Below are 72,089 nucleotides of genomic sequence, written 5' to 3' on the forward strand. Positions count from 1 at the left end.
AACACCCGATTGACAATCTAAAGGTCATTTTTTGTCTTGTGTTTTACTTATTTTTATGAAAAACCATAAGTCCATAACGTTCATAGAAATTAAATATCAGTATATAACAAAACTAGACTATATTTACAATTATAAGAAATGATATTCATAGAAATTAAATATAACAAAATCACTATGAGAAACCATAAAATAAAAATAATTTAAATTCAACCAGATTAGACAACTATAGTAAATAAATTAAAAATCAGTTTCATAGCACTTAGTAGAAATTGAACTAAAAAAGAAAATAATAAAATAAATCTAAATTATACTTAAATAGCACAAAAGAAGATAAAGAAGAAGAATAATTTTGTAACATAGAATGCACTGTGGAAGAGAAGGAATTGTATGAGAATTTAGAATCGGAAAGGAAAAAGAATAAAAAAAAAAGACTTTTATTGGTTTGCATTGTACTTGCAATATTGTAAACTTATGTTATAAACGGAGAAAATGGGCATTTGCCCATTTTGCCAAAACTTTTCAGCAAAAAGTCCCATATCTGAAACTATTTAGGGAAATGCCCTTGTTTTGAAATTCAATTTTTAGAAAATTGAGTTTCAATTTAAAACTCGATTTTTAGACAATCGAGTTATAGCGAACTGAAAATAAAAAAAATTAAAAAAAATTTCTAGAACTCGAGTACTTCACATGGAACTCAAGTTCCAGAATTTTTTTTTTTCCCTAAGTCCACGTTCGCTATAACTCGATGTTCCAAAAATCGAGTTTCAAAATAGGGGCACTTCCCTAATTAGTTTCAAACATGGGGTATTTTGCTGGAAAGTTTGTGAGAAATGGGTAAAAGGCCATTTTGGCCCATTATAAACATATAAAATGTAATAAAGTGGCACGTGGGAGGGAAGGCTTTGGTAAAAAAATAACTTCCTTGAGAGTTGTTTATCTTATAAATGTCATCACAAACTTTTTTATTTACAAGTATACCACTTTTGTTTATAGGTGAAAAATTGGGATTTTTTTTTAGAGCAAATTTGGCTAAATTTGTTGAAACATGCCAACCCCCCCCCCCCCCCCCCCCCCCCAACACACACACACACGCACACAATGTGGCTTTGCCCCTGTTAGTAGGACTTGATGGATGATAGCTTGGGTAATGTTAACTCAGACCACACATAAAAGTTAATTTCGCATATGATATTTTTTTGTGGATATTGACATCTACATCAATCATGAAAATTTTGTGTGGCTCTCTCTCTTCTTTGTTGCTCTTCCTCTCTCAATCCCACTTCGCCTCAACTCTCAATCTCTTATCTTTTTTTTTTTTTTTGCTGAACCAAAAAAGTAGCTCAAACCATTATTGTGCAGAATTGTTAATGATATCGCTAGGAAGAAGCTCAACTATACATTTTGGAAGAAATCACTTATAGGAGAGGTGGTTTCCATTCGTAAGAAACCAAAAGTGTTTGTTACTTTTTTTTTTTTTTTTTTAAGTGTGTAACTTTATTGTTTTGATTCTCTGGAAGCAAATAGGAGTAAAGTGCTTGACAGTTGACAACCCCATAGTCTAATGGTCCGTTTGGATTGAGAGGGAGAGATGGAGAGTAGAGTAGATTTGACCCAAAATTAGTCTATTTTCAGCCAATTCTACTTGATTCTCCTCCACTCTCCCTCCTTTCCCTTTCAATCCAAACGAGACCTAAAAAAAAGCCACATGCCACACATGCATGACAATGAGTTAACCAAAATGTGAAAGAGGTGAAACCACGTCACCAATAAATGACTGAATATATAGTTGTAGGGACACGATTTGCAGCCCAAGCCCAAAAGGTATGGGGTCTTAGGCCAATGAGCCCAGTACAATAAATTTATAGAGAGTGGGTTAAAGAACTGGGCCTTAATGATATTGACAACGGCTAGTATGGGTGTAGAAGATGACTAAGCAAGAACAAAAAACATAGAACCGAATGAATTCCCTATCCGAGGAGACAGGTGTTCTTATAAATCAACTAAACAGAATACAAGTGCAATTGTCATTCCCACAATGTTCCTTTTTCTCTCTTTCTCCCCTTTTCTCATGGAGGGTCTCTCTTATTATATAGTCCCTCTTAGACTCTCTTCACCCTACACTTGTCAATCATTTGGATTACTACTTGAGTACTTGTCCCATCAGACACCTCTTCTAGCCTTTTATGAGTTGTGGTTGTTAAGACAGCACTGTTTAGGGGTTTTCTCCACATAAATGTGGATAGAAAAGTAGCTGTAGTGCATTTAATGCGGTGGTAGTAGCTTTCCCGTAGATATTTTTGGGGTTTCCTTCTTTCTTGTACGTTTCTGGAGTACGTCCTTGTCACTGAATGCTTCCTAGAAGGTCGCCGTGATCATTAGGATCTATGCTTGACCTATTCTTAGCTTGTTCGAGGAGACACTCCTCCTCGGACCACTTTCCCATTCATGATTTGTTCATAAAGTCTTTAACTCAAAACATTTTGTACTACTTGTTCGTCTTTGAATTACTTACCTCCTTGGACAGGACCCAAGGCCCAATATGTGATTTGGGCCCTTAACCCCACAATAGTAATTTTATATATAGGTTTGCCTTTGTAACATTTATGTCAATTATGTTTGGATGGAACATGCTTCTTTAGTAAATTTAAACATGAATCACATAGTAATATAAGAATTGCACTTTATTATAGATGTAAAAACGAGTTTATCAAAAAAAAAAAAAATTATTAGATGCAAAAAAAACACACACATATATAACTCAACATTATAAATTATATATACTTACAATTTTAAAATTATTAATTATTTATTTATAACATCGTCAGTCCGACCATCATTTCGACTTCGGTTGGACCAGAAAACCAAAAATCATCCTATATTTCGATTTTTTGTTCGGTTCAATTTTTAAAACTATGATCATAATAGATGTGGTGTGAAGGCTTGGAATTACACCTAGATTATGGTAAACCATGAACCATGTGGTTGAGGCTGTAGCTGCAAGGTGGATAGCAGTTGTAACTTCAACAACAAAAGGAGAGTGTTGGGAGAGTAGTCATGGATCCCTCTATTCTAACTGTACCATTCAATTACAACATGTTTATGGGATGTAGAAGTTAAAAAGAAAATCAATCAATTTTTACATCCATGCGAATAATTGCTTGGTGCAATATCCAAATCCGATGGTAGGATCGAGGCTTTGAAATTCGGATTCCAATATGTGTGAGGAGGATGGGGGGTGGGGGAGGGGGTCGGAAAAGTCTGTTATAATAAACATCAACATCCCCCATAATTCAATGTTGGGCCCCTATGTCTTAATACGCCCAAAATACACGAGGACATCACATGCATAGATCGTAGGTACAAGACAAATATATTCAAGTATATAAACCCCATCATCCACCAACTCTCACCATTATCTCTCCATAATTGTCACCAAATGGAGTCTTCCTCTTCTTGGGCTCTTATAGTAATGGCATCACTAGCAGCCTTAGCCTTTCTCTCAAAATTATTACCCTTCAAATCCCACCAGCTAAAATTTCCACCAGGTCCCAAACCTTGGCCAATCATAGGCAATCTAAATCTTAAAGGTTCCCATCCCCCCAAATCTCTTCACATACTGGCCCAAAAATATGGACCAATTATGCAACTAAAGTTTGGATCTTTCCCTGTTGTGGTTGCCTCATCTGCTGAAATGGCAAAGGAATTCCTAAAAACACATGACCATGTCTTTGCCTCTAGACCCAAATCTGCCGCTGGCAAGTACTTATCTTATAACCATCACAATATCACGTGGGCACCTGCTGGACCATATTGGCGACAAGGGCGTAAGATTTTCCTCTCTGAGTTGTTTAACTCAAAACGCCTCGAGTCCTATCAATACATTCGTGTTGAAGAAATGCGTGCATTTTTGTCACGCCTTTGCACATTGTCAGGGAAGCCGGTTGTGCTTAAAGACCATCTCTTCCGTTTTACTCTAAGCAGTATGAGCAGAATTATATTAAGTAAGAAATATGTTAGTGATGAGTCTAAATACGAGACCTCGATAGTGAGACCAGAAGAATTTCAAGAAATGATAGAAGAGTTGTTCTTGCTAAATGGGGTGTTTAATATTGGGGATTGGATACCGTGGCTCAATTTCTTGGACTTGCAGGGGTACGTGAAGCAAATGAAGGCTTTAAAGAAGAAGTTTGATCGGTTCCTTGACCATGTGTTTAACGAACACAAGAAAAAGATGGAAGGAGTGAAGGATTTTGTGCCAATGGATATGGTGGATATATTATTGCAGCTGGCTAATGATCCAAATATAGATGTTAAGCTCACTTACGATAGTATTAAGGCACTCACCCAGGTACTACCGCTACCTTTCTAAAGTTATTTTTTCTATTTTTCTTCGACTTTACCAATTCAATTATATATACATATACACACACACAAAATAAATAGATCTAATTCTTCATCACATAATATTCTAACATATCATTTATCAAATCAAAATCAAATAATGCGTATTCTTAATATCATCGTTATATAACATGTCAAATAGGATAAAAGAAAAAAATCTTAATGAAGAAAGAAAGCCGAATGTGAGTATAGTAAATTAAAAATTAAAAAAAAAAACTTAATGAGAGGGAAAAAAAAGGGATAAACATTTCATAGGTGAGTAGAGTAATGACAAAAAAGGAGATTAGAAATAACAAAATCTTTTTTTTTACATTCTCGCCCAAATCATCATAACACTCAGAATTTAGTGGAATGGATCCGAGTGGACTGAAATTTGGACCTAAGTGACAGAGACGGTGGTTGATTCATATTGGTTATCTAAGAGTAATGGAACTTTCTAGCTAGAATGAAACAAAATTGACAATAATGTGAGGAATGAATAAATTCTCCTCCTACACTTGCTTATTTTCTTCCCATGTTTTCTAGTATGTCATATTTACTTTTGATTGACGTTAGGTATACTATAAATTTTACTACATAAATTTTACAAACTAATATGTTACAATTACAAATTATAAAAAAAAAAAAAAATTAATTCTGACATTCATTTATGGGTAAAACTTACCTTATGTATATTATATTAGATTTTCCAATTCCTAAGTTAGATAATAATTACTTTAGTAATTTTTACATTAATAATTTTTTTGGGTGGATAATTCGATAGTAATATACTAACCAATTGAATTATAAAATTTTTGGTGATTTTAATATTAATTTAACACAATGAAAAATATGAATTTGAACTCTGAATGTCTTAGGCACATTAAGAGATGCCCACCAATTGAGCAAAAAATGCTTTTGGCAATTTCTCATACTAGTATTGACACTTTGTCAGGATCTACTAGCTGGAGGCGTAGATACCTCTGTAACAATTATGGAATGGGCAATGGCCGAATTATTAAAGCAACCACCCCTCATCAAAAAGGCCACTGAAGAGCTGGATAGAGTAATTGGGAGAGAGAGATGGGTGGAAGAGAAAGACATTCCAGAACTTCCTTATATTGAAGCAATTGTGAAAGAGACAATGAGGAAGCACCCTGTGGCTGGATTACTTGTACCACGGTTAGCTCTTGAAGATTGTGATGTAGTTGGTTACAAAATTCAGAAAGGAACTAGAGTCTTCATAAACACATGGAGTATAGGGAGAGATCCTTCATTATGGGATGCACCTGAAGAGTTCTGCCCAGATAGGTTTTTAGGAAAGGCTATTGATGTGAAGGGACAAAATTTTGAGCTACTGCCATTTGGTTCAGGGAGGAGAATGTGCCCTGGCTACAACCATGGACTAAAGGTGGTTAGCACTACCTTGGCTAATATGTTGCATGGATTTTACTGTAAATTACCGGATAACATGAACTGTGAAGATTTAAGCATGGATGAAGTTTATGGATTTGCAACAGCTCTCAAATTCCCACTTATTGCAGTGATGGAGCCTCGACTTCCGCTTCATCTGTATTAGTTGTGAATTTGACATGTAACACCTTCTCTTTGATGTACCTTTTTGTTATTATGACACATTGCTACTAAATAATTGTGTCTTAGTCATGTATGATGTACCAAGTCTCTAGTTTCGTTGAAAATAAACTTTCGAAAAAGAAAAGTTTGGTTTGGTCTACATTTTGAAATATGGTGAACAAGATTGACAAATGTGTTTTAATAAATCTAATGTTTAACTTTTTTATTTTTTTTGGGTAAAATACAGTTAACACCCTTGTGATTTTGGCTAATGTCAACAAGGTTCAAAACTTTTCAAAACTAACTAGCTTGGTTCCTAAACTAGTAAAGCCAACTTGGATCCTAAACAATTACTCTCTCTCTCTCTCTCTCTCTCTCTCTCTCTCTCTCTCTCTCACATAGTGATTAGGGACCCAGTTGGTCATTGTTTAAAAGTTTTGGACTTAACTGACGTTAACCCAAATCTTATGGGCATTAACTGTATTTTACCCTTATTTTTTTATTATTATTTTTTTTTTTTGTTTTTTGAGTATAAAGTACAAACCAAATGTTTTATGTGGTCTCCCAAAACTGTTTGAACAAGAGTATTTGGGTCACAATTTATTTATAAGTGGGTTAAGACTCAATCCTACAGATTAGGCCCCAAACTTCTCTTGGTTCCTCTCAATTTCCTTATGTTTCCATGTTTTTCTCCTCTCTCTTGCTTTCTCCCTCCCCAGAATTTTCCAATCCCCTGCCTCTACCTTCTTATCCTTTTTATAGTCTCTTATTAGCGAGGTCATAATCATTATCTCCCCACTTTCACACATATTCCTATGTTCATCAGAATCTCAAGGAATCCTCACAACTTTAGAGGATTCCCTTGAAACTTGTTCAAGACACCGAATAGTGTTCAGGGGTGGTTCCTTAATGGCACTATCAGTCCTCAGCTACCAATCTTACTAGGTTCGTGTTTCACCCCGACTACCTTTGTTATCGGTCAACGTTTAGCCACCCACTCAAGAGTCTCTCACGTTGTCGTCCCCTCGGCCACGGTCCTGATCTCGAGGTTGGGCCCATTGCGATAAGGCCTAAGGCCTATTCTCTCCTTGCATACCAAGTTTAATTCGTCTGATGGGTCTTAGGCTTTATGTTGGGATTTGATCAAGTGGGCAGACATGGTTGCCCGGGCCCAATTCACCCACATTTTACTAATTCAACTACTTTTAGAATTCTTCGGAATGCTTAGCAAGTTAGCATATTCTAAAGATACATGCCAACAACAGAAAAAACTAGTTTAATTATCGGTTCAAACAACTAGTTCAATATATGATTAGATATAAAAGATTAGTTTTAACTTATCTTCTTTCAAATATAGATTCCAACCAAAAAAAAAAAAATCAAATTTAAAAAAAAAAAATTATTGTGTGATTAGATACATATTCTAACGAAAACCTAGTATTAAATTTGAAGTTATTTGCATGTTAACTAAAAATAGTTAACATGTGATGTTGAACTTGACCATAAAAATAGAAACTTGACCTGTAAAAATAGAAACTTTCATACAGCTCTTTTTTCATAGTTTTTGGGTCCGGTTAACGTGTGCCCTAAGGGCACACGGTAACAAATGCCTTTTTGGGTCCGGTTAACATGTACTCTTGTGATTTGGGCAACCTTTTGTTTTTGAGAGTGGAGGACAAGGAACAAAACAATCTCCATCCATAGCATCATTAGCATTAGCATCAACCATATTTTTCTTGTCCACTAAATTTTCATCACTCAACACTATCAATTCTTTTCCACCTAATGATGTTTCGCGACACCAACGTGGTGGAAGATACAAAGATTGAATTTGGTAACAATCTTTGTGAATGAAAACACTTAGTGTGTGATGATAAAGTATACCCCAAAATTCAAAATTCTTGCAACTACAACTAGTCATCTCACTATCCTATAAGACCAAGTGCTTTTGACTAGTTTTTTCTTCATAATATTGCAACACAAACTCAATACCGTTTTCTTGAAGCACCGAGTATTGTGTGGCTCTTCCAAACTCCTCTTGAAAAATCTTGATAGCATAGGGTGTCAACACACTATGTGCTTGTTGTTCTATTGGTGACAATGTTCTTAAAGAAGAACCTCTATATTTCTCCAACATTGTATCATGTGATTGTGTTTGCTCAATATCTTCAATGGCAAGGTCAACCTAAAATTACAAATTGTAAATAATTTAAAGACACATAAAGACTACAAATATTAACAAATAAAAAAATAAATCAAATTCTACAATAAACTACTAATTAATCAAATAAAATCGAAAAATAATTGCATAAGCTTACAAGATAATTAAATAATTTATGTACCTTCATTAACCATCGAAATGCACTAGTTGTTTCATTTCGAAGAAGTGCACAACCAAAGAGAATTGTCTTTCCATGTTTATTGATACCAACAAAAATACCAAAAGGCATGTCATATGCATTTACTTTGTAAGTAGTATAAAAAATAACCACATCTCCATATTTTTGGTATCAATCAAAACAAGGAGTAGGCGCCCAAAAAATATGCTCCAACCTACTCTCTTCATCAGTTGTATATGCATATTGAAATTTAGAATTCTTTTCCTTAGCAACTTTGCACAATTGTAAGAGACCCATAGCATCATTCATTACATGCATTCTTCTTATTTTCACATAAAGGTTATGGATATCTCTTTTAAAAAATGGAAGATCTCCATGCTTCACACCTTTCTCAAGTTCAATAACACGTATTATTTGCCTAACCGAAAGTCCACCCTTTTTCAACAAGAGAATGCGATCTTTATCTTCTTTAGTGATAACTCGATTGGCCGGAAGAAATCTTACTTCCGAAGGGGACAACAATTCATGATTGTGATCTATAACAAACTTAGTGACATGCCATTCTCGTGGAAAAATGTCAAATGACTTTCGCAATGTGATTCTTAGATGAGCTTTGCATTCACAGCTTGTAAATATCCTATTTCGTTGCTCCTTAGATGAATCCACTCTTTTTAATTATTGTCTACCTTCTCGGTGACAAAAGAAATCATGTCTTACATTTTCTCCATTTTTTGTGACAAAACGACCTTTTTGAATTGTAAAACCATATCGATTTGCATAATTTTTATAGAAAATGAAAGCCTCTTCTTCACTAAGAAAACATTGACCAACAAAATGTTCAAACTCATTTTCTATTGAATTAATATCTTCATTTTCTTCAATAACTCCTATTTTTTCCATTGGATATTCATTCCAAACCACTAATTCCTCCCCACAAATGTCATTATTTTCTCCATCATTTGGAAGCTCATTTAAGTCAACACAATTCCTTGAAACACTTTGATGAATCTCACTTGCAATTACAATATCATTCATCTGTTCTATGTTGTAACAAGGATAATAAAAAAAAAAAAAAAATCAACATCATATTCAACTATAAATGAAATATAAACTATAAATAAAAAAATAGAATAAAATAGTATACCTTCTTGAGGTAATTCATTTAAGTCAAAACAACTCATTGGAACTAATTGGTGAATCTCACTTGCAACAAAATTCTCATCCATTGATTCTACAATAATTTAACAAAAATGATAAATAAATATTAACATCAAATTTCAATATATTTGAAAAATAAATTAAGAACAAAAGAAATATATGTACCTTATTTATAATTTCTTGAACACTATATTCTTACAGACGTTCTTTGATCATTCATTGAACTGTTCTCAACAAAAACTCTCATCCATTGATTCTACAATAATTTAACAAAAATGATAAATAAATATTAACATCATATTTCAATATATTTGAAATATAAATTAAGAACAAAAGAAATATATGTACCTTATTTATAATTTCTTGAACATTATATTTTTGTAGACATTCTTTGATCATTCATTGAACTCTTCTTTCTTTCTTGTCTTTTTGTTGAACATTGAACTCTTTTAGTTTTTTCTATGATCTTGGTAAAGTGAAGGAGAGGAAAAAGTAAATATTGGTAAAATAAGTATTGGTGGAAGATGAAATAGAAAATGGAGGGAAATGGTAAAAAGAACATTTTTGTCTTGTTAAAAAAATTGGAGGACAATTGGTCATTTTGTTTGGTTTGATCTGGCTTGTTAAAAAAATTGGAGGACAGATCCGGCTTGCTCAAAAAGATTGGAGGTCATATTTGTCATTTTGTTTTGTTAGACCAAAAAAGTACTCCTTGTACAAAATATTTCAATTTCCTAAGTAAAAGGCCACAACTATCATTGGCATTACCGTGTGCTTAAGGCACACGATAACAAATGCCTTTTTCATATGTGATGCTAAGCCCCCACCAGTTGTACAAACGTACAATAACCATGACAGCTTTTTAAAGTTTGAAAGTTATAGGGCCGTTTGGTATGTGTGTTTAAATAACAGTTTTCAATTTTTTTAGAATTACGTGTGAGTAAAGAAATGTGTGGAAATACGTGTAATGTTGTTTGAAAACTGAAAACACGTGTTTAAAATTATGTACCAAACAACCTCGTTTTTAAAGTTTAAACCCCATTGGAAACCAAATGTACAATAACCATAAAGACCTCTTAATCTTTGTTGAACTTATCATATTAGGGTACCACCAAATGTTATGTTGGTATTATTTAATATGATAATGAAACCATTAAATATGAAAAAAAAAAGAGGGAATCACTAAATGTGATGAAAGTACAGTCACATGTGATGTTAGTACTGCATAATATGAGAATGAAACTGTCAAATTTGGATATTTTGGTAACTTTATTTTATTTTTTTTATTTGATAATAGGATATTTTGGTAACCTAGTATAACAAGTTGAATACTTATGGGTACAGTACCCTCCAAAAAAAAAGAAATAGTACCGTGTGTGTGTGTGTGTGTGTGTGTCTCTTTCTCTCTCTCTCTCTATATATATATATATGGGTTTTGAGATAATCACAATATATTGGTTTTAATGTGCCAAACTTATACTATAGCAAGTAGAGGGTAATGACCTTTCCATTGTGAGTACTTAAAATTTAAGCCCGTGGTTGCCTTTAACCAAATAAATTACACAATAATAAATCCATACCATTAATAATAAGATGCACTAAAATGACCCAATTTAACAATTTGTGGTGATTAGTGATTACTATTCATTTTGGTCTAACAAATGCTCACTAAAATATACTTCAACTAATTCATGTTTTATTAAATACTTAAGACAATGACTATGTTAGCCCACGACAATTAAAAAAAAAAAATTCACAATACAACACATCCACAACAAATGGGAGGTATTGTGCATATCAGATTCCTTCAGCCATTCAAAATAGTAAGTTAGGCACGTTTTCAAACAATTAAGAAAACTAACATCTCGAGTTTTTGAAACTCGAGATTCAACTTAAAAACCGACTCTTATACACTTGCTTTCCATTTGTTCTGCACTGCTGAGGTGGCAAAAATTGCCACGCGGATCTCGAGTCTTTAAGACTCGAGTTTTGCCTGGCACAAACTGAGTCTATAAGACTCGAGATTCAATTAGAGGAATAAATAATTTCAACAAATCTCGAGTCTTATAGACTCGAGTTTATCCTGGCACAAACCGAGTCTATAAGACTCGAGATTTACTTATCCAAACGGTGTTCTAAAACTTTGAACAGAACTCGAGTCTATAAGACTCGAGTTCTGGTGGAAGTAATTTCACTAGTCCGTTCCGTCCACACTCAAAAACAGATAGCAGTAGTTTTCAGAACGTGTTCCTTGGACTATATTATTCAGTCCACACTCAGTATCTTCAAACTCTCACCCAAAAACAGAGCATCCTCAACTCTCACCCATACACTCAGCCTCACTAACTCTCACCCATACACTCAGCCTCACTAACTCTCACTCTCACTCACCACATTGTCTCTCTCACTGCTCTTCCCTCTCAAGAATTTCATATTTCAGGTATGGGTTTTTTGATTTGATTGTTATTGTAGTTGGGTATTAGTTGTGTATGGGTTTTGCCACTAAGAGAACTTCCCAATGACTTTATGGGTTTTCCAATGACTCCATGTATTTTCCTAATATAAGATGTTCTTCTTGTAGTATCCCACTGTTGTTGATTTCAATTCCGTGTTTTTATTGGCTTGCATGTCATTTGAGCTATATATTATTTGTTATATTTTCTTTGATTTATTACTAATTCATGTGATTAATCTTAACCATCTTGATAAAAATATGTTTTTGCATTAGCCATTTTGGTGAAATAAAAAAAATTATGTTCTCATTGACTTTATTCTTTTTGAGGTGTTTCCCTGCATTAATTCTTCTTGATCAAATCTACCAATTTTAAAGAGAATGAATCTTTCATGAATTAGATTCACCAAATTCTTGTAGGTTAGAAATTTTATGAAAGATTCATAGCAATGTACGTTTCCCTTGTTATCTGATATGTGGAGTGTTGCTTGATTGTGGAGTCACCACTTTATCTTGAAGGAGTTAGTGGATTGTTTGAATTTATTGTTAAAAGACATAAAATGGGCACATGGTTATAGTAATTGTTGAAGTTACAAAACTTCAAACAATAAATAATGCGTACAAAAGACTAGCAGGACATGAGTATGCAGATATCTCAGGGGATTTAGGTGTGGATGTTGGGATGTAAGTCTTGCTTTGGAGTTGACTGTGTTGTTTGCCATGCCTGGAAATTGTGAGCATCTCAGAATATAGTAAAAAAATAACTTGGAGAGGATTATTTGTGTAGTTACTAAGAAGTACTTTAAGGGCTGCCTAATATTTCCTTCATTTTGCTTTCTGACATGGTGCTAGAGACATTAATGTAATTTTAACTGCTTGAGTTGCCCTTTTTCAGTTTTGTAAATGGTAAACGTAGCACTAGAACATGACAGTTCCTTTATTTAGGAATTGTCTGCCTCTATACAAGATGCAAACTTAAGAACCATTGATTTTGTTATAGGTAAATCATGTGGACGTTTACATTTTGTTTTTTCCAGTGAAACCTTTAAAGTCCCTAAAACTTTATATAGTGGTGTAGCAGATTGAGTTTAGATGTGTATAGGTTAATATAGATGTGTATAGGCTAGTACAGGTTAATATATGTTAGATGTGTATAGATGTGTATAGGTTAGTATAGATTAGTACAGGTTAATATAGATGTGTATGTGTGAACAAAATATTATGGAGCAGAGGTTCTCTTATTCATTTTTGAAGGGGCTTTTGCAATTATTTAGTCCCCCATTATCTTTTGCAATTTTGTATGTGTTAAAAAAAATTGCGTTTGCAATTATCTTTTGCTTTACATGTGTTTACCTCTCATACCATGTTACTGTAATTAGCCTCTTGCATATAGGAAGGATAGATGGATTTGTATATGTTCAATTGTTAAATATAGTCGTAGTATACTAAGAAATGGCACGAAAAAATGTTCAGTTTGTATGTATGATGAAAAGCAACTTATAAAAGTTTCTTGGCTGCATCTTTTTATTAGAAAGTTAAAGACCTACTAAAAAGTTTGTTTTAGATCAGGGAACTTGAAAATGTTTGTTAACTAACATAGTAACTTGACTGTAACAGGTTCACAATGCCTGAAATTGATATAATCATATACCACGGTGGTCCGTTGAAGAATGCCAATGCGAACAAGGGATTGCCATTTGAAGGGCCGGGTATAAAGACCTATTATACCCAAATTGATCGTAGGTTGAAGACCCTTGACTAATTGAAGATGATGGTTATGGAAGAGTTGTGTAAGAACCCTGCTGTGCACAACATACACATTACTTATCGCATGCCAAATGAAATCCTGAAGCACCGGATTAATTACAAGTACATGGCGATAGAAGCAGACAAACATGTGAAGATCATATTTGACAAGTTGGAGAGAATACCTGAAGTAACTAACATTGAGTTGTACATACAGTTGGAGCCATGTGCAGAAGTTGGTATTGAGGAAATCCAACAAACACAAACAAGTTTACAAGTTACAGTTCCAGATGCTCAATACCAGTATTTTACACATGTAGAGCATGCTAATGTTCATGCCGATGATGATGATGATGAGGATGAGAATGATGATGATTATGATGATGAGGATGAGGATGAGGATGAGGATGATGACTATGTTGATGAAAATATTGCCATTAACGGTGAAGATTTTGGCGATAGAGATGAGATTGAAGACATGATTGAACAAGGGGACTTTAGGGACTTTGAGAGGGACATTGATGACGATGAGACATTGGACGGTAGTCAACCTGATGCATACAATGTTCTTAGTGTCCAAAACATTACAGACACAATCCCTGTGTACTCACCACCTGCCTTGTCATTTTCTGAAAATACTTGGGAAAATTTATTTGATCCTTCACATATTGAGACACTATTTGTGTCTAGTTGGAGAGAGGGGATGAATTTGTGTAAAGGCTTGACTTTTGCCAATAAAATGGAGGTGCAACGTGTATTAACAAAGTGTGCCCTCAAGGAAAACAAACATTTTATGATCACTAGGTCAACCACGACAAAACTTTGTGCGAAATGCGTTGATGAGTCATGCACGTGGTATGTCTGCGTAGTCATGAAGCCCAAGTTCCACAATCTATGGATGGTCACCGTGTACAAGGGTCCTCACACTTGTATATGGACTGGGGTGCGAAATGATGGTAGAATGATGAGTTGTAAATTTATTGCAGATGACATCCTTAAGAAGTTATGTGAGGATCACACTACCCCAATTAAGCATCTCAGATCTATGATAGAGTCGAAATATGAGGGACAAAAGCCTTCTTACTACAAGGTGTGGGATGCGAAACAAAAGGCGATTGGGAAGATGTTTGGGAATTGGGAAGAGTCTTACCAAAGGTTGCAGAAGTTGCTAATGACATATATTGATCAGGATCCGACTACGCAGGTGTTCTATCGTACCACATCCACCGGTGAAGATGACACAGTATTTTTGAATTATGTGTTTTGGTCTTTCGGTCTAAGCATTGATGGATTCAAATATTGCAAGCCGGTTATCAGTATTGATGGGACCCATCTGTATGGTAAATATCAGGGAAAGTTGTTGGTTGCAATGGCAACCGACGCTAACAACAAGGTATTCCCTCTTGCCTTTGCTATTGTGGATTCTGAGTCAGGGTCTAGTTGGAGGTGGTTTTTACTATGCCTCAGAGATGCGATTGGCCGCGTGATACCTAACGAAGGCATTTGCATAATTTCTGACCGACATCTCGGTATCAAAAACGCCATTGCAAACTGTCCTAGAAGGGATGATGGAAGAGCACTGGTATTTCATAGATATTGCCTTCGACATGTTGCTAGCAACTTTAGCACACATTTTCAGAACTCGACTCTGAAGTCAGCGGCGTTGAAAGCCGGATATGCTAGTCAGGCAGTGAAATTTACCTCCATAATGGAGACCATTAAGCAGGCGGATATTGAGGCCATTAGAAATAAGAAGAAGTTGACGGGGAAGGATGGCAAGGAAAAGAATCAAGATTATCTTCCATACACATACCTAATGGGTGAGTCTGTGGATATGTGGACCCAGTCACATGATGGTGGGAGACGTTTTGGGGCAATGACAACCAATATATCAGAGTGCTTCAATGGTGTATTGAAAGGTGCACGGGGCCTTCCTATTGCCGCGTTGGTTGAGTTCACTTGGAACAAACTTGTCAGTTATTTCCACGACCGTCGCAAAGACTACCTTTTTGAGTTCTCAGAGGGTAAGAAATGGAGTAAATATGCCTTCTCCAAGTGGGATGAGAATAAGAGTAAATCTGAGAAACATTATCTCAAGCCATTTAGCAATGAAGAGCTGATATTTCAAATAGTTACCCAACTCAACACGTGTAGTGTAGGAGGGGGAAACCACAGTTATGAAGTTTGGTTACAGGAAAGAACATGCAGTTGTGGGAAATGGCAAAACATAGGGATCCCGTGTTCACATGCAATCAGAGTATGTGACTATTTAAATATTGATTCGACCACATATATTCACCCGTGTTATGGTTTGAACAATGCCATTAACACTTATGAGCATGCATTTGTGGTTCCTAAGTCTCCGGCCTTGTGGAGGGATCCCATAGGGCCAAAGTGGTTGCCTAATCCAGCATTGTTGCGGGCCAAAGGTCGACCAGTGAAGTTGAGAATAAGGAATGAGATGGATGGAGTGAGGAATAAGGATCGAGAACCGGGATGGCGGAGGGAGGATGCAGATTTGATAGAGAGTCAGCCCAAGCAGACATGTGGACTGTGTCATGCTTCTGGGCATAACCGCAGAAAATGTCCGCAGTCCCGTGGCGCTTCCACAAGCAGTCATGTTCCACACTAGGTAGGTAGATGGCAAATACTTATGCATCGGTTAAATATTTGTTGTTCATTCCATGTTGACCTAATGTTTACTATCTTTTCTCCTAATGTGATTACTCTACGTTTTTCAGGCATGCTTCCAAGGACGATGTTTTTGTTGTGTGGACAACCGATGTTAGGAAAAGTGACTACATTGTATTGGCTCTATGTGAACTTTTTGGTTTTTGTTGAATGTGCTTGTAAATCTCTATTCAATGTATGCCTACGAAGATTGTGATTTCAGTAGTATGGTTAGAACTGCAAATTATGCGTGGTTGGGCATGTTTAGAATGTTGATATTGAGAATGCCTTTTCTTGCGATGTAACTGCATTTTGCATTGTAAAACCATGTTCATACAGAGAGCGTAGAAGTTTCAGTAGTTTCGTTTGATGTAATCTACGTGTATTTACATTCTTAGCTTCTTTGCCTCTAAATGAGTGTTTATGGATTATATTCGTAGTTTATCTATCTTTGCTTCTCACCAGGTGCATGCACACGTTTCAGTTTTTGGTTTGTCTGCATAACCAGGAAAAAAGAAAAAAAAAATCCCCAGTCAATGATTCCTGGAATGAGCAGAGGAAAACAGAGCAAAACAAAAAAAAATAAAAAAATTTCCAAAGAACTCTAGTCTATGAAACTCGAGTTCCACTGGAAAAAACAGAGGAAAACAGAGCAACCCTCCTGGACCTCTCTGAGTAAACAGAGCAAAACCAATAAAAAAAATTTTCCAGTGGAACTCGAGTCTATGAAACTCGAGTTCCACTGGAAAAAACAGAGCAGAGCAACACCTCTCTGAGTAAACAAGCAAAACCTAAAAAAAATTTTCCAGGGAACTCGAGTCTATGAAACTCGAGTTCCACTGGAAAAAACAGAGCAAAACAGAGCAACCCTATTGGACCTCTCTGAGTAAACAAGCAAAACGAAGGAAAAAAATTTTCCAGGGGAACTCGAGGCTATGAAACTCGAGTTCCACTGGAAAAAACAGAGCAGCTTATTGGACCTCTCGGAGTAAACAGAGCGAAACAAAGAAATAAATGAAATCTAGAACTCGAGTCTATGAAACTCGAGTTTCAGTATTTGATTCTCGAGTTTTATAGACTCGAGTTCCCCTGGGAAATTTTTTATTTTATTTATTTAATTTTGTTAAATAAAGGAACTCGAGTCTTATAGACTCGAGTTCCATGAGGATTGAAAATTTTATATTTTATTTATTTAATTTTGTTAAAATTTTTTATTTTATTTATTTAATTTTGTTAAAGAGAGGAACTCGACTCGAGTTCCATGAGGATTGAAATTTTTTTATTTTTTTTATTTAATTTTGTTAAAATTTTTTATTTTATTTATTTAATTTTGTTAAAGAGAGGAACTCGAGTGTTATAGACTCGAGTTCCATGAGGATTGAAATTTTTTTATTTTTTTATTTAATTTTGTTAAAATTTTTTTATTTTATTTATTTAATTTTGTTAAAGAGAGGAACTCGAGTCTTATAGACTCGAGTTCTATGAGGATTGAAAATTTTTTATTTTTTTTATTTAATTTTGTTAAAGGTGACAATTGTTGTTCTTCTCTAGAAATTAGCTTTTTAGAACTTTTGAAGGGAAAAAGTTCTGTTTATGTTTTGTAATTTTGTTTTTAACCACTTGGCCTCCTTTTATGTGGAGTAGATGTGTACACTGGGATTTTTTTATTTTTCTTTTTCTTTTTAACTTTAATTGATTGAGCTCCTGTGTTACCCAAACCCCAATGCCAATACTATTAACTCTAAATTATATAATAAATACACGTTTCATAAATGGTCCTCCTCATGGAAGTAGCTTTTGCCGCACTCAGTCTTCAATTAATTGGAATCACCGGCTCCTATATTGTTATGCCTTCCAGCTAGCATTATTGCTAGGTTATATTTAGATACTTTGCATATGACTGATCATTTTAAATTCACATATACTCTATATTCGATTATGAAATTTTAAAATTTTTATGCGCATTGTAACCTGTAGATGCATTGCATTGAATAAACTATTCCACTCCATAACACCAAATGAGTGCTTTTGACAATATAGTGAAATGATCTTAACTCCAAATAATATGAGACACAAGGTTTTGATCCAAAAAATGTGTCAACTACATAGTTCTCTCTATACAAAACATAAAATTCCTGCCAATCAAGGCTTAAATATCCACATCTCAATACATTGTTCTCTCTATACAAAATTTGCAATCACACTAAGAAATGGCACGGAAAAGAAAGTTATCCACCCTTTTAAGACGGTAACCAAACCAAGATAAGGTGGCAATGACAATGTTGGTCTCAAATCCCCCCATTCAACTTCCAACTGTCAGGCATTGGAGATGGCTTGAGAGAGTCCTTTGAAATCGTCATGATGGTACCTAATACAAATCACAAACAGAATTTTATCACATTTCCCATATAATGCAAAAACAAAAATCTATCATTCATATATTTATCAATTTAATTAATTATATAGTTTTTGCAAACTATTTAGTTTCTTTACAAAGAAAACGAGGCCAAGAATACTAGCTAAGTAATAGAAAAAAGAAATAAATATTTGCAAGAGCCTCTTTGAAATAATACCATCATTCAGTATTGCGATTATCAGAAGCATGAAAGGTGGGAACTTATCTTCCCATATCAAAGCTAGAAGCACAAAACCAAGCTGCAAAAAGGTTGCGTTAACGAATTATAAGAAAGTTGAAACCAAAAAGCAAGAATTAAACCTTTAGCCAGACCAGCTAGTGAAAATGAACTAAACAATATCAGTTTTAAATGCAAAATACTCCTAGCTTACCAATGTCCTTATGGTTATGGAGACAGCATATATCTGTATATTCATGCAAGCTAATTAGTTTTACCATTAAACAAAAAATATATACAAACAAAACTATGGAAAAAACACATGACAACTTATGTGTAACAATCATGTTTGGTACTACAAAAGTTTCTGATATATTTTGCATGCTTATTGCGTAGACATAAAAATGACAAGTAACAACTTCAAGTCTAGGAATCAACCTTCCAGGGTGATATTGAGAAGCAAGTTCTTGTTTGAGATTATGAAATGGGAAAAGCACTTGCTTTTCAGCGTACGATCCTGAATTTGAAGGAGGTTCACACTTTAGATGGATATCAAATGTAAATCCAACTTACATTATTTATGTCTTTATCAATTTTTCCCTGGTCGATGCATCTTCTGGCGCTCATGCATACGGTGCTGAAGCAAATGCATCTTCTGCATCGAATGTTGACAAGCTTCATCAAGAAATCTCAGTTCGTTCAGCAGTAGTCATAATTCCATTGATTATTGTGTGGACACACACACATATTCCTTGGAGTATTTTCTAGAAAATCCATAGAGGAGGTACAAGAGAAGAAGATGTTGCTGGAAAAGCTACAAGTCAGAATGAATGAAGCAGAAGCAAAGGCCAACAAGCTTAAAGTGTCATTGGAGAATCTATGTGGTATACTAACAAGGTTTTTACATTTCATATTTTGTTTTTATTATAAATAATTCCAATCATTGAGGACATTTTTCTTCCATAATAATATGTTAGAGCTCAATCAGACGATGGGAAATATCTATCATAGGAAAAAGCAGAACATGATCTGATAAAGCTTGAACAAGCCCTGCATGATGAAGAAGCGGTCTGCCTTCTTTTCCTGGACTCTTCACCTTCCAATGCTTCAAGAGGGTTGATATAACAGTGATATCTGTGCCTACAAATAAAGCAATAATTCTAATCAAAACCCAATGCAATTGAAATTTTGAATATGTATGTCATAATAGTTTTTTTTTTCAAAACATTGAATGTAATATTTGCCTAAAACGAGTATGTTTCTTAATGAAGGAATACAACTGGCTGCAACGTCGTAGTACTAAGTGCACAAAACTTAGTTATATTTGTGGGGTTTTTCAGTGGTTAAGGTTGAACCCACAACTACTTTTGGTAAAAGGCACTTGTCATTGCAACAAGGCTTGACCACTAGTGCAACTACTAATTCAGGCCACTAGAGCAAGGCTTGATTCAAGGCACGATTTATATGTGCAACTGCTAATTCTCACTCTTAACATTTTCAAAACGCATTATTAAAAGAAATTAATTTTAAAAGCCAATCGACCATACCTTAACCCTTTTCAAAAGATCTTTTGCATTATTGTCATGCTTGAAGTGTTCTCTTACACGCTACAAATAGACAGAACAAAGATGGTAGAGCACAGAATTTAGGAATTTGATGATTTATAGGGTCCCTTGAGCATACTTTGCAATAGCCTCATAGTGTCCAAAAATTCACCCTATGTTTGGATGGGGCAGTTCCAAACTTACCCTAAAGGATGTGGGCCAATGAAATTAAGGTCCTACCAATTTAATCATATCAACATGGTAATGGGTTGCAGAAGTCAAACATCATTTATCCAAAATGTGTAAAGTAGTGGCATGACTCCCCAAAGTGATGGGGAATCAATCTACCTAAGAGGCATTAATTAGAGCTAAATGGATAAAAGGAAACAACATACCTCTAGTATTTTATTGAAAGCCTTTGCCAAGGCTGGTTTAATATCAACTCGATGTAGCTTTCCACTTTCATAGTAAGCAACCAATTCTTCAAAGCTTTCGAACCTCTTGGATTGTAGAGAAAATTTACATTGCAAGAAAACAATCTGAGTTACTATTCCCAATGGAAAATGATTTTCGAAAAATGGCGCAAGCAACTATAGGTCTATTCTTAAGGAGCACGGACTTTGAACAAGATGCAAGGGTTGACATGCATGTGAAAAGGCAGATGTCGTACCATTAACTAAATAAAATAAGTAAAGCTTTCATAATAAAATCCTTATGACTTACTTGTCACCACCATTCTTTGCACTGCGCTCTACTACAAACTTTTTAAACCAACGTAAAATGAGGTACTTCACATACTCCAAGCATGGATTCCCTTCCACAATATCTGGAGGACAGTATGCTCTCTTTATCTTCAAATTTACTTTCGCCTACAACATGGAGGCAGACTAAATCTAAGGTTAACCTAGTTTATAATCTAGTATCATTATGCTATGCGCAACTAATAAAGAAAACACTATGTAGCCCCCTATATGGAAATTTGATACCCCTATACATGCACCCTACCTCGTCATCTTCCATAAAAGTTGAAGATAGTGGATCACTTTTCGACATCTTCTCCTGACCTTGTTGTAAACTGGGTAACATGTTTGTAAATTACCAGTAAGCAAAACAAATAAAGACCACACATAAGCACATTGCATGCATGGGTAGAAAATTTGTGCTGCAGTGAACTCGTCCTCATCACTTCGACCCATAATGTGACCACACCTGCAGCAAAATATAATAGAAGTAAAAATAACAACTACATCACCAGCATATTAAAGTAATAATAATAATCATCATACCATAATTCACGTTTATATCCTTGAAACCGTATTCCTTTGTGCTATATCCATCACAAGAGGCTAGTGCTCATGAGCTTGATTCGGTTTATCTCGTTCGACGACCGCAGAAACTCCACCTTCCCTCCATCAGTATCCATCCCAACGGCCTTCCAAATCTGAATGAGGTAGCGCCCAACAACATCAATTTTCTTCAACTGACCTCCCAGTAGATTGGTTAGCTGGGCAAACCAATCTACAATCCATATTTTCACTCTACACCCAGCAGATGTCAACTTGTTCACATTTATTTATAATAAAAACAAAATATGAAATGTAAAAACCTTGTTAGTATACCACATAGATTCTCCAATGACACTTTAAGCTTGTTGGCCTTTGCTTCTGCTTCATTCATTCTGACTTGTAGCTTTTCCAGCAACATCTTCTTCTCTTGTACATCCTCTTTGGATTTTCTTGAAAATACTCCAAGGAATATGTGTGTGTGTCCACACAATAATCAATGGAATTATGACTATTGCTGAACGAACTGAGATTTCTTGATGAAGCTCGTCAACATTCGATGCAGAAGATGCATTTGCTTCAGCACCGTATGCATGAGCGCCAGAAGATGCATCGAGCAGGAAAAATTTGATAAAATTTAAAGGACCTGCATAGTCCAGCCCATAACAGACCTGCAGATTCTAGCCCATAAAGGACCTGCATTTGGGAATTATCTAGCTCAACTAGGGCCGATATTAGGCAATTATCTATCTCTCTTGAAGGGGCTCTAAATAATCCTTCTAGCCTTAGCAATTTGATAATATCAATGACTCGATTATCTTGCATCTGAACGTTTGCCATCTCCTTAGTGTGACCACGGCACGTAAGTGGGCCCGAGTCCTACAAAATCGATCAAAATAATAGCGGTTGTTAGAACTAGAAATACAACATTGAAAGAACTTGCTAACTAACAGTCAAAGACAACATAAATATTAAAGCAGTTGTTAGAACTATAAATTTCACCTCGCCATTCCAAATGGCCTCTGATCGATGATATGGCTGTCGTGTCAACAATGACCTCTGACACGGACCGGGGTCCAAGACCTCTAACTCCTCATCAATCTGAGGCTCCATACTGCAAACAGTGCAACTGTGAGATCATTAATAGTGTAGGGGCAAAGGAGTGCTAATGTAAAATAGAATTTTCTTCAAAAAAGATAAGTTCGCAATCATACCAAAAAACATGCAAATCGATGATGTTTACACAATCAAAGAAATTAGAATTGGTAAGTTAGAAAAAAACATAATGAATTTTTTGGAGTTGGAATAATTTTGTAAACTTTTACAATTAAAGGAAATTGAATTATGTACCAAATAAAATGACTACTTTCATTAATTCTGCTTTTTTTTTGAATCAATGTACTTTAGAATTGAGTTTATACCCCCACAAGAATAAGCTTGTTCATTTAGAGAGAGAGGTAGAGAAGTGACAAAGACACCTACAAGAATGAAACAATGCAACTAAAGGAGACATATCTATACTATCCAAAAAAATAAAAAAAGAGGAGACCCATCTTGACATTAAACAATGCAGTTGTAACAAAACAGGGACAACACAAAAGAAAATTATTTCAAATTTTTCATTGTGGTACCTTCGCATATTTATTCAAAGAATGAGATTAAGAGGTTCTCATTCTCTTTCTCCTCATTCTCATTTCGAACTAGTGTTTAACCCGCGTGATGCGCGAGATCATTTAAAATCTTATAAGTAGAAGAAAATACAGGTAATTGCTTTAAATATATATTATACATTGTTAAGACTCTTAGTCATTACAACTCTACTGTGTATAGCTATAAAAATGGTTTCATTAGAGGTAATAAAGTTGTAAGAAGTAGATATCTTTATATTTCTTTTAAAATAAAAAGAAAGAGAGGAAAAGATATGGAAAGATAAATTATTTAACTTATTATATTTCTTAGGTAAAACTCCATAGTGTTCCATTAAGCAATTGAGAAGGAAAAATAGCACAATTGACATTATAAGGAAAATTTTGATGTATTCAAGTAGATATATAACTGATCCAAACAGCCATAGTACAATTATATACACTATATTGACATACATAACTTTTTACTTTACAATAACAGAACAATAGGGGAAAATCTATTTATTTTAATAAAGCAAATACTGTTGTCTACATTCTTCATTCAGCTTATACACTTTGAAATCAACCATTTTGGGCCATCACAGTGTCTAACATATCAAATTGTGAAATATAATTACATTTTATAGTATCGCTGTTCTAGTCTGTCAGCTTTATTTAAAGGCAAAAAAATAATAATTAACGATACTATGAAATACATAAAGACTCGTAGAGTAAGGTAGTATATACAATAGAGTTCAGTTTTTTTTCTTCTTTGTAGCAATTTGCTTAGTACTTTTTTGACGTTTTTGAAGCATTTGGAGCGGCATAAATTATGCAGATAATCCTAAACCTATTCTGCAGAAATCAAAATATGCAGCAACAGAAATACAACCCGTGGACATACATAACAGAAACAACAACAATACTTCTTAAACGAAATTATGCAGGAAAATTCTTGTAGAAATTTGAACAATCAATTTTCACAACAAAGCACCAAAAGGGGGAAAATGAACACAGAGAATTGATGCGTATATTTCGTCCAATTTTCACAACAAAGCACTCCAAAAAGGTAGAATGAACACACAGAGAATAATCCGCAAATTGACGGAAACAGGGAAAACTTATCCCAAAATCACAGAGAAGTTTCAAAACCGAATCAAAACAACAAAAACTCATACAGAGAAGGATAGAAAGTGAGGTTATTCCAAGATTATATTCCTAACAGATTATATTCCAGGTCAAACACAATAAAATGGCACATTTATTCATGACCAATCTGCAGTTAGATCCTATCCAGAAAAGAAAAAAAAAAAAAAACTGCAGTTAGAAAACATTGAGCAAAAGAATTAAAATTAAATCTATAGTCAACTAAAATTTAGCAAAAAAAAAATTGCTATAAGTTTAAGAGAAGGGCTGTCAAGGCCCTTAAATGCCAACAACTGGCTCCTCTTTCATTTCCTAGTGAGTTTTCATTTTAATTTTTTGTAATCTTCCCTCACCTTCACTAATTAGTCACATAATAGATAATCTTCATTTTGATGTTGGCCCATATGCTTAATAAACTTTGTCATAAATCTATGTTTTGAAGTTTGGTTTTACTCCCCATTTGTTCAATTCCTTCCTCTCTCCCGACAATAGTTCCTCCAATGTTTTCTAACTTAAAAGTAAAACCTTGAATGTACCCATCTATTTTAAGTTCCAATTAAGTTCTCAAAATCTCTTTTTTTAAGATTTTCTTTTCCCATAAAACTTTTGCACTCATAGTCATATTAGTGTTGCTGTTAAGGAAATCTTTGTTCTAAATCAAAGCAATTGCAAATGGAAAAGAGATTTCATTGAACAATGAAACAAAGAGGAAAATTTAAGCTATCATACCTTTAAATTTATTGTAGAAAACCCAACGGTAATTCTTCTATTAGAGAACCCAGTAACTTTTCTGGTAGGGAAAAAATTAAATTAACAATTGAGATAAATGACATTTGAAAGTTTGAGAAGATATTCTAAATACCCATGAGGCATTCAACAAAACCAAACGATGCCAACAAATTGCAGTTGGCAGTACTTACGAAGTTTTTTTTTTTTTTTTTTTTTTTTGGAGATAAAGATAGAAATTTTATTTGATAAAAGGGAAATACATGTACAAACACAACGATATAAGGGAAATTTTCTCTCAACTTCTACTATTATATATATATATATAGATTGGTTAGGGGATATATATATAATTCATTCGGTTATGGTAGCCTGTGGTTTTGTCATGTAACACGTTCAAGAGAAATTGTAAAATAGTCCGTGTATCGCACGGGACATCATCTAGTTTAAATTAACTATAAGAGCATTATAGCTGAAGTTAATTTTCACAATGATGATGGACAAATTGAAGCTCTCAACATCGAAATCAATCATGAGTCTCAACAAAATTGGTTTATTCCTAACAATATGAAGAAAGGAATGAGGAAGCTACTTTAGCTCTTGAATTAACATCAATAAGCCTATAAAAACAAGAGCAAATTACACTTTTCCACAGTAAACTATTATCTTCATTACACTTAACCCATTGAACTATTAGAAATTGAGTTTTATCAATTATTTCTTTGTTTTCTTTGGTCTCTTTCTGTTTAGAATGATAAAGATTGACAGATATCAATCTATGGAAACCAAACAATGACTCATTCCTTATTCCCATGGCTGAACCAAATGGGGCACAACCCCAAAACCCTGTCCACGCTCAAATACAGATGTTCTGGTGTAAGTTCTCATTTTTTTCAAATGAATATTCTCACTTATTACTTCACAACTCATACACCGTTCATAGAAGCATTTCATCAAACCCATAATTTGCTTTACAAACCCACAAACGAAAATACAATCAAAAAATTAAAACAAACCCAAAACAAATCAGCGAAAATACCATGAAACAAGATACACAAACAAATCAAACAAAACCCACAAACAAATCAAACAAAACCCACGAACAAATCAAATGAAACCCCAACAAACTAGATTAAATATCAATGTAATCCAGATATTAACACTTTTTACACTAATGAAACCCAATCAAATGCTCAATCAGTTAAAAAAATTTAATTTCCCAAACAACCAAACAGAATAATATACATGCATTCACTGAAATGACATGAACCACCAAAACCCAGAAAGATCCGAAATTGAAAAACGAAATAGGAAACATCATGAAATTCCAAAACCTAAGATTGAAGTTGGAGAAAGAGAGAGTACCTTAGGCGCACGATGGTTCAATGGGAGCAGTACTGACTTTGAGTGCCTGACTGTCAATGGAAGCAGAATTGAGTTTCGATGGCTGAGTGTCAATGGCAGCAGCACCTTCGGCACGGCGAGTTTGAGAGCGGAGTGTCTGAGAGTGAGTTGTTTTTGAAATTTTTACAGTGAGGGGAAGAGTTTGAGAGAGCTTGAGAGAGTTTGAGAGAGTTTGAGAGAGCTTGAGAGAGTTTGAGAGAGCGGTGTCTGAGATTGAGAGATTTTGAACCGGGTCTCTGTAGATTGTTTTAAGTGGGAAGGGAGAAAAAGCGTTAAAGCGAAAGCGAGTTTATAAAACTCGATTTTCGAAATCGAGTTTTATAAACTCGCTATCCAACTGGAAGCTTTCGCCATCTCAGCAACTGAAAAACAACAAAAATGAGTCTTAAAAGCTCGATTTTTTAATTGAATCTCGAGTTTAAGAAACTCGAGATGCTATTATTACAAATACTTTCGCAACAGGACAACTAACAAAATACTTAGCATATTACAGTTATTTAGCAACGAAAATCCAACAAATGGTATGGACACTAACACCGAAAGTCACATGCTGGCATTTCGCCCAAAGGCCCCAACCGTGGGAGGTGGGATTCTCTTCTAAGTACAGTGGAAGTCAAGAGGTTTTGCCAGCTTCTATACGCACAAAAACTAACAAAGATTGTATGGTTTTTTTTTTTTTTTAATTAATTTATTTAGTAAAATAGTGTATGAGGGAAATGATGCATATAACATATTTGATATCTCCTCCACATGAGAGTAAACTTGAATTCTTCGGCTTAAAAAAAAAGAAAAAAAAACTCGCTACAATACAATATAGTGAATCTTGCTTGAACAACTGAACCTACTTATTTCTAGAGCTAATTTGATTGTTTGAAAAAAGCAACACTCTTTTTTGCCTTCTTTTTAGCATACAAAAGTGAATCCCTTAATTTGAGATTTAGGATGAGTTTGGGATGAGCTTATTTCCTTCGGCTTATTTAGTTTTTAGCTTTTTTTTTTTGGTATTATTAATGGGTCCTATTATATTATTCAACTGATTTTTAACTTTTTTTTTTACATTTTTAGCAAAAAGTTTTTAGTTTCACTTAAATAAACTGCTCCCAAATGGAACCTTAGAGTGTGTTTGGGATTTGTTTATTTGCTTTAACTTATTTAAGTTTTTAGCTTTTTTTTTTGGTATTATGTATGGGTCATATTACACTTTTTGGTACTATTTATAAGTCTCATTATATTATTGAATTAACTTTTAATTTTTTTCTATACTTTTAGCAAAATAGTTTTCAGTTATAGTTAATTAAGTTTTTCCCAAACAAATCCTGCACCGGTAATAAACCTGTAAGAGTTTTTATTTTTATTTTTTTTCTCCCTTTTTGTTTTATATATATATAATATAATATAATATAATATAATATAAACCACTAAAATGAACCTAAAATTTAGAACAATTGAAATAAAATTATTGAGCATTACCCTTATAAATACAATCGAAATGCTTAAAAGAAGAAGAAGACGAGTGTAATTGTAAAAAAAAAAAAAAAAAAAAAATCAACTAAAATTACAAAAAAATAAAATAAAATAAAGTACATTTTTTGCCCTGAAAATTTGAATTGTTTCTATTTTTTTACCATTCATGTTTAATTTGCCTTTCTATTTTACTATTTACCCTTTAAAATGGTCTAAAAGAAAGAAATATTCATTTATCGTTTTTCTCTTTGGGCGTCACGTGTGCGAGACGGTAGAGCCTTCTGGATGTCTCTCAAACACCAAACAAAAATGAAAAACCACAAAATTTTCAAAACAAAAAGAGGAACAGGAATTTGAAATTCTTCTTCTTTCTCAGTATGGATCCGGACACAGCATTAGAGCAGGGCGTTACACTTCTCCTCCTCGATGTTCCTCAATACACTCTCCTCGGCATCGATACTCAGGTACTAATACTAATACTATATTCTTTCTTCTCTTTGCTTTTCCTTATATTTATTCATCAATCAATCAATCAATCAATCAATCAATGTGGCAGATGTTTTCTGTTGGTCCTGCTTTTAAGGGCATCAAGATGATTCCTCCTGCTTCTCATTTTCTTTATTATAGTTCTTCCACCAGGTTACTTTAATTGTCAGAAATCTAATTTATTTAGTTATTGTATTTTTATGCGATTTATGTTTGTAGAGCACTTTTCTAATACTTGTTGCATATACGCAGAGATGGCAAGGATTTCTCACCAATTATTGGTTTCTTTATCCACGCTGCTCCTTCTGAGGTTTCAAATGCATTTACTTTATTTCTAACTTTTCTACTTCAGTTTATAGTGTGTTCAATTCGCTCCGCTCTTTGCCATCTATTGCTGTCTTAATGTCAATGCCATTTTGGAAACAGAAACTTGATTAATCTTGCTGTGGAACTGTGCTTCTAGTCTTGTCATGTCGGTTTGTGGTGCATGGGACAAGTTGGAACATGATCCGCAGATATAAATAGAGGGCTAAGTAGCATTCATACCAACATGAGATACAGATGCAATACAATACGGATATAATGATATGTGAGTTCTTGAAATATTATGGTGGAGGCATGTTAATTGACTAATCAACTAATATATATTTCTGCATACGTATTTCATTATTTTTTCATTCAGAGGATAAACAAGGAATAAGTTTAAAACTGATATACAAACAATAATGGATATGGAAGAACAAATATCTTGGGCTAGCATAGATAAGAATGCTTCTGTGGAATCACTGTTGGAGAGGCAGGTGGAGCGGCAGAGTAGGAATTGGCGTGTGGAATTCGTAAGAAATTTTAATGATTGGGAGATTGATGAGGTGGCTTCATTTTTCCATTTGTTAGACTCTCATATTCCCCTTGGGGAGGGGAATGATAGGATGATATGGAAGTTAAATGCATATAGTTTGAGGATTTTCTCTGAGAATCTCATCAAGGTAGGCTTTTCAATGGTGAGTAGGTGTTGTATGTGCTGCTGTAGTGGGGAGACTATGAATCACCTCTTGATTTGTTGTGGCATAGATTTTGAGTTATGGGGTTTTATCTTTAGGATGTTTGGGGTTCAGTGGGTTTTACCCAAAAAAGGTTTTCGATTTATTGTGTGGGTGGCGATGTCGTGGACCAAATTTGAATATCTGGAATCTTATTCCTTTATGTTTGATGTGGACTATATGGAGAGAATGAAATCGGCATATTTTTGAAAATGTGGAGTGCACGTCTTCTCAAATAAAAGCATCCTTCATTAGTTTTTTTTTATGAGTGGTCTTTTGTATTGGGTCTTATTAATAGTAACTCTATTCACTCCTTCATAGTGTCAACTCATATGTAGATATTATCCCATTGCTATTCTTTAGGCTACTTCTTGTTTATTTTCATGAGGTATTCTCTTTTCCACAACATACACTATTCATTCATATCGCTAAAGCAACATCATTAGATGTGTTATTCGTTCCTTCAAAATATTTTTTAAAAATAAAGCAGTTATATCCTCTTTGTCTAATATTTGAATCCCAAAGTATTTTAAAGAGTATTTATAAACCCGGTTCTTATTAAGAAAATTTCATTATAGCCCCAAATATGTCATGGCCGTGTCCTTGTTGTATCACTGAAGTATCCTGCAATGATCTGGATGTATAGGACTCATATCTGGTCATGTTGGAGCTGTTTCTGGGTGCAAAACATATCCTAATTGTACACTTCAACCATTTGATGAATCCATGCTCCTAGATGGAGGATCTAGATCTTTTCCAATTTCATTAATAACGATTTTCTCTATGTTTGAAGTGAGGCTTTGATGGAACGCACATTTGAACTGTAAAAATAAGAGGCCAACATGATTTATTATACAAATAATTAGGTAAATCAGCCCATGTTATTAAATGTTCAAGAAAGATGAAGAGAGAAAAACTTATTTTTGACATAGTTTGTATAAAATTGTGGCTGAGAGAATAAAATAGAAACAAATAATTGACATCTTTATGTTATCATTTTCAACATAGTTTCCTACTGGCATCCTGCCATTGCATAACAATAAGGTTATTGTGCGCTTGCCTTTTTAAGCATGAAAGCTAAGATAAAGTGAGCTTTTTTTAAAATGTGATACACCCTTGTAACTGGAGAATAATTGATTAGATTTAACCAAAGGCCACTTCATTTTGCCAATAATTGATTAGATTTAACAATTAGCTATGTTCAAAAGAGCTAGCAAATTGGCACCAAGAATGATGTTCCTCATGTAAATGGCTGCAACAGGTAATTGTTCGTAGGTGGGATCAACAACAGGAAAGATTGGTCAAAGTATCCGAGGAAGAGGTTTGTAACCATTTTAGTTGCACATACCATTTATTTATTTATTTTGGTACGTGATGCATATAGCTACTAATATGGGAACCAAGTCAGACTGATGTATTTTGCAACCCGCATGGATTTGAATTGTGGCCTCAAGCCTTGACATTAGTTAGGGAACTTGTGCCCTTTTAGGTTTTGGCAAAACAGAACTTGCTAACCTGCTGCATTTTGGAAGTGCTACCAAACGTGATTCTTTTCCCCTCTTTGCAATCAAATACTTATAAAGCTTTGCAATCTTGTAAGGAAATCAAAGGATGGTTTTATTTAAAAACATTTGAGCATTTGACAAAGTATGTCAGATGAATTATAAAGCTCACTTAAGAGTTAGTCGTCAACTAATTTTCCAATAGGGTAGAGACAAGATGGTTACATCTGGGAACCAGACTAACCTGATGTCAATTGATTGCTTAATGCAATTGCACTATTGGTTTTTGTTGTCTTATTTCCTTAAATTGGGTTTTAATCTGTTTTCTAAATCTGAGTTTACTTGAGAATTGACTGCCCAAAAACATATTATAGCTAGTGTACAGTGAACAACGCGAGTTACATTTCATGGTGTTTCTGACATTTCTGTATCTTGTCATTTTATTGGAATGTATTAGGTTCTATGTCTTAATATGAATTCTAATATTTTTCTGACCTACTCTAACCATACAAAAGTTGTGGAGTGTCAAGAGCCTTGTAACTCAACTAGCTCTTCTTGGTGATTCCAACAGAGACATCCAGGGTTCAAATCCCCCATTCCCCATTGTAACTATCGAAAATACAAAAATTGTGTAGTACAGTGAGGATTCCAACTTGACATAATACTTTCACATGGTTATGTTCCCCTACTAGTACTTAGTAGATCCTATTGTTCAAATTTACACAAGTGGATGTTCAACCCTCGTAATATATTCTGCTAGGAGATCACTTACAAGATTTATAGCTATTATGTCACTCAGTTTCACCAATCTACCTGCTTTGAAGCTTGAAACTTTGCTTTTGTGAAGAATGCTACTGAGTCTCTAAGGTTTAAATTTAAAAATTTTATTGATCTGTAACTGTGTTTGTTTTTCTCTCTCTCACTTTTCCTATTTTAAGGAAGAGAGATATTGTCAAGCAGTTAAAAGTTTGGAGTTTGACAGACAACTTGGTCCTTACAATCTAAGCCAGTATGGAGATTGGAAGCATTTATCAAATTACATTACAAAGAGCATTATTGAACGGATTGGTAAGTTCCATCTAACTACACTTGAGGTTCTTAATACTGCAATCTATTATGAATTTCTTTACAATTGTCGCTTGTGTTTGATTTATTATCTATTTTCCATCTGCATATATGTTTCTTTTTTAATCAATTTTAGTTTTTTTTTTTTCTTTTCATGCTGTGCGATATTTAGATGCTTCTTGCTCACTGATTTTCTGTTCTAGTTATGTTTCTTATGAAAAACAGATTAAACAGATTTGAGACTAGACTTTGAAGTTGGAAAATGGTAGACTTTGAGATGGACTGGCACTAGGCAAATGGTGGAAATTAAGCTCATAATTATCTAACTAAAGCTGGGAAATCATGTAATAGTAGAAAGCTTCAACGATTTAGAGTAGTGTCGTGCTATGGGATACAGTTTATTGTAGATACCCTAGAAGGAGAATTAACCATTTCTTAGAAGGAGTTCTGTTTTCCAATACAGTTTATTGTAGATACCCTAGAGAGTGAGAGATAAAGGTATTTTGTCCTTATGTTCAAGAAGAGGGTGGAGGATGAGATTGGTTCAAGACTCACTAGGTGTGTGTGCAAGAATGAAGAAATATGAGGTTGTGGTCATTTTTGGTGAGTGGATATCTTGGTGGTTTTACAATTGAGAGGCACATGTAGTAGTTAAAGACTTAAAGTTGAATGGAAACTTTTGGTCTATTGCCAGGAAAAAATATACTGCGGCCATGGTCCCCAAGCTCCTCAAAGATTACATTTAAGCAGTACAATTTGGTACTATTCTAAATTTGCCCTTTAAAAATTATATCCTGGCCTACCAAGCTTTTTGCAATTTACCTGTACCATCATATGTTTAAACAGTTCTACTCCTTTTGTAGGCCCTCTTGAAAGGTTTCCATTGTCCATCCCTCTGAGTGTATCTAAGGTACAAATGTGTCTAGAATTTGTCATTTAACCATTATTCTAGTATATATCAACTTTCAACTTTGTCCAACGTAACTCTTACATGATATGAACTTTGACACTGATCATTCGTAATATACATTGATTCTTTATTTTCTGCGCCTTATGAGGGACTAAAAATGCGCGATGGGCTTTCTGTAATGAGTCTTTTTACAGCCTAGGATTTGGTGGTGTGGGAAAAAATTTATTGTGTGTTGGTGTTACGTGTTTGAGGGATGGAGAAGTATTCTTGAACTGCCCACTTAAAAGTTTGGAGTTTGACAGACAACTTGGTACTTACAATCTAAAGCCATTATGGAGATTGGAAGCATTTATCAAATTACATTACAAAGAACATTATTGAACAGATTGGTTAGTTCCATCTAACTACACTTGGGGCTCTTAATACTACAATCCATTATGAGTTTCTTTACCATTGTCGCTTGTGTTTGATTTATTATCTATTTTCCATCTGCGTATATGTTTCTTTTTCAATCAATTTTAGTTTTTTTCCCTTTTCATGTTGGTGATATTTAGATGTTTCTTGCACACTGATTTTCTGTTGTAGTTATGTTTCTTATGAAAAGTAGATAAAACAGATTTGAGACTAGACTTTGAAGTTGGAAAATGGTAGACTTTGAGATGGACTGGCACTAGGAAAATGGTGGAAATTAGTCTCATAATTATCTAACCAAGGCTGGGAAACCATGTAACAGTAAGTAGTGTCATGCTATGGGATACATGTTATATGTCTATAGATGTGTGCAATTTTCTCATCGATTTTATTTTGTGTGGAGGAATTATCATCAAAGAAGAGATTATTGACCATTTCTTAGAAGGAGTTCTAATTTTCAATACAGGGTTTATTGTAGATACCCTATAGAGTGAGAGGCAAAGGTATTCTGTCCTTGTGTTCAAGAACGGGGTGGAGGATGAGATTGGACTCACTGGGTGTGTGTGCAGGAATGAAGAAATATGAGGTTGTGGTCATTTTTGGTGAGTGGATCCATCTTGGTGGTTTCACAATTGAGAGGCACAAGTAGTAGTTAAAGTTGAACAGAAACTTTGGTCTATTGTCAGGAAAATATATATTGGGGACAAGGTCCCTAAGCTCCTCAAAGATTACATTTAAACAGTACAATTTGGTACTACTCTAATTTTGGCCTTTAAAAATAATACCATGGCCTACCAAGCTTTATGCAATTTATCTGCGCCATCATACATTTAAACAGTTCTACTCCTTTTGGAGCCCCCTTGAAAGGTTTGCCTTGTCTATCCCTCTGAGCGTATCGAAGGTACAAACGTGTCTAGATTACGTTGATTTTAGATTTAAAAGATATTTTGTAGATATACAATACATTAATAAATTACCTCTTGTTTTAAAAGCTCAAGGGTGAATTTATCATTTAACCATTATTCTAGTATACATCAACTTTCAAATTTGTCTAACTTAACTCTTACATCATATGAACTTAGACACTGATCACTCAAAATATCCATTGACTCTTTATTTTCTATGCCTTATGAGGGACTAAAAATGTGCAATGGGCTTTGTGAAATGAGTCTTTTTATAGCTGAGGATTTGGTTGTGGAAAAAAATTATTGTTTGTTGGTGTGACATGTGTTGGAGGGATGGAGAATTATTCTTGAACTGCCCACTTAAAAAGACATTTGATCCTTTGATTTTTCCTTATTTGGTATTTACTGGTTTTTGCCTAAATTTTCGGGTAGAAACTATTGTGGCTTGTTGGGAATGTAAGCTTGGGGGGAAGGTTTATTATATCTTAGACACCAGCTTCTTCTTGTTTGATATATTACATTTGCAAGAAGTGTAAAGAAAGGGCATTTGATTGGGTGGAGCGTTTCTTTAGTAAGATAAATGGCTCGTGCCACTTAGAAACTTCATTAATTATATCTGTTGTTTATACTGCACCTAATGGCTACCACTATATCATTGTTTTATTTGGTTTAGATCATGAATTCTATTTTATTTATTTATCCTAGTTATCTTCAGCCATCTTGATTCTTTGTTTACTTTGAATCTATGGTTTATATTTTGAAACTAAGGCTTGGTTGTTGTCTGAATTTATGGTTTGCGTCTTCTGATTGTTAATTCTGCATAAAATTTTAAATTTAAATGATTCATTCAACATGCAGAACCCATTGGAGGAGAAATCACTGTTGCATGTGAATCAGGGATAGTTACAAACGCTCCTAAAACAACAATGGAGAAAGCACTAGATGAGCAGATGAAGTCCAGTAAGTTCTTAATATCATTGGACAATCCTCAGAGCAGAAGATGTTACTATACATCAATTCCCCGTGTTATCAAACAAAAAGGAATACATGGGCAAGAACTTACTTCCCTGAATATTGACAAGGTAAGAGATCTTAGAGACTTAGACATGACCTCAACAGATTTTCCTACCGTTTAGCATTTGCTGATTTAGGTTTTAAATTCCACTGATCTTTTCAGACACAATTGTTAGAAAGTTTGCTGATAAAGGATTATGGAGGTTCTGAAGATGTACTTCTTGGAGAGCTGCAATTTGCATTTATTGCATTTTTGGTATATTTAGACCTTTATAAAACTTTCTTTATTTTGAAATCGCTGTTTGGTTTTATGACATCTGAAAATTTGGCAGATGGGACAATCACTTGAAGGATTTCTACAGTGGAAAGCTTTGGTTAACCTTTTATTTGGATGTATTGAAGCTGTAAGTATTGATTTTGGCTACTAGTTTTCCATTGATTTGTTGAACAATTTTGGTGAGATTGAATTTGTTCTCACCATACTAATGTTGAGTAAACTTGAAAGGTGTAGGCATTTTGGGTCCTTTTGTGCCACATGTTATCTTATGGTTTCATTGCTTTGGTTTAAAGAAAGATGCAGAAGATGATGCGTTGATTCTCTTCAGTGCCAAAAACTTGACTTAATCATTTGGTATAATTGAAAACATTGCCCTGAATTACACAAAATTGTCATTGTTTTCCTTGAGCTTAGAACTTCATTTTGAAAAACATGTGTGGAATATTAATTGATGTAAAAATACCTCAAATCCATGTAGTTTCTTGTTACTTTGCACAGGATCTATGGCACTTTATGCTGTATGGCTAAAGTTGTGGTTTTGATGGTGCAAATTGCTGAATTTCCTCGACTTTTATCATTCAGTTGAACAAATGTGGTTGGAACTCAAAACCTTTTCTTTTAAGTGATCTATAATACAAAAGACTTTTCTTAAAAGTTTCAGAACATCATTTTCTTTTGGTATTTTGACTTGAGGTTATTTCAGTGCTTTTAATCATGGGACATCAATCTGTATGTAGGTTTTGCGATGCAGAAGCACAACCAGAAATTAATTCAATATTTACTTTTGTATTTTCATTGTATTATTTCATATTTTAAGTATTTATTTATTTAGTTTGAGTTATGATAGAGATTAAATTTCATATTTTTAGGTAGGGATTAGTTTAGTATTTGGATTAGTATTTGACTTTGCTTAGGATTTGTTTCATGGATGTTTATCTTTATCTCTTATTTTCCTGGAAGCTCTATAAAAGCTCCAGATGATTTATTTTGTAGGCAGATTATTGAGACTATTTTTTATTAATGATATTCTTTCGTGCAAATTGCATTTGTGTTTGGTGTGTGATTCCAAACAACCCTTAGGGGGTGAAGCCTAGGCTGTCTTGCATCATTTTTCTATTTAATATTGCAAACAGCATTATAGTAATTGCGGCATTGGTCATTGAATAGTGACACTATCATTGTTAGAATTAAAACAGCATAATCTTTGTTGGAGGTGACTTGAACATATTCTTTGTTGCTATTTTGGGGAATTTTTTAATATCTATTTATTGTAGAAATTTTTACTTGTTTCTCAAATAATTCATAGGTGATATCATGGTTGTATGTAGCTATGTAGTTAACATATTATTATGATATTGCTTGGAGTCCTATGTGGTCTATTTTTTAAATATTTGATTTTTTTTTAAGTAAATGTTGAGAGGATTTTATTTTTGTTAAAATGTATGTCTCAAAAGTTTATATTTTTTGCAGCCTTTTCGTACAAGGACTCAACTATTCACAAAGGTAATGCTCTTTTCTTATTTATTTATTTTAAAAAAGTATTATTATTATTATTATTATTATTATTATTATTATTTTTGGTAAATAAAAGGAAAATTCAAGTTTTTTATTTTTTGATAATTCAATAGTTACAATGGGGGAAGGAAATTTGGACCTTGGATGTTTTCATTTAAAACATCAGGAGGTGTTCGCTGAGATACAAGACTCTTTGGCTATTTTACTATCTGATTGAATATGCGGAGCAGTGATAGGTTGGGTGGGGGGTAGGGGCGATTCTACCTGAACAGAACATGTTGTTCAGGGGGTATTGGGAAACAAAATTATCTATATATAAAATATTTATTTACTAGTTTAATTTACTCTTAAAAATACTTTTGCACATCCTAACTTAAATCTTGCACAACCTGATCACATATTTGCCCAACCTAAAACCAAACAACACAGATTTGACCATCCAAACTGTGTGAGTGTGTGTTTGATACTGATTGTGTGTATTATTTTTCAAATTTTTTTTTTTTGTTATAATGTTATTTGTTTGAATTGTGGTGTGCGTGAATGTGTTCGTGTATAGCATAATTATAATATAACTTTATACAATTTATTAATTATGAAATATAGTGTTTGTTACATGTGTGTGTATGTATTGTTATTGTTATTATGTTATAATTTTTTTTTATTATAAAGTTAGATACTTAGATTAAAGAAAAAAAAAGGGTAAAGTTAGCGATTGAAAATAGTAAAGTTAGTGATTGACTGATTGTTTAAATATTTGATTGGTTAAGTAGACACTTAATGTATTACTTATATGTATGGATGAGTGTGGTTGTGTGGGTCAACAACTAATACAATGCCAATGGGTTGAGTTTTTCCATTTAGGGTTCGTTTGGATACAACTTATTTTGTTGAAAACTGAAAACACTGTAGCAAAATAAATTTTAAATGTGTAAATAGTACCGTGGGACCAATTTTTAATATTTTTTTTTAATAAAGTGGTTGTGGGTCCCGTGAACTGTCTCCTGCACAGTGTAATCCACATGCATGAACTGTGCGGGTTACTATTTATAAGCCTAAAAAAAAAAAAGAGCAAAAAACGCAGGGGAGAGACGCACATCCAAATGCTCACTTAGTTTAAAATATTTTTATAAAAAGTATTACACATAGATAATGACTACTGCATACAAATAAAAACATTATACAAACTTGTCACGCCTACCCCCATTGATAATAAATAATGAAAATTGATAATTAATTATCATGTAAAGATTTTAAAATATGAAACCTCATAGAAAGAAATTGTAAAATTTTATGTATTTGCGTATTTTGTGTGTGTGTCAATAACTTGATATACTAAAGTTCTCTTTTTATAAAATTTTGTTTTTAGTTTAAGTTTTTTAATGACCCCATAAAAAAATTCATGTAGCCACCGCTGAACTTGGGATGTAACTATTAAGGCATATCTAAGATGCAAGTCAACCCAACAAAGCCTTCGGCCCTTTGTCAATTATTTTCTTTTTGTGATTTTGTTTTTCATTTCATCATTTTGCTTAATGTGGGGCCATTTTGTTTGATAGACTAAGGATCTTGTTCCTTGGTTAATAATAACATCAATATACTAATTGTCTGTTTGGGAACAACTTATTTAGTTGAAACTGAAAACTTTTTATTGAAAGTATCGTAGAAAAAGTTAAAAGCTAGCTGAATAATGCAGTGGGACCCATAAATAGTACCAAAAAGTGCAATGAAACTCATGAATAGTAGCAAAAATAAGCTAAAAACTCTAATAAGCTACAACTTTAATCACTTTCTAAACACACTCTAAATAAGAAAGGGTAAGTTTGTTTAATAGTCTGTCCTGATTTTCAAAAGCCTAATCAATTTCAGTTGGCCTATTGTTATATATTTGTGTTATTGAAAGTTTTTATTTTAGTTACTTCTTTGAAGTCCTCTTCTTGTTGAACGTTTTAATTCTTATGTAGCCCCTTATAAATTGAAGTATTTAACTATGATATTGGGCATGAAATAAGCTTCATTGGTTTATTAGGTTGTGACCATATTTGCAACATCTGTAGTTAACTTGCATAGAATTCCTAGTATGTTTGATTCGCCAAATTAAAATTTTGGATGCATTGATATTTGGTAGTAGGGGGATTTGAATACTGGATCTCTTGGTTGGAAACACTAAGAAGTGCCAACTAATTAGCTACTTGGCTCTTGGCAATTCGCTAAATTAAAATTACATTTTCTTTCTTCATTTAATGATGATTAACACTCAGTAAATGTAATTGTTCTATTTTTGCTGTTAGTTTTATACAGAGCTCTGACAACTTGTAGAATTCTATGTAGTTCATTAAGGTTATCTACTATCAATTGAAATTTGGGCTTGAGAAAGATCATACAAATACCAGTGGTGCAGCAACAGGGGTATCCGCACTATTGGATGATTCATGGTTATCTGCTGATAGCTTTTTGCACCATCTTTGCAAGGTACCTTTCAGAGGTTACTAAGTCATTGTTTAAATCTATGACTGTGCTGCCATGCTTAATGGGCATTTTTGTAAATTTACAATGTCCCCTTGTTGATATCACTTTTATTGGCAAGTCAGATTTCAAGGTTTTCCTTGATCTAGTGAATTGTTTACCTACTCACCAACATTATTGGTCAATTTGAGCAACTTGCTTAAAAACCAATATAAATCATTGCTTAGTCACTTTTAATCACATTGATTTAATTTTGTTTCCATTGTAACATTTTTACTTGTTAAAGAAGAAATGGTAAGTTCATCACAGATTGTTGACTAATTGCTGAATGGAAATGCAGGACTTCTTTTCATTGATGCTAGATGCCTCGTCTGTTGATGGACATCTGCTGTCATGGGTATGAACGCTAATCCTGCTTCTTCATGTTCTTCATATTTGATTCTCTGTTGATTTGGAGGTTGGGGCAACTTGCCAGGCTTTCATTTTCTCTTCTTACACTTTCCTTTTAGGCATTAGCAATTGATTCTCAGTTTTGGTCTGCATAAGATTATGGATTTTCTACTTTGCAAATTAGATGTTATTTATTTATTACTTTAATTGATTTTATAGAGATTCATGTATATAACATATAAATCTGCCTATACATAAAATTCATGTCAAGAAAGTTTGCTTCATTCATAAAACCAAACATTATCTCGTTCACATTACTTACAAAAATTGTTGAAAACCCCTCCTATGTTGCTTTACTCTCTCTTTCTTTCTCTAGCAATAAAAAAAAAAAAAAAAAATAAATAAAAAAACAGAAATCTTTCGTTCATTCCAACTCAATCATTTATGAATTTGATTTTGAATGTTTAATTTTTGTCTCTTATCAGTTACAAGTTTATATCTCTAGTGTCATTTGATTGATTTCATACTGGATAGCCAAATTTTAATACATTTCTAGAATATTGAAAATTTAAGTGTGTTTTAGGATGATATCTTCCAAATTGAAGTATGCATTTTTTGATTTCCTTGAATAAGGATGTTTACTTTCTTATTTTTAATAGATAGAGACAACTCACATATTTTTACAAGATTGAATCAATGACTTCAGCCTCTATTATGCTTTATGTTGGGAGACATACAATCAAGGCTAAAATACCATATACACTGTAAGTTTGGGATTGTTGTCCATTGACAATGAGAATTTGTAATTTACACCCTCAAGTATGAAATCAATGTCAATGTGCCCCTTCCATCGTGGTCTGTCTCATTTTCGCTATTAATCCACTCAAATATGACATCATTACAGGGTGGTTGCTGTGATTTCCCCTGGGTTTGCCTTTAAGTTTGTGGTTAGGCTGGCCATACACAGTGGTGATTTGGTGGCTCGAAGGTGTTTGGGCAATGGTGCTTGGATGGGTTGATTTTTGGATTCGGGTTGGGGTTTGGATTAATTGCTTCTCTTTTTATTCAAAATGGCGTAATTTTTTGGTGGGTTAGCAGCAAGAATGAAAAGGCATTGAGGGACAAAATGCTAGTGACCTCAAACTTAAAGGGTGTAAATCATATTTTAGTCTAGAGTTAAATTTTGGCGGTTACCTTAGAAAATGGTTGATTTGTCTTGGTTTTAGATGACCGATAGCCCGATATGAATTTGTGATATCAATACCATACCTGTAATGGCTAGTGACGGTTGAAATGCATGACATAAAAGCCAATAGTGGTCAATATTTGCCATCTGGTAATGGCTGAAATGCATGATATAAAGGCAAGTTGTCGATATTTGATATTTTTCAATAGTCTGTGGTAGCTTTAGCTGGTTTTGGTAAAATTTTACAATTGTGACTCCCAATGTATCATAAGGACCATTACACTCGATTTGAGCCACATTAGTTTTAATGCATTTTAACACTTTGGTTGAAGTCATTTGGTCCAAAGGCCATAGGAACAGAGTTTGTTAAGCCTTCATTTGAGTGAAATTTCCCTTAAGGGAATATTAAGCTTTCACTTCATTGCTAGTAGTTGCTTTATGCTGATTAAGACAAATTGTAAGGTCCTCTCTTTTTATTATTATAGACGAGGAAACTTAAAGAGCTGCTTGAGAACAATCTAGGGTGGGAGTTTCAGCTAAACAGTGCAGGTGATGGAATATACTTTGAAGAAGATGATGAGGTTAGTGTGTATCCATATTAAAATTTTGATCTATGAATTTTCTCGCTCATGATCTCATCCTTGCTCATTGTTCAACTTTGCAGTTTGCTCCAGTAGTAGAGATGTTGGATGACCCAAGTTATAACTAACTTTGGCAATTGAAGATAGGGATTGTGGTCCTAACTTGATTTACAATATTTCACTTTCTTGCCAATTTTTAAGGCTTTTTTTTTTTTTTTTCACACCAGTGTAGAAGTTATGAATATTCTTGTATATTATGATAAAAAAGACCTGGTATTTATATGAATGATGTAATAGACTCTTTAGAATAATGGTAATGTTAAATTCTCCCATTCGTTATCAGCTTATGATTTTGGGATAAATTGGTAATTGACTATGGTATTAATCACTTGTTGAGGGAAAGTCTAGGCTCATGTAAGTGAGGTGGTATAATAATTATTAAATTATTAAATTTTCTATTTCTTTTTCAATTTAAAGATGTACAATGTTATTAATTCAAGTAGTAATTGAGAACAGTACTCTCCTCGGGCAGGTCTGGGGATTAGTTTCTTATATAAGATTGGTCCAAGTTTTACATTAGATTATACATTGTTCACTTTATTGTTTCTTAGAGGAAGTGTTTATCATCCCCTTTTTCTGGGAGGTTGTCCCCCTTTATATCTCTTTTACTTACATCCTAGTCCTCCACTTGTATGTCTCAAGACATTCCTTAAGATACTTGTCCCATTACAGCTCTACTGAAGGTGGTAGAAAGAATTGTTAGTTGTGAAGTTACTGTTTAGGTATCATTTCTACATTAATGCAGTTGATAAGGTTGGTATTAGACATTCAAAGCAGAGGGAGGAGGTATACCTTTTAGGAAACTTCCTCCCACCATCCTTGTTCCCATTATGGTCCTTCTCCTCTCCTCGAGCCTTCATAAGGTACTAACTGCCCTGCATCTACTTCCATCCTTGGGTCGGTGAAGTCTTCGGAGCTTTTTTATCCCCTCAAGCTAGATTACGCAAGCTACTCTATGGTCTAATCCTCCTCTATCCTCAGATCCCCCACAGAAACTTTTCAATGATTTGAATTAAAAGAAAAAGTTTAGAAAAAGTAGTTATATGATTAAAAAACCTACTTCCTAAAATTGAATTACCCCAACAAGTGTTATAGCCAAACTTTGCTTTTCTAGCTGTCTAGTATCTACCCAAAATCTCCCATTCAATAAGGCAGAAAGATTAAGGGTCTGCTTGGATTGAGGAAGGAAGAAGGAGAAGTAGAATAGAGTTAGTTGAAAATAGGCTAATTTTAGGCTAAATTTATTCTACTCTTCTTTCCTCCCCTCAATCCAAACGGATCATAAATGTATTCACTTTCATTGGCATCCAATTGCAAAATAAGTAGATACTAATGCAAGACAGACTAGGACGGGGTTTTTATTTGAGGAAAGAAGTAAAAAATAGTCCAAGGATCTTTTTTAGATAAGCTTTTTAGAGTACAAAAAACTATGGTCCTTTCAAACTTAAAAAAAAAAAAAAAATTATCATTTTTACATATTACACTTTTAAAGTTTGGGTTAATTTTAATTTTATCATATAAAGTTTCCAAGTTTTGTCTACTCCCCTAATATTATGTGGTTGGATTTGCTCCATTCCATCCATGCACCATGTCTAATTGTCCGTAAAGGTTCAATGAAATTATGACATATCATTTTAGTTATATTTACCACCTCAATTAAATAGTTTAATTTTCTTAAAAAAAAGTCTTCCAAATCTAAAAATTATAAAAAGTAATAGTAAAAATGAATCACCAACTAGAAAGCAATAGCTTTTCTTGAAGTACTGAAAAAAAGGAAAAAAAAGAAAGAAAAAAAACTTTTAAATCTCCAATCGTCTATCACCTTCCAAATAAAACCAGTAAAATCAGCCTAAAATTTAGAACAATTGAAATAAAATTATTGAGCATTACCATTATAAATACAATCGATAGGCTTAAAAGAAGAAGAAGAGTGTAATTGTAAAAAAAATAAAAATAAAATCAACTAAAATTACAAAAAAATAAAATAAAATAAAGTTCATCTTTTTGCCCTGGAAATTTGAATTGTTTTTATTTTTTATCATTCATGTTTAATTTGCCTTTTTATTTTACTATTTTTCTCTTTGTGCGTCACGTGCACCGACGAGAGAGTCTTCTGGAGAGTCTTTTGGGTTAATATTGCAAAATTTAAAGTTAATTTGCGTTATAGGAACTGTTGGAAGTTAATTGGGAAATTGAGGAGAGAGACTGAATGTCGGCAATGGGATTGCCGAAATTCAGCCAAAAAGCAGGAGAGAGAAGAAGCAAAAGAGGAAAGAGAAAATGTTGAATTTCGGCAATGGGATTGCCGAAATTCCACTGCCAGTTCTACTCCTCGAGAGTGTTGTGTGTCCGAGTGTGGAGTGCTCTTAAAATAAATAAAAAAAGGCAATGGCGGCAATGCCATTGCCGAAATAGGGGAATAATTTTTTTTTTATAGCAATTATGGTAATGGCATTGCCGAAAATGGGAAAAAAAAAGTGGTTTCGAAATCTCTAGGAGAGTAAAAAAAAGGTTTCATGTCCACAATATTTTCACAATAAATCACATATAATTAATCCACAATATTTTTACAATAAATCACATATAATTAGTTATTATTAGTTAAAAAATTTTGTGACAACTAATTGTGGCAATGGTATTGCCAAAATAGGAAAAAAAAATTTGTGGCAATATCATTACCGAAATAGGGAGAAAAATAAAAGTGACAAACTACTTGAGGCAATTGTATTGCCGAAATAGGGAGACAAAAAAAATTGGAAATACTATTGCCAAAATAGGGGAATAAAATTTTTTTTAGCAATTGTGACAATGGGATTGCCGAAAATGTGAGAAAAAAAAGATAGAAGGATTATGGCAATGGAATTGCCAAAATTGGGAAACAAATTTCGGCAATTCCATTGATGAAAATGTGGAAAAAAAAAAAAAAAAAAGAGAGAGAATTGTGGGAATAAAAAATTTTCCCTATTTCGGCAATAGCATTGTCGAAAAATGTGAAAAAAAGAAGAAAAAAAAAAAAAAGAAGGAGAAAAGGGATTACGGCAATGGGATTGTTGTAATCCTTTTTTTTTTTTTTTTTTTCCACATTTACGGCAATAGGATTGCCGTAATCCTTTTCTCCTCTTTTTTTTTTTTTTCCTCACATTTTTAGCAATCCCATTGTCACAATTGCTAAAATTTTTTTTATTCTCCTATTTCGGCAATGGTATTTCCAATTTTTTTTTCTCCTTATTTTGGCAATGCAATTGTCTCAAATAGTTTGTCACTTTTATTTTTCTCTCTATTTCGTCAACGGTATTGCCACAATTTTTTTTTTCCTATTTCAGCAATGCCATGGCCACAATTAGTTGTCACAAATTTTTTTAACTAATAATAACTAATTATATGTGATTTATTGTGAAAATATTGTGGACTAATTATATGTGATTTATTGTGAAAATATTGTGGACATAAAACCCTTTTTTTTACTCTTCTAGAGATTTCGAAACCACTTTTTTTTTCCATTTTCGGCAAATGCCATTACCACAATTGCTTAAAAAAAAATTTATTCCCCTATTTCGGCAATGGCATTGCCGCCATTGTCTTTTTTATTTTATTTTAAGAGTACTCCACACTCGGACACACTAAGACACACAGCACTCGGACAGTAGAATTGGGCAGTGGAATTTCGGCAATCCCATTGCCGAAATTCAGTCGCTCTGATCAATTTGTCAATTAACTTCCAACCGTTCCTGAAATGTAAATTAACTTTAAATTTTACAATATTAACCCAAAAGACCGAACAAAAAAGAGGAACCCCAAAATTTTCAAAATAAAAAGAGGAATGGTAATTTGAAATTCTTTCTCTCTCAGAGTATGGATCCGAACACAGCAGGGCGTTACACTTCTCCTCCTCGATGTTCCTCATCGATACTCAGGTACTATATTCTTCTTCTTCTTCTTCTACTTCTTTCTTCTGTTTGGTTTTACTTATATTTATTCATCAATCAATCAATCAATCAATGTGGCAGATGTTTCCTGTTGGACCTACTTTTAAGGGTATCAAGATGATTCCTCCTGCTTCTCATTTTCTATATTATAGTTCATCCACCAGGTTACTTTGATTGTCAGAAATCTTATGTTCTTGTAATTTATTAGTTATTGTATTTTTATGCGATTTTTGTTTGTATAGCAATTTTGTAATACTTGTTGCACGCAGAGATGGCAAGGATTTCTCACCAATTATTGGTTTCTTTATCCACGCTGCTCCTTCTGAGGTTTCAAATGCATTTACTTTATTTCCAACTTTTCTGCTTTAGTTTATAGTGTGTTCAATTCGCTCCGCTCTTTGTAGAATCTTTCATTTTGTTTAGTACTACAATTTATAACAGTTGCCATCTATTGCTGTCTTAATGTCGGTTGCCATTTATAACAGTTGCCATCAATATCTGGTCATGTTGGAGCCGTTTCTAGGTCCAAAACATATCCTAATTGTACACTTCAACCATTTGATGCATCCATGCTCCTAGATAGAAGATCTAGATCTTTTCCAATTTCATTAATAACTATTTCCTCTATGTTTGAAATGAGGCTTTGATGGAACGCGCGTTTGAACTGTAAAAATAAGAGGCCAACATGATTTATTATACAAATAATTAGGTAAATCAGCCCATGTTATTAAATGTTCAAGAAAGATGAAGCGAGAGAAAAACTTGTTTTTGAAACAGTTTGTATAAAATTGTGGCTGAGAGAATAAAATAGAAACAAGTAATTGACATCTTTATGTTATAATTTTCAGCATAGTTTCCTACTGGCATCCTGCCATTGCATAACAATAAGGTTATTGTGTACTTGCCCTTTTTAAGCATGAAAGCTTAGATAAAGTGAGCTTTTTTTAAAATGTGATACACCCCTATAACTGGGGAATAATTGATTAGATTTAACTGGAGGCCACTTCATTTAGCCAATTTTTGTGTGTCTAGATTTGTGGAGAGTGTGAAGTTAATTAACAATAAGTTATTTTGAAATGAGGTGGAAGTTTGCACCAGGAATGATCATTCTCATGTAAATGGCTGTAACAGCTAGTTGTTTGTAGGTGGGATCAACTACAGGAAAGATTTGTCAAAGTATCAGGAGAAGAGGTTTGTAACCATTTTAATTGCACATACCATTTATTTATTTATTTTTAGTACCTGATGCATATAGCTACTAATATGGGAACAGAGTCAGACTGATGTATTTTGCAACCTGCATGGATTTGCATTGTGGCCTCAAGTCTTGACATTAGTTAGGGAACTTGTGCCCTTTTAGGTTTTGGCAAAACAGAACTTGCTAACCTGCTGCATTTTGGAAGCGCTACCGAGCAAGAAAAATCGATTAGGCGTCCGTTTTAGGAAAACCTGGTTCTTTTCCCCTCTTTGCAATCAAATGCTTATAAAGCTTTGAAATCATGTAAGGAAATCAAAAGATGGTTTTATTTAAAAACATTTGAGCATTTGACCGAGTATGTCTGAAGAAATTATAAAGTTGACTTAGAGTTAGTCCTCAACTAATTTTCCAATAGGGCTAGATGTTTTGAGGGATGTGAATGGTCCTTGCTAGAGATTAAGTCTTTTTTCTGCCATACTCTCCTTGTTTGGAGTGTCGCTTTATCGCATTTTACTTGTTCTTCCATTCCTATTTTACTTGATCATTATAATTTTGATTCTTGATTTTTGCCCCCACAGTACATCCCCAATGTACTCATGTTGGCTGGTTTTTTAATAAATTTTTTTTTACGTTATCTATCATAAAAAAAAAAAAATCTGAAAACCAGACTAACCTGATGTCAGTTGATTGCTTAATGCAGTTGCAATATTGGTTTTTTTTCTTGCCTGATTTCCTTAAATTGGGTTTTAATCTAATCAAAGTTAACTTGAGAATACAAAAATTGTGTAGTACAGTGAGAATTTGAACTTGACATAATGCTTTTACATGGTTATGTTCCCCTACTTGGTAGATCCTATTGTTCAAATCTATAGAAGTGGACATTCAACCCTCATAATATATTCTGCTAGGTGATCACTTGCAAGATTTATAGCTATTATGCCACTCAGTTTCACCAAGCTACCTGCTTTGAAGCTTGAAACTTTGCTTTTGTGAAGAATGCTTTGAGTGTCTAAGGTCTAAATTTAAAAATCTTGTTGATCTGAAACTGAGTTTGTTTTCTCTCTCTCACTTTTGCTTTGTTAAGGAAGAGAGATATTGTCAGGCAGTTAAAAGTTTGGAGTTCGACAGACAACTTGGTCCTTATAATCTAAAGCCAGTATGGAGATTGGAAGCATTTATCAAATTACATTACAAAGAGCATTATTGAATGGATTGGTTTGTTCCATCTAACTACACTTGGGGCTCTTAATACTGCAATCTATTATGAGTTTCTTTACCATTGTCGCTTGTGTTTGATTTATTATCTATTTTCCATCTGCGTATATGTTTCTTTTTCAATCAGTTTTAGTTTCTCTTTCATGTTGGTGATATTTAGATGCTTCTTGCTCACTGATTTTCTGTTGTAGTTATGTTTCTTATGAAAAATGGATAAAACAGATTTGAGACTAGACTTTGAAGTTGGAAAATGGTAGACTTTGAGAGGGATTGGCACTAGGAAAATGGTGGAAATTAGTCTCATAATTATCTAACCAAGGTTGGGAAACCATGTAACAGTAGAAAGCTTTAACGATTTAGAGTAGTGTCATGCTATGGGATACATGTTATATGCTATGAAGCATGGGTGTGTTTTTGGGTGCGAGTGTGGGTGCAGGTGTGGGTGCGGGACTCGGCAATTTTTGAAAAAATAGGGTGTGGGTGTGGCTGGGTGCGGTCGATTAAAAAATTATTAAAATTATTTTTATATAGTGAATTTAATATTTTTATATAAAAAAATTCAAATAAATGGTAGAATTTATTATTAAAAAACAATTATTTATGATTTTTTTTAATAAAATCAATATTTTTGGTAATTATAAACAAAAAACCACATTTCAAGAGGGTTCCTTTACTCATTTTCCAATTCCCAAGCCCACCCACATTAAATAATTAACTTTTCCACCTACTTAATTTATATTCTTTTGTTACATACCTTTATTTTTCTTCCATCCATTTTTTTGTGTCTTCTCATCTTCTTCTTCCTTCTCTTTTTTTTTTTCCCTCTCACAAGGCCACATGAAGCAGAAGAATTGCAGCCGCTGTCCATTTCGGCGGCTGTTTTGGCCGTATTGGCATGTTTCGGTGGCCGTTCGGCTGTATCAGTTCCCGTTTCCACCCGAATCGGCGTGAATCTGGCCGAGTCGGTGTGAATCGCTGTGAATAAAAAAAAAAAAAAGAAATAAAAAGGGGAGAGTCGGCGCATCGGACACCGCGTTGGACTCCGGTACGACGACCTTGGAGCCGTGTCGGTGCTTTCTAGGTTATATGTCTATAGATGTGTGCAATTTTCTCATCAATTTATTTTGTGTGGAGGAATTATCATCGAAGAAGAGATTATTGACCATTTCTTAGAAGGAGTTCTAATTTTCAATACAAGAGAGTGAGAGGCAAAGGTATGCAGTTCTTGTGTTCAAGAACAGGGTGGAGGATGAGATTGGACTCATAGGGTGTGTGTGCAGGAATGAAGAAATATGAGGTTGTGGTCATTTTTGGTGAGTGGATATCTTGGTGGTTTCACAATTGAGAGGCACAAGTAGTCGTTAAAGTTGAGCAGAAACTTTTGGTCTATTGTCAGGAAAATATATATTGGGGACATGGTCCCTAAGCTCCTCAAAGATTACATTTAAGCAGTACAATTTGGTACTACTCTAATTTTGGCCTTTAAAAATAATATCGGGACCTACCAAGCTTTATGCAATTTATCTGCACCATCATATGTTTAAACAGTTCTACCCCTTTTGGAGGCCCCCTTGAAAGGTTTCCATTGTCCATCCCTCTGAGTGTATCGAAGGTACAAACGTGTCTAGATTACGTTGATTTTAGATTTAAAAGATATTTTGTAGATATAAGGTACATTGATAAATTACCTCTTGTTTTAAAATCTCAAGGGTGAATTTGTCATTTAACCATTATTCTAGTATACATCAACTTTCAAATTTGTCTAACTTGACTCTTATATCATATGAACTTAGACACTGATCACTAAAAATATCCATTGATTCTTTAGTTTCTATGCCTTATGAGGGACTAAAAATGTGCGATGGGCTTTCTGAAATGAGTCTTTTTACAGCTGAGTATTTGGTGGTGTGGGAAAAAATTTATTGTTTGTTGGTGTGACGTGTGTTTGAGGGATGGTGAATTATTCTTGAACTGCCCACTTAAAAAGACATTTGATCCTTTGATTTTTCCTTATTTGGTATTTATTGGTTTTTGCCTAAATTTTTGGGTAGAACTTATCGTGGCTTGTTGGGAATGTAAGCTTGGGGGGGAAGGTTTATTATGGCAAAAGACACCAGCTTCTTCTTGTTTGATATATTACATTTGCAAGAAGTGTAAAGAAAGGGCATTTGATTGGCTGGAGCGTTTCTTTAGTAAGATAAATGGCTCGTGCCACTCAGAAACTTCGTTTATCATATTTGTTGTTTATACTGCACCTAATGGCTACCACTATATCATTGTTTTATTTGGTTTAGATCATGAATTCTATTTTATTCTTATTTTATTTTTTTATCCCAGTTATCTTGATTCTTTGTTTACTTTGAATCTGTGGTTTATATTTTGATACTAAGGCTTGGTTGTTGTTTGAATTTATGGTTTGTGTCTTCTGATTGTCAATTCTGCATAAACTTTTAAATTTAAATGATTCATTCAACATGCAGAACCCATTGGAGGAGAGATCACTGTTGCATGTGAATTAGGGATAGTTACAAATGCTCCTAAAACAGCAATGAAAAAAGCACTAGATGAGCAGATGAAGTCTAGTAAGTTCTTAACATCAGTGGACAATTCTCAGAGCAGAAGATGTTACTATACATCAATTCCCCGTGTTATCAAACAAAAAGGAATACATGGGCAAGAACTTACTTCCTTGAATATTGACAAGGTAAGAGATCTTAGAGACTTAGACATGACCTCAACAGATTCTACCATTAGCATTTACTGATTTCGGTTTTAACTTCCACTGATCTTTTTAGACACAATTGTTAGAAAGTTTGCTGATAAAGGATTATGGGGGTTCTGAAGATGTACTTCTTGGAGAGCTGCAATTTGCATTTTTGGTATGTGTAGACCTTTATAAAACTTTCTTTATGTTGAAATTTCTGTTAGGTTTTATGACATCTGAAAATTTGGCAGATGGGACAATCACTTGAAGGATTTCTACAGTGGAAAGATTTGGTTAACCTTTTATTTGGATGTATTGAAGCTGTAAGTATTGATTTGGCTACTAGTTTTCCATTGATTTGTAGAACAATTTTGGTGAGATTGAATTTGTTCTCACTGTCCTAATGATGTGAGTAAACTTGAAAGGTGTAGGCATTTTGGTCCTTTTGTGCCACGTGTCATCTTATGCTTTCATTGCTTTGGTTTAAAGAAAGATGCGGAAGATGATGTGATGATTCTCTTCAATGCCAAAAATTTGACTTAATCGTTTGGTATAATTGAAAACATTGCCTTGATATACACAAAATTGTCATTGTTTTCCTTGAGCTCAGAACTTCATTTTCAAAAACATGTGTGGAATATTAATTGATTTAAAAATACCTCAAATCCATGTAGTTTCTTGTTACTTTGCATAGGAATTCTACGGCACTTTATGCTCTAGGGCCAAAGTTGTGGTTTTGATGGTGCAAATTGCCGAATTCCCTCAGCTTTTGTCATTCAGCTGAACAAATGTGGTTGGAACTCAAACCTTTTCTTTTGAGTGATCTATCATACAAAAGACTTTTCTTAAAAGTTTGGTATTTTGACTCGAGGTTATTTTAGTGCTTTTTTATCATGGGACATCAATCTGTTTGAGTTATGATAGAGATTAAATTTCATATTCTTAGGTAGGGATTAGTTTAGTATCTGGATTAGTATTTGAGTTTTCTTAGGATTTGTTTCATGGATGTTTATTTTTATGTCTTTTTTTTCCTAGAAGCTCTATAAAAGCTCCAATGATTTATTTTGGAGGCAGACTATTGAGAATATTTTTGAATAATGATATTCATTCATGTAAATTGCATATGTGTTTGGTGTGTGATTCCAAACAACCCTTAGGTGGTGAAGCTAGGCTGTCTTGCATCATTTTGCTATTTGATATTGCAAACAGCATTATAGTAATTGTGGCATTGGTCATTGAATAGAGGCACTATCATTGTTAGAATTAGAACGACATAATCTTTGTTGGAGGTGACTTGAACATATTCTTTGTTGCTATTTTGTGGAATTTGTCAATATCTATTTATTGTAGAAAATTTTACATGTTTCTGAAATAATTCATAGGTGATATCATGGTTGTATGTAGCTATATAGTTAACATATTATTATGATATTGCTTGGAGTCCAATGTGGTTTAGATTTAATAATTAGATTTTTTTTTTTTTTTTTTAAAATGTTGAGAGGATTTTATTTTTGTTAACATGTATATGTCTTTTTTTGCAGCCTTTTCATACAAGGACTCAACTATTCTTTAAAAAAAAATTATTATTATTATTATTTTTGGTAAATGAAAGGAAAGTTTGTTAAATTATAATAATAATTATTATTTTGGTAAAAAAAGGAAAGTTCAAATTTTTTATTTTTTATTAATTCAATAGTTACAATGGGGAAGGAGATTTGAACCTTGGATGTTTTCATTTAAAATACTAGGAGGTGTTTGTTGAGCTACATGACTTTTGCCTATTTTGCTATCTAATTGAATGCAGAGCAGTGATAGCTTGGGTTGGGGCGGTTCTACATGTTGTTCAAGGGGTATTGGGAAAAAAATTATCTATATATGGAACATTTATTTACTAGTTTAATTTGCTCTTGAAAATACTTTTGCACACTTAAACTTAAATCTTGCATACCCTGATCACATGTTAGCCCAACCCAAAACCAAATAACAGAGATTTGACCATTTGAATTGTGTGTGTTTGTTTGATATTGATTGTGTGCATTATTTTTCAATTCTTTTTTTGTTATAATGTTATTTGTATGAATTTTGGTGTTTGTAAATGTGTACGTGTATGGTATAAATATAATATAACTCTATATAATTTAATAATTAGGAAATGCAAAACGTTTGTTACATTTGTGTGTATGTATTGTTATTGTTATTATGTTATAATAACCTATTATTATAAAGTTAGATTCATGAAAAAAAAATAGTAAAGATAGTGATTGACTGATTGTTTAAGTATTTGATTCGTTAAGTAGACACTTAGTGTATTATTTATATGTATGGATGAGTGTGGTTGTGTGGGTCAACAACTAATGCATTGCTAATGGGTTGAGTTTTGTCATTTAGTTTAAAATATTTTTATAAAAGAATGAAAAATAGATAATGATTACTGCATACAAATTAAAACATTATACAAACTTGTCACACCTACCCACCTTGATAATAGATAATGACAATTGATAATTAACTATCATGTAAGGATTTCAAAATATGAAAACCCATAAAAGGAAATTGTAAAATTTCATGTATTTGTGTTTTTTTTTTTTTTTGGTATGTCAATAACTTGATATATTCAAGTTCTCTTTTTATAAAATTTTGAGTTTAATTTAAGTATTTTAATACCCCTTGAAACAAATCCTAGAGCTGCCACTAAGCTTGAGATGTCTATTAAGGCATATGCAAGATGTAAGTCAACGCAACAAAGCCTTCGATCATCAATTATTTTCTTTTTGTGATTTTGTTTTTCGTTTCATCATTGTGCTCAATGTGGGGCCATTTTGTTTGATAGACTATAGGACCTTGTTCCTTTGTTACTAAATAAGAAAGGGTAAGGTTGTTTGATGGTCTGCCCTAATTTTCAAAAGCCTAATCAGTTTTAGTTGGCCTTTTGTTATATATTTCTGTTATCAAAAGTTTTTATTTTATTTACTTCTTTGAAGTCCTCTTCTTGCTGAAGGCTTTAATTCTTATGTAGCCCCTTATAAGTTGAAGTATTTAACTATGATATTGGGCATGAAATAAGCTTAGTTGGCTTATTGGGTTGTTACTGTATTTGCAACATCTGTAGTTAACTTGCATAGAATTTCCTAGTATGTTTGATTCGCCAAATTAAAATTTTTAATGCATTGATATTTGGGAGTAGGGGGATTTGAATTATGGATTTCTCGGTTGGAAACACTAAGAAGTGCCAACTAATTGGCTACATGCCTCTTTCTTTCTGCATTTAATACTGAATAACCCTCAATAAATGTAATTGTCCTATTTTTGCTGTTAGTTTAATACTGAGCTCTGACAACTTATAGAATTCTATGCAATTCATTAAGGTTATCTACTATCAACTGAAATTTGGGCTTGAGAAAGATCATAAAGATACTGGTGGTGCAGCAACAGGGGTATCTACACTACTGAATGATTCATGGTTATCTACTGATAGCTTTTTACACCATCTTTGCAAGGTACCTCTTGAAGTTTGCTAAGTCATTGTTTAAATGCATGATTGTGCTACCATGCTTAACTGGAATTTTTTTGTAAATTTACAATGCCCCTTGTTAATATCACTTTTATTGGCTAGTCAGATTTCAAGGCTTTCATTGATCTATTGAACTATTTACCTACTCACCAACATTTATTGGTCAATTTAAGCAACTTGCTTAAGAACCAGTAAAAATCATTGCTTAGTCACTTTTAATCACATTGATTATGGATTTTCTACTCTGCGAATTAGATGTGTATTTATTACTCTAGCTGGTTTTATAGAGATACATGTATATAACATATAAATTTGCATATACAAAAAATTCATGTCAAGGAAATTTGCTTCATTCATAAAACCAAACATTATCTCGTTCACATTATTTACAATTATAAAAATTGTTGAAAAACTCTACCATGTTGCTTTACCCTCTCTCTCTCTCTCTCTCTCTCTAGAAACAAAAAAACAGAAATCTCTTGTTAATTCCTACTCAATCATTTATGATTTTGATTTTGATTTTGAATGTATAATTTTTGTTGACTAGTTACAAGTTCATATCTCTAGTGTCATTTGATTCATTTCATACTAGATAGCTAGATCTTAATACATTTTTGGGATATTGAAAATTTAAGTATGTTTTAGGATGATATCTTGCAAATTGAACTATGCATTTTTTGATTTCCTTGAATAAGGATGTTTACTTTCTTATTTTTATTTTTTAATAGATAGAGACAACTCACGTATTTGTACAAGAATGAATCAATGACCTCAGACACTTATGCTTTACGGTGGGAGACATAAAATCAAGGTTAAAATACCGTCTACATTGTAAGTTTGGGGTTGCTGTCCTTGTCAATGAGAATTTGTAATTTTCACCCTCAAGTATGAAATCAATGTCAATGTGCCCCCTTCCATCATGGTCTGTCTCATTTTCGCTATTAATCCACTCAAATATGACATCATTATAGGGTGGTTGCAGTGATTTCTCCTGGGTTTGCCTTTAAGTTTGTGGCTAGGCTGGCCATACACAGTGGTGATTTGGTGGCTTTGAGGTGTTTGGATGGGTTGATTTTTGGGTTCGGGTTAGGCTTTGGGTTAATTTCTTCTCTTTTTATTCAAAAGGACGTAATTTTTGGTGGGTTAGTGGCAAGACGATGAGGGACAAAATGATAGTGACCCCAAACTTAAGGGGTGTAAATCATATTTTAGTGTTGGAGTTAAAATTTGGTGGTTACCTTGGAAAATGGTTGATTTGTCTTGGTTTTAGGTGATTGATAGCTCGATATGAATTTGTAATATCAATGTCATACCTGTAATGGCTAGTGATGGCTGAAATGCATGACATAAAGGCCAATAGTGGTCAATATTTGCCATCTGATTATGTCTGAAATGTATGACTATAAAGGCCAATAGTTGTCAATAGTTGATATTTTTCAATAGTCTGGTAGCTTTGCAAGTAGTTGCTTTTTGCTGATTAAGACAAATTGCAATGTCTTCTCTTTTTATTATTATAGACGAGGAAACTTAAAGAGCTGCTTGAGAACAATCTCGAGTGGGTGTTTCAGTTGAACAGTGCAGTTGATGGAATATACTTTGAGAAGATGACGAGGTTAGTGTGTAACGATATTAAAAATTTGATCTATGAAACTTTCTCACTCATGATCTCATCTTTGCTCATTGTTCAACTTTGCAGTTTGTTCTAGTAGTAGAGATGTTGGATGGCCCAAGTTGTAATTAACTTTGGCAATTGAAGATAGGGATTGTGGTCCTCCATTCCATTACTGTAAACACACTTTAGTGATACCTAACTTGGTTTACAATATTTCAATTTCTTACCAATTTTTAAGGCAAATTCTTTTCAGTTTTCATTGGTGCAGAAGATATAAATATTTTTGTATATTATGAAAAAAAAAAAAAGACTTGGTATTTATATGCAATATGTAATAGACTTCTTAGAATAATATTTATGTTGAATTCTCCCTTTAGTTATCAGCTTAAGATTTTGTTATAAATTGGTAATTGATTATGGTATTAATCACTTATTGAGGGAAAGTTTAGGCTCACATATAAGGAGGTCATAGAATAATGGTTAAATTATTATTTTCTATTTCCTTTTCATTTTAAAGATGTACAATGTTCAAGAATTTTTTGGGTAATTTTGCATTACTAATGTTCAAGATTTTCTTGTGACTTGATTTCATAATTATTTTTATTTGCCAAGAGCCTTATAGCTCAATTGACACATTCTAGTGTTTTTAATATAAATATTTACGGCTCAAATTCCTCATCTTTATTGTAATTATTGAATTATCAAAAGTGAATTAGTTATTATTTATTTGGTAATTTAGAGCTTTTTTTAGAAGGGAGGGAATGGTTGTATGAGAATTAAAAATAATAAAAGAAAAAGAATATAACTGGTATCTTAAGTGATAGCTCAATTGTTATGGCATTCTTTTGTGCTCCGTACATGTGGTTTGAATATTATTTTTCTTACTCCCACTATTTATCATCTAAACAAAAAAAGTATAGAAAAAAAATTAGCAAGATTGAACTAATGACAAGGTTAATTTATACGGTTTTTTGGCCCATTTTCTCCTCTATATATGGGATTGAATATGTTGCTTCTAATTATGCATCTCAAGTTTGATTTAGTGGTTCTGGTCAAGAGGCTTGTTGCTTTGCTAAGAGAGTTGCAACTCTTTTTTGCTTGCTTTGCATGTTTTTTCACTAGTTTATGAGCTACTTAGACTTGTTTGTAATTGTGTTTTGTTTAGAGAAATTTTCTTGCTCGTTTAGAAAAAGAAAAATTCCTTTCTTTTCTTGTTTTGAGGGGGAAAAAAAAAAAAATAACAGTGGAACATGTTGGATTGTCCATAGCAATTTTAAAATACAACAAATATACAAATCTAATCTAAATATTACTAAAAGTTGAAGCATGACATTTATTGCTGCTGAGCTTTTGTTGTGTTACCTCATCGCCACGTTATTCGTCACATAATTATTATTTATTATTTATTCCTATTTTTTTACATATATATATATATATAAATAGATTATTGACTTTACATATTCATTTTTGTTGGTTTTAACATCTATATATATATATATATATTTTTTTTTTATTTCCAATTTTCTCTATAATTTTTTTTACATTCACTTATTTTTTAAATATTTACACTTTCTTCAACTTTACCTTTTCATCTACCCACGACCCTCTACTTTAATATTACTATTCATCTTTCTCTTCATCTTCCTTTATTTGTCTCTTCTTATCCCTTCTCTCTTACTATAAATTTGTCACTCTTTTTCATTCTTTACATAGTTTTCTCTCACTAAAAGGTTCTCTCTCTCTCTCTCTCTCTCTCTCTCTCTCAATGTTTTAGTGGATTTTTATTTTTTATTGCATCTCCGCTTTAGGTTGATAAATTTTTGTATTTTTTAGAATTCTAATTTAGGTTGATACGATTTAGTTTCGTGTTTTAAGTTATTATTATTATTATTATTTTGCTATTTGATTGTTAAATTTTATCCGATTATATTATAAAAAATTAAAGATAGTAGATAAAAATAAAATAGTATTCCATTACATACTATAATTTGGATAATTTAGTGTTTATTGTTATATCTTTTAATTTTTCTTTTTTTTTTTCCTTATCTTCTATTTTACTCAATATTGAAATTCAACCACATCCTCCTTATCATTTAATTATTTATATTCTCTCTCTCTTTCTCTCTCTCTGTTTTAAAAAATAAAAAATGTAATTTTTTATTGTGCTCATCAAATTGTACTCATTTTGTTCAACATTTACACTTTTTCCAACCTTTCTCCTTCTCTTTACCTTTTCATCTCCCCAAACATTCTACCTTGATATCACTCTTTCTCTTTCCTTTTATCTTCATTTATTTTGTTTCTTTTTATTATCATCCTCTTAATATAAATTTGTCATTCACTCTTCCATTCTTTACATAATTTTCTCTCACAAAAAGGTGGTTATTTCCCACTCTTTCTCCCTCAATTTTTTGGTGGATTTTTTTTTTCTTGCATCTCTATTTTAGCTTGATAAAGTTTTGTATTCTTTAGAACTCTATTTTGGTTGATGGGATTTAGTATTTAGTTTTGTGTTTTAAGTTATTATATTTTATTTTATTTTTATTTTTATTTTATGACTTTGATTGTTAAATATTATCATATTGCATTATAAATAATTAAAAATAGTATATAAGAATGTACTATTATTATATTACATAGAATTATTTTAGATAAGTTAGTGTTTATTGTTATGTAGTTTATTTTTTTTTTCTCATATCATTTTATTTAACATTTAAATTCAGCCACATCCTCCATTAAAAAAAAAAAACCTTTGACATACCACTAACATAACTACATCTATAACTATTTAAGCCATCCATGATATCAATTTCTTATTAATAACCATAAAATTTACAACTAGCAAGGGAACATACAAAGTAATAAAGAATAAATGAAGGAAGAAAAAAAGAAATGAAATCAAATGTCAATTAATAATTGTTATTTGGAAAATAAAATGGTGGTAAAGAGGAGTAAGAAATAAAATAGAGATGGCTATACAGAGGACATTAAAAGTTTTATAGTGCAATAAAATCAGCAATTAAATATAATAATACAAAAAAAAAACTCTTTATAAAGTCTAGGGACTAAAATAGTATTTTATTTAAAAAATTATCACGCGCAACGTGCAAGTTTGCAACTAGTAGTAATAAAATGTGTCACAAAATTGAATTGAACCTTTTTTTTTTTTTTTTGGAGAAAAAGAGAAGAAAATCTAAACTCCAATGGCAAGCAAAGATTGAAGGTAATGTACCATTGAGTTTCTACATGTTGTTCAAGGGGTATTGGGAAAAACATTATCTATATATAAAATATCTTTCTAACTAGTTTAATTTTATCTTAGAAATACTTTGGCACATCTTGATTTAAATCTTACACACCCTAATCACATATTAGCCCCACCCAAAATCAAGCAACAACACAGATTTGCCCATCCCAAAACCAAACAACATAGGTCATAGATCTTTCTATCTCTTTCTCTTTGATTTGATCTTTGATCTTAATATCATGAATCTTAACTAATCTTATCTTTCTTTTCTATTTGACTATCTCGGTATCTCCGACTCTAAGAGTAAAGAGTGAGTATTTGTGAGCTGTGAGTATCTTTTTCTTTATTATAAATTTATATTATATATGTGTGAGTGTGTATTTAATACTGATTGTGTTACTGATAGTGTGCATTACTTTTCAAATTTTTTTTTGGTTATAATGTTATTTGTGTGATTTGTGGTGTGTGTGAATGTGTGCGTTTATAGTATAAATATAATATAACTTTATATAATTTAATAATTAGGAAATACAGAGTGTTTGTTACATATATGTATGTATTGTTATTATGTTATAATAACTTTATATTATAAAGTTAGATTCAAGATTCTTCTCAAAAAAAAAAAAAAAGTTAGATTCAAGAAAAAGAATAGTAAAGTTAGTGATTGACTGATTGTTTAAGCATTTGATTGGTTAAGTAGAGACTTAGTGTATTATTTATGTATGAATAAGTGTGGCTGTGTGAGTCAACAAAAAATAGAGTGCCAATGGTTTAGTTTTGTCATTTAGTTTAAAATATTTTTATAAAAACAATGGCAAATAAATAATGACCATTGCATAAAATAAAAACATTATACAAACTTGCCACACCTAAACACATTAACAATAGATAATGGCAATTGAGATTGGACAAACAGAAAATCTCTGAGAACTCAAGAAAAAAAAAATTGGCTTGTCCATAGCAATTTTAAAATACAACAAATATACAAATAGAAATGACAAGTGTGTCACAAAATTGAAGTGAACCTTTTTTTTTTTGGGAGAAAAAGAGAAGAAAATCTGAACACCAACAACAAGCAAAGATTAAAGGTAAATGTACCATTGTATTGTCCATCGAAGGCATCATGGGTTTAGTTTACTGCAAGCATACATTAGAGTAACGCATATATTAATATCCATATTAAAATACAAGTACAATTTGATAAGATAAGAAATGTAGCGATCCCCAACCCGTCGATGATGGTATCTCTGACTAAGATATGATGCGAACATCGGGGATGTGAGATATTTTATGCCAATCCTCTCCACTGTCTTTCTTGCACCGCTTCTCCAGATGTGGACATCCTCTAATTTGCAATGTTTTGAGTGCCGTAAGATTCTGTAGCTCGTCTGGTATAGACATTAGATTAGGACAGCGAAAAATTCCCAAATTTGAAAGCGATGTGAGGCATCCCATCTGCTTAGGCAGAGAAGATAAGTCTTCACAGTTGCAGATTCTCAGAGAACGGAGAGCAGTTAGATGTTGAATACCCTCTGGCAATGAAATTAACTTCGAACACCAGATGATATCTAAATCCTCAAGTGCAATTAAATATTGAATTCCCTCAGACAAAGAGTAGAATTTGTTGCAGCTCCGAATGGATAGACTCCGTAGTAAAGATAAGCCCTGCAAACCATTCATTGGTAAGGACAAAAGATTATTACACTCCCGTATGTACAATTTTCGTAATGAATGTAATTTTTGGAGTCCTTCTGGAAGACTTTCGATCTTGTCACAACATTCAATACGAAATTCATTCAATGCAGAAAGATTATCCAATTGATTAGTCAGTGAGTTGAGATTGGGCATATTGAAAATCTTCAAAATTTTAAGCATATTATGATTTTGCAACAGTCCATCTGGAAGAACTGTCAATTCATCATCCATGTCTTCAATCACAAGGGAAGAAAGTGAAGTGAGATTCATCACTGACCTAATTAACATTGCATTGCTTCTACACATAGTCAAATCTGTAATGGAAGGAATAATAGGAATTTCAACTAACTTTGGGCACTCAGTGATTCTTAATGTGCTTAGGCAGGGAAAATTTTCTCTTCCATTCATTGTTCTCCATTCCTCCAAATCGCGCATATTATGGAGCCTAAATTCCTTCAATGAGGGGAACGAAATTGCACCGTCTCCATGGAACTCATTGCCAATATATTTCACAGCATGCCAGCCAGTTATATCAAGAACCTTGAGGAATAGTAGTTTTCCAAGAGGTGGCAAATGTTCACATCTTTCCCAACAATCTAGCGAAATTTCAACCAAATCGCAAAGAACTGAATCTTGAATCCATGTTGGAATTTTTGAACCACGATAGTTGTTTATGGACAGTTCCTTCAGATTTGAATGAGGTTGGAGACCATCAAGAACATCTTCAACATGTTCCGGTGCATGGCTTTTATTTTCACTCCGCCAAACCAAACTCAGCGAATGAAGATTTTGTTTTCCGATCAAATTTGCATTTTTGGCCTCCACTGAATTACTGATATTATTAAGTTCCTTTATTTTCAACTCTTTTCGAAGGTTTAGCCCTTTCAACTCACTTACTTGATAACCTTTTTCCTTGCCAACAATGAAGAAGCTCAATGATTGGAGGCAAGTTAATTGTCCTATTCCTTCAGGCATACGAGTAAGAGAAAAACATTCAGTGATCCCAAGATACATAAGGTTTTTCATGTGCTTCATACCTTTGGGTAACTTACAAAGAGAGTGACAATAATCTAGTTTCAACGTTTGCAAGTTCAAGAGGCAGGTTGTTGATTCAGGTAAAACTTTGATCATAGACCCAGACATGTTAAGATACCTTAAATGTTTTAAATTGTTGATTGATCTTGGTACTTCCTGAACGGGAAATCTAAAACCCAATACCCGAAGATACTTTTGTTTCAGGAAGAATGGCAGAGAAGCTGTACAATCAAACGCATCAATGCATGAGCGTAGAGATCGAACTTTATGTAGGTCCTCATTCAGAGAAATGTCTTGTGATGAGATCATGCCAAAAAACATATGAAAAAGCCTGCCTTCAACCTTCACATCTTTACCAGATTCCATTGCAATGCATTCATGCCTCATAATAGATTGAGCCAGTTCATGCATAAGGTCATGCATTTTACATGTTATATAGCCACGATATTCCTTGACATCTTGAAAGAAAGTCCTCCGTACTAATTCATTGAAGATACCAACACCAAAATCATACAACTCTGATGGTCCTGTGAAGGGAATAAAACCATTAGCCATCCATAGTTCTATCAACTTATCCATCTTAAGCTCATGATCTTTGGGAAATACACAGCAATAAGCAAAACATTGCCTAAGATGTGGGGATAGATGGTGATAGCTCAACATGAGGGCAGGCAGGATGGAATTCTCACATTTTGGTAAATTCCAAATCTGACTTTCTTTCACAATTAACCATTCACTTTTCGTTCTTTTTGAGCACACAAGGCCTCCAAGAGCATTTATTGCTAGAGGTACCCCTCCACATTTCTTCACTATTTCCTTGCCGATTGATTCCAATTCTGATCTTTCTTCTACCCTTTCCAACCCAAATGCACGTCCTTTAAATAAGGACCAAGATTCATCCTCTGGCAAGCATCCAATGTGGTGTATAGGAAGTACTCTGGCCATCATCAGTGCAATTTTTTCAATCCGAGTTGTCACTATAAGCATACTACCTTTCTCTCCACACATCAACGTATGTTTTAGGCGGTCCCATTCCTCTTGGTTCTCATTCCAGACATCGTCCAAGACAAGCAAAAATTTTCCCCCACGCAATTTTTCTTGCAACTTTTGCTGTAGTGGATCCAACTCGGAAATACTACATGCACCACGATCAATAGACTCTATGATCGCCCTTAGCAGCCTTCTTATCTGGAAATCATCTGACACACACACCCAAATTCTCAATTCAAAATGGCTCTTCACCCTTGCATCATTGTAGACTAATTGTGCAAGTGTTGTTTTACCCAAGCCCCCCATACCCCATATAGCATAAATGGCCGGATTATCTTGATCATCAGACACATTAGTGAGCAACACTTCAATGATCTTTTCTTTTTCCTCATCTCTTCCATAAATCTTACTTTCATTCACAAGTGAGCCAGTTTGTCTTTTTTCTACATCAAAAGCTTCCGTGTTTATATCTCCCCCTCCCAAGTGAAAAGATCTCTCCCTAGAAATGGCATCTAGTCTATTCCTCACATTCTTCAATTTATGTGCCATTTTCATGCGAAATATAAGTCTGTTTGGAAGAGAAAAGAATCTACTTACTTCGCTAGTCGCACCTTTCTCTCTCTCCACCTTTCGCATTAGAGCTTCAGTTGCAAACTCGTCCAGAACATTATCCGCATCACAAGCTACATCTTTGAGCTTTCCCAGCCAATCCATGATAACTTCATTGTTCCACTGCTTCTCCTCTGCATATTTGACAACGGATCGGATGGCAGACATCGTGCTCTTAAGATTGTCGAGCTCAGTTCCCAAGCCCCAAGCAACTCCAAATTCTTTTAGCGCAGAAGTACTCAAGTTCCCCACCACAGTGCTCACCAAGGCAGAAAGAAGTAAGTCCGCCATATGATCTCTCTTTCACTCACTCTAGTAATATATTGCTATAGGAATACAGGATAGTTGAAGAGAAGTGTATTGCCAGAAATGAAATGCTTTAATCAGCTAGTATTTTGCTTCAAGGCCTAATTTACCTGTTGTTTAAGTCTTTCTACAAAGTTGTGCCAAAGTTTGTGTGCCCAGCAAGCTGCGATTGGTGATTTGCACATCTGGCTCCATACAGTTTTGACTAAACTACCCATTAGTGGATTCCACATCTTCTTTTTTTTTTTTTTTTTGAGAATCGGATTCCACATCTACTCCAGCTCATTAGTAATTGCTCCTCTGTTACTTTATAACCCAGTAATTACTCCGAAGGATCAATCAATTGCTCCACTAATTCTGTCACATTGGATCCATCCATTTGATTCACGCGGAAGAATCAAATTTGGAAAAGCATGATCAATTAGTATTTGTTTATCACTTTGGGGTCGGTGACAGTGACGCCGTCATATTACTTTCTCTTTACCCCATGGCAGTATTGTAACTTTTGTCTTTTGAATTGTTATCCACATGAATATCAAGTGGAAGTAATGACTACTCCGGTCTAAAAGAGCTTTAATCGATTAAGTATTTATTAATTGAAATATTATTGTTGCTTTTCTTTGTTGATGCTGACCCTTCTGAGATTTGGAATGCATATAGTTTATTTCCTTGTTTTCTACTTTGGCTTACAGTATATTCCTTCACTTAGCTTAGCTACAGTCTTTTATTTTGTGATAACCTTGTTAGTTTGTAATTTATACAATTTGTCACAGCTCTCTTTTTGTTCTGTCTGAATTGCTTGGCTCTAAGATATGAGAAACAGAAACTTGATTCATCTAGCTGTGGAACTGCACTGCTGGTCTTGTCATGTATGTGTGTGGAGCATTGAACAGATGGAACTTGATCCTTAGATATATAAAGAGAGGGCTAAGTAGCATTGATTCGAACACTAGACATGGTTGCAATACAATACAATAAGGATATGACAGTATGACATTAATTTTTTTTTGGTTTATACTGAGAATATAAACATGTACTAAAATTTTAAAAAATATTTCTAAAATTAATATTGTGGGGGTTGAGTCAACCTTGGTTGGACTAGACTAAAGTCGCAATTAATTTTTATGTGGGAACGAATGGATAGCTCACAATGAGAAATCCAAGGAGACCAAAGTTAGAAACAAGATGGTAGAGATGATATAAGACCCAAAAATACTCACACATAAGTCTACCTTAGTTGGTTTCTCCCTTAGGGTATGTTTGTTTGAAGGGATTTTAAGGAGGATAGAAAGTTAAGAAGAGAAAAGTGGAGAGAAAGTAGTTTTAGTGGATATTTGATTGGGAGGGGGAGAGAAAAAAAGAAAAAAGGTGGTGTGTTTGGGTGTTTTCTCCCTGCCTAAGGGGGGAAGAGGGGGGGGGGGGGGGTGGGAATCTCAACGTATTGAGCTAATGAAAATGCTCGTGTAGGGATGACAATTTTGCCTATACAAAAAATTCATGTCAAGGAAATTTACTTCATCCATAAAACCAAACATTATCTCATTCACATTTTTTACAATTACAAAAATTGTTGAACCCCTACTATATTGCTTTGCTTTACTCTCTATAGGAAAAAAAGAGAGAAAGAAATCTAATGATAATTCTAAGTTTCCAACTCAATCATTTATGATTTTGATTTTGAATGTCGAATTTTGTCTCTTACCAATTTCAAGTTCAAATCTCTAGTGTCAATCTGGATAGCTAGATTTTAATACATTTCTAGAATATTGAAAATTAAAGTATTTTTATCATTTCATAGTGGATAACTAGATCTTAATAAATTTCTGGAATATTCAAAATTTAAGTATGTTTTAGCCTTTTAGGATGATATCTTGCAAATTGAAGTATGCATTTTTTTTTTGATTTCCTTGAATAAGGATGTTTACTTCCTTATCAATCAATATATATATAAAAGCAGAGACCTCAAGCGGAAATGCATGAGGTCTTGCCATGTGGCACTCTAAGCTTCCATTTAGCCTTTTTAACCTTTTTTACATTAAATTTTTTAATTATAACCCAATAATTTATAGTAATTTATTTTTACTGTCACATATACGACAACAATGACCAAACAATTGTAATCTTCTAAAAAAAAAAATAACTACGTTGTTAAAGTAGATGAAAAGCCCAATCCCATAAATATTGACCCAAATATGAATTTCCCACCAATATGTAGCTGAAAGGCTACAACCTTTGACTCACCTCAACTTTGAACCCCCCACCAACGAGTAGCTCAAAGGATAACCCACAATGAACAACCCACCAACGTGTAGCTCAAAGGCTATAATCTGAATTCCCACCAACGTGTACCTCAAAAGCTAACCCATGCCAACTCTGAACACCCCACCAACGTGTAGCTCAAAGGCTAACCCACGCCAAAGTTGACCCACCCACAGTTCAGTTGATGAAAGTCTAAATTTTTACACACAAACCCTCTTCTTCTTTCCCACCTGTAGATGAAACCCAACCAAGAATTTCAGTCACAGCGAACCTCTGTTTCTCTATACAAAAACTCTTCAACTTCTAAGAAAACAATGGTTTCCATTCCAACTCAGTGATTATTTATACAAATACTCTTCAACTTCTAAAAAAAACAACGGTTTTCACTCCGACTCGGTGATTATTTGAAGACATAAATGCAGGAGCTTAAAAGATTTCAACGTTTAATATATTGGGCTTCAATGTAGCCACTTCCAACCAATTATACAATGCAGTTAACACCAGGTAAATGCCACCTGATTTATGGAATTGTAGAGTTAGTTTCAATTAATGTTTGTTTTGCATGTTGTAAAATCTGTTCTTTTATATATCTTCGTCTCCTTATGCCTCAAAACTTATGCCACTATAATTTATCACAATTCATTTCAGAGAGGTATGTTTACTTTCTTAATTTTATGTTCCTCTTAAATAGTTCGTTTATTAATTTATTTTTGAATCCCAAAATACTATATTCGTTGTTATGCCACTATAATCTTACATCTCATTTCACATTCGTTGTTAATTTCATGTTTCTCTTCAGTAGTATGTTTATTGATTTGTTGTTTATTTAGTTTACCCATCTTTGAAAACTATTTATAATTCAATAGTTGTTAACCCACAGAAACAATATTGATTTGTTTGTTGAACCAAAAAAAGAAAACACAAATAAAACAAAACAAAGGAAGTATTTACAATTAATTTCAAATTCCCTTTCAAAAACCATGAGGTCCCTTAATAGTTTTGAGTAGAGGAATTTATTGGGGGAAATGGAGGCTGCAAGACTTGCCCGCCAAAGAAGGTGCATGATCATGTACAGGAAAAGGATGGCCAAGATGCATTCCACAAACATAGTGTCATCAAAGAAATTTGGAGGTGGAAGCCATAGGAGTAAAAAGCATAAAGACATAGCAATGATCCATGATATAGATAGTTGTAAGTGAGCAAGACGTAATAGGTGAATGGTATTGAACTTTAACCGTACTTGGGAAAGTAGTACAAATGCTCAATATTTGCAGCGATCAACCCCTTTAGTTATAAATGTTTTTTCTCACTCGGTTGTTGGGCTTAATGGTGATGTTGCTACTACAACTACTATACAAGAATTCAAGATACATATGCCTACAAAATCCAGTGCCTTGGATAAGCATCTGCCTACAACTGAGCTTACAGGTACTAATTTCATAATTTGGAACAATTGTATTGATATAGTAATTAGCTTGGTTGGAGTATTTCTTTGGTTGTCACTTGCCTAAAAGTCTATTGAATCTTTGCTTAGGCTTTTTATTGCATGATTAATTGTCTTTTGAGTAGTGTAAATGGCCTAAATTATTTTGTGATTTAGCAGGGATCTATTAAAATGAAAGCTACCATGTTATAGGTTTCACCGTAAAGGACTGCTGCCTTTTATAAAACCAGCCCACATTGTGATCTATTATTCATGCCATGGATCGATTTCCCTTGATAATGTTCATTGTTATTGCTTGCTATTTTTATTTAAATGATAAAGGACTAAAACACATTTTATATATGTATATATTTTCTTTTTTCTTTTGATTCGAAACACATTTTAGATTAAATAGTGATGGAGTTATCCCTGCCATAGTAAAATGTAATTTAAACAGCTTTTACAGCCATCAAATATTTTGGTCTATTATTCATGCCTTGGATTATCCGTAATACTATTAATGGTAAGTGATGGGGAATTTGAGGTTTTGGATATTGAGAAAATTTAAAATCAAACTTTGCTTTACTCTGTCTCATCCATATTTTTACCTACTTTGAATAGTTTCATGTCTTAAAATTTAAAATCAATGATAATTAAATAGGAAGATTGATTAATAGTTGTACTATAACTACTGAAATTCACATTTGAATACACTACTTAACCTCACCTACAGCAGCCATACATAATAGAACCTTCACACTTGCTTATTTTTTATAGCGGTCAATCCTCATGTTTTCTTAACTCTCTTTTAGTGTAAGGATTAGTATTGTATATTAGTAAGTTGAATATATCATCTTTTATATTTCATTTTCCGTAATACTGTTAATAGTAAGTGATGGAGAATTTGAAGTTTTGGATATTGAGAAAATTCAAAATCAAACTTTGCTTTACTTTGTCTCATCCATATCTTTACTTACTTTGAATAGTTTCATGTCTTAAAGTTTATATTTATAATCAATGATAATTAGATAATTAAATAGGAATATTTATTAATAATTGTGCTATGACTACTAAAATTCGCATTTGAATACACTACTTAACCTCACCTACAATAGCCATACATAATAGAAGCATCACACTTAACTTGGTTTATTATTATTATTATTATTTTTTTGGGCAGTCATGGTGTGTAGTTATATATGATTGTGTAGTATTAACTTTGGGAATTGGTTGCTCTTGCTCTGCATATTACTAACTATGAATATTAGGCCCATAAAAGTTATAGGTTTCACCGCAAAGGCCTGCTACCTTTTATAGAACCAGCTCATGTTGTGGTCTATTATTCATGCCATGATTTCCCTTGACAATGTTGATTGTTGTTGCTTGCTATTTCTATATAAATGATAAAGGATTGAAACACATTTATATATGTATATATATATTTTTAGCCTCGAAACTCATTTTATATTAAATAGTGATGGAGTTATCCTGATCGTAGAAAAGTGTAATTTTTAAACAGCTTCTACAGCCGCCAATTTTTTTGGTCTATTGTTCATGCCTTGCATTGTCCTTAACACTGTTAACTATAAGTGATGAAGAATTTGAAATTTTGGATACTCAGAAAATTCAAAATCAAACCTTGCTTTACTCTATGAATATTAGATCCATAAAGGTATATTAACATGGAAAACCACCTTCAGAAGCTTTGAAGTATAACCTGTGCATTTGATTTGTGGAATTTGCTTTTGAAAGAGTAAGACAATTTTTGATGTGATATTGATGTCGTTATATGTTTATATAGAAAAATCAATTATAAATAAAAAAATTACTAATATAGAAAAAATCCTCAATGATTTTAACTATACCAGGGGAAAAGAAATTAGGCTTTCACTATGGGGAACAAGTGTCTTGCGAATTGATGAAGATGTATATAAGAACAATCTAGGACCTTTTGTCTTAATTGCAACTTTGACTATTGTCAAATCATTTGGAGGTAAGTATAACTAAATAATGTTACCAACTATCAGTTTTAATGTACTTAGTACTGCTATCAAGTTAATAAGTATATTGGTTACTAATCTTAGGCCATAAATTTTACAATGAGAAATGTAATCACTAATTATAAATTTTTTATACTCAAACTTATTCATTTTCAAATCAATCTAATGATACTTTTAGAGAATTTCATTCTCATTAAAACACGTCTTCCTTTTTCTCAATTTCAATTCAATACGATTTTGTTTGTTATAATGTATTCTGCAATTTTTGTAGGCAAATTCTCTTTGTCATCCACCAATACAACAAAAGTATATTTAAATCTTGAGATTCCCATGGTTGTTGAAATAATTGGCAGGTGCATATTTTAAAAATTATTAATAAAAAAAAATGACAAATATCATTTTTTATCTCACAAAATACCATTTACATTCTTTTTTCCTTTTTAAAAATTCAATGATAGGAATGGTAAAAAACATGATCATATACAAGAAATACCAAAAATACGTGCAAAACAGTTTTCAGAGGAGGATTTATCTTCAAACAGAGCTTAAATGCATTGAATGAGATCCTACGAAACAGGTTTGTTAATCATTTCAAAGTAGACTCATCATTTACATGAAAATATAATAATACATCATTTACTTAAAAAAAAAACATATTACTTCAAAATTCATTGCAGGATGTTAACTGCTATTGTGTTGCAACAATAAGCAACATTGATACAACAATGGGTTGGTATTATATTTCATGTGTGTTATATGGAAAGAAGGTCAAACCACAATCAGGATCGTTTTGGTGCACAAAATGTGAAACAAAAACAAATCTGCCTATCCCAAGGTTAGAGGCACACACATTAACTACAAAGTTTGAAACTTTTTTTATAAACATATTCATCTTACTATAATTACTATACAATTGCAAAATACTTCAGATACAGGATTCAAATTGAAGTTTTTGATTCAACTAACAAGACAACTTTTGTCATATTTGATCAAGATGCTGAGAAAATCCTAAATAAATCTACAAAAGACCTTGCTGAAAAACAAACCGAGGTACAACTTATTTAAATTATTAAATTTATTGTAAAACTATAGATTATAATATAAATTAAAATTCCTAATATCAGATTAATATTGAAGAAGGAATCCCACGTGATCTTAAGAAAATTTTAGGAACAAAATACATTTTTCTACTTCGCTTGAATGAATTCAATCTGAAGGATGGTTTTGAAAATTACACAATTGCTAAGATTTTTGATGCACCTTCAAATGAGAAAAAGGTATGGAAGAAAAAAAAAAAAACACAAGCCAGTATGCTATATTATTTCTTTCTCTACACTATATTGATGTAAATAACGTGCTCAAATTTAATATGAATGCAGATATCTATGCAAAATCTTAGCGACAACAAATCTGCTAGCACAAACTTTGTAAGATCTAGCCATGAATCTTCTAGTGCCATTTCATTAATGATCCACACAAATGATGCAACAAAAGGAGAAAATGATAAAAGCTCACAAATTGAACAAATAAGGATAGACCAAACTTCAAATGTTGAAGATGAAGAAACAGATGATGATAACATACCCCTTAACATGCTTTACAAGTGTCGACATACTTCAAAAAACAAAGCATTCAAGAAACAAAAAAAAAACAAAATTTTGCAATAAAGCTCTTTATTACATCACAAAATAAATATCAATAATATGGAATGAATTACCATGCTTTTATCAACTTTTATAAAGCTCTTTATTACATCACAAAATAAATATCAATAATATGGAATGTTACCATGCTTTTATCAACTTTTATTATACAATATTACTCTAAAGTTGATTCTTTTTTGTTGATTACTTCAACAAAATAATTATAATGAATATGTTTCTGCAATTTATAATTGTTACTTCTTAAGATAAACTTAGTACTAACAAAGTTTTATAACAAATATGTTATTATATATGTACAATATTCTTTATAAAAAATTGTGTAAACTATTACAACATTATCCGTGCATCGCACGGGCAATTTACTAGTTTTTAATAGATAGAGACAACTCATGTATTTTTACAAGATTGAACCAATGACCTCAGCCTCTATGCTTTATGGTGGGGGACATACATCCATGGCTAAAATACCATCTACACTGTACGTTTGGGGTTGCTATCCATCAACAATGAGAATTTGTAATTTACACCCTCATGTATGAAATCAATGTCAATGTGCCCCTTCCATTGTGGTTTGTCTCATTTTGGCTATTAATCCACTCAAATATGACATCATTACAGGGTGGTTGCAATGATTTCCCCTTGGTTTGCCTTTAAGTTTGTGGTTAGGGTGGCCATACACAGTGGTGATTTGGTGGCTCTGAGGTGGTTGGGCAATGGTGCTTGGATGGGTTGATTTTTGGGTTCGGTTAGGCTTTGGGCTAATTTCTTCTCTTTTTATTCAAAATGAAATAATTTTTGGGTGGGT

The 72,089-nt window shown here is 33.2% G+C and overlaps 3 protein-coding genes and 2 pseudogenes across 4 annotated transcripts; 3 read left to right on the plus strand and 2 right to left on the minus strand.

Annotated features, from left to right (window-relative positions):
* The first annotated feature begins 3,411 nt into the window (after window positions 1–3,411).
* On the plus strand, window positions 3,412–6,115 carry LOC115969096 (dimethylnonatriene synthase-like). Its single transcript, XM_031088660.1, has 2 exons — window positions 3,412–4,348; window positions 5,336–6,115. The coding sequence occupies exons 1-2, from the start codon at window positions 3,437–3,439 to the stop codon at window positions 5,957–5,959; spliced, it is 1,536 nt and encodes a 511-aa protein (XP_030944520.1). The 5' UTR covers window positions 3,412–3,436; the 3' UTR covers window positions 5,960–6,115.
* A 5,312-nt stretch (window positions 6,116–11,427) lies between these two features.
* On the minus strand, window positions 11,428–22,833 carry LOC115966305 (annotated as a pseudogene).
* Window positions 22,834–28,345: 5,512 nt separating this feature from the next.
* On the plus strand, window positions 28,346–42,141 carry LOC115967786 (protein AAR2 homolog). Of its 2 annotated transcripts, XM_031086930.1 has the most exons (13): window positions 28,346–28,549; window positions 28,642–28,724; window positions 28,824–28,881; window positions 30,873–30,932; window positions 32,052–32,181; window positions 35,263–35,486; window positions 35,582–35,674; window positions 35,751–35,822; window positions 37,166–37,198; window positions 39,539–39,679; window positions 40,014–40,070; window positions 41,735–41,830; window positions 41,914–42,141. In XM_031086930.1, exons 1-13 carry the CDS (start codon window positions 28,463–28,465, stop codon window positions 41,956–41,958), a joined length of 1,179 nt encoding a protein of 392 aa, XP_030942790.1. In that variant the 5' UTR covers window positions 28,346–28,462; the 3' UTR covers window positions 41,959–42,141. The 2 variants fall into 2 exon arrangements, with proteins under 2 accessions (XP_030942790.1, XP_030942791.1); XM_031086931.1 differs by lacking the exon at window positions 35,751–35,822.
* A 3,528-nt stretch (window positions 42,142–45,669) lies between these two features.
* LOC115967787 lies at window positions 45,670–56,308 on the plus strand (annotated as a pseudogene).
* Window positions 56,309–60,307: 3,999 nt separating this feature from the next.
* Window positions 60,308–64,017, minus strand: LOC115967785 (putative disease resistance protein RGA1). The gene has a single exon (XM_031086929.1). The coding sequence runs from the start codon at window positions 63,921–63,923 to the stop codon at window positions 60,555–60,557; it is 3,369 nt and encodes a 1,122-aa protein (XP_030942789.1). The 5' UTR covers window positions 63,924–64,017; the 3' UTR covers window positions 60,308–60,554.
* Between the last annotated feature and the right edge of the window lie 8,072 nt (window positions 64,018–72,089).

Source organism: Quercus lobata, chromosome 11 (genome assembly GCF_001633185.2).
Source record: "Quercus lobata isolate SW786 chromosome 11, ValleyOak3.0 Primary Assembly, whole genome shotgun sequence".
Classification (NCBI taxonomy): Eukaryota; Viridiplantae; Streptophyta; class Magnoliopsida; order Fagales; family Fagaceae; genus Quercus; species Quercus lobata.

What these genes read in the sequence shown, in the direction of transcription:
- LOC115969096 (XM_031088660.1), top strand. Translation starts at nt 3,437, where the DNA reads ATGGAGTCTTCCTCTTCTTGGGCTCTTATAGTAATGGCATCACTAGCA. An exon ending in GTATTAAGGCACTCACCCAG is followed by an intron (nt 4,349 to 5,335) that starts GTACTACCGCTA and finishes ACACTTTGTCAG; the next exon opens with GATCTACTAGCTGGAGGCGT.
- LOC115967786 (XM_031086930.1), top strand. Translation starts at nt 28,463, where the DNA reads ATGGATCCGGACACAGCATTAGAGCAGGGCGTTACACTTCTCCTCCTC. An exon ending in TTTTGCACCATCTTTGCAAG is followed by an intron (nt 39,680 to 40,013) that starts GTACCTTTCAGA and finishes ATGGAAATGCAG; the next exon opens with GACTTCTTTTCATTGATGCT. An exon ending in ACTTTGAAGAAGATGATGAG is followed by an intron (nt 41,831 to 41,913) that starts GTTAGTGTGTAT and finishes TCAACTTTGCAG; the next exon opens with TTTGCTCCAGTAGTAGAGAT.
- LOC115967785 (XM_031086929.1), bottom strand. Translation starts at nt 63,923, where the DNA reads ATGGCGGACTTACTTCTTTCTGCCTTGGTGAGCACTGTGGTGGGGAAC.